The following is a 72089-nucleotide window of genomic DNA, read 5'->3' on the forward strand; positions in this document are numbered from 1 at the left end:
GCTATGCTGCAGATTTATCTGTGTAAATATTACTTCAGTCATGAGACTGAGTATATTTACGCTTTGTCCTCCACCTTATCCTGGACACGGAACTGGATCCGCCCCAGATGTAGGTGAGGACGGCACCCGTAGTTCGACTTAAGCACCTTGAGGGACCCAAGATCGATACCCAGTACCAGGTGGGAACCCGCCTCCGAAGTGGTAGCGGATTTCTGCCTGGTGCACGAGTATACTCTCCAGAGAGTCGTGTCAAGATCCTTATTCTGAACACGGATGCGTTTGAGGAGTTCTGCTGAATTACAGAAAGGACCCGGAATCCAGACACTCGCTCGTACCAGCCTTTCTTTGCTACTCTCAACAAGAATGGACTTGCTGTTTTCGCAGGCTGGAATCTTTGCTATCGCTTTTTCTAGCCATTCTCGGGAAAAAGCATTGGAACAGTACACCTTTACGATGCCGTCCACCACGCTTTTCCCCTCGAACGTCGGCGCGTCTTTCGACTCACCGATAGCTTTCCAAAGATAGCTGTCAAGATAGTCTTGTTGCCCTTTGGACAGTAGACCATCTTGTTTGTCGGTATGTATCTCCACCGTCATTGCCTTTGCTGCCATTCTCGCGAATGATTGGCCAGACGTTGACGGAAGAGTGTCATTCGACATTTGAGGTCCCTTAGCCTCTGCCTTGTCAGGCAAAGGTTTGTCTGCCTTGAATTGGGTCGAGGATGCAGGCATTTCCGAATTCCGTCTCTCGACTTTCCTCTTCTTTGCCTTTCTCCTCTTCCCGGTCGTTGGCACAGACCCCGTTTCGTTTCCGGAAGAGCGCAGCGCTACAGAGGAATCCTCTGTTCTGCCACGCTTTCCCGTTTCCGTTACAGGTGTCGAAGTTGACGGAGCTTGAGTCCTTGCCTTAGCTAGTGCTTCGGCTGGCCTCGCCTTCTGTCTTCTTCGTTTGATCTGCCTTGCGGTTAGACCAACACCTGCGTTTGACTCTCCAATAACTTCGGTCTTTTTACCGGTACCTACCTGATTCACACCAGGTTTAACCGTTGTCAAAGACTTACTCGGTACCAGAGATCCGTCTGAGTCTACTGAGAGATTGTCCGTCATCTCCACATCCTCCACAACTTGTTCAGTTGCTTCAGATCGTTTCGACGGCGGTATATCGCTCACACTCACTCGGCTCTCCATTGGCATAGCCAATGTGCCATGTTTCACCACTAGTAGTGCGCTTCCTCCGGGACCCTAGGCGTCAGTGCCGGTCATAGGGGAGTGTGGGGTTATTGCCTTCACATCCGATGCCCGAGCCGTCGATTGCTCGACGGGAGGACTTCCCGAAAGTGGGTTACCTCGTGCAGAGAGATCCATGGTTAACCTCCACTTCGTAGAAAAATGCATTTTATACCTCCTGCCAAGTTGTCGGTACGGTACTCTCCACATAGTACTTGGGTGGCCACTAATTCCCCCGTTCCGTGGATATGTGGATACCCAATTCCTATATGGAGCTGGCCTCTTAGTTCGTGGTAAGTTAATCTCCATAACATGGGGTTAAATCACCACTTCTGCTTGATCCCCGCGGCAAGGAGACCGACATGACTATTCGCCTGTGTGCATACACAGATCTTAACTGACGAGGGAGACAGTGTTTTTGACTATACAAAACAGCAGAGATACCCTCTATGTCTACAATACCATACTTACCCGACCATTGTTTAGAGATTCTCTCCTTTACATGTATACGAAAACTTATTTACATGAATTTTTTATGTGTTTCAGACAGCACCAGTACAACATTTTTGGCTAAAGACAAAACGGTTTGGAATAAAACTCCGCAACCAAATCGTCAAACTCCTGCGAGATATATCGTCAGACAAAGCCACATGGGAGTACTGAAATGTTAGCAATTGCCAGTACATTTAAAAAAATTATTATTATTTATAAAAAGCAGAAGCTATGTATGAAGATTATAATTACTAAAATCCTCAAAAGGAGCCGAACTCGAACACAGACCACGTAGATGAAATGTGGAAGAAAAGCTCATTCTCTTTATACCGTGCTTCGATGGAACGAAGAAGATCTCAATCACTTTTACGGTTTATACGTTTTGATGATGTATACACGCCGTATACGAGCAGCCACAGACAAATCTGGACTAATCACTGATGTATGGAACACGCTGAATGCAAACCTAGCAACAATGTATAGACTAACGGAATACTTGACTATTGATAAACAGCTTTTTCCTTATCGAGGAAGAGCGAAGTTTACCCAATACATGCCATCAAAGCCTGCCAAGTACGGTCTCAAAGTATTTTGAGTGTGCGATGCAAGTAATGCTTATCCGCTGAAATGGATTCTCTATACAGGCAAGCAAGGTAATACTCAAGAGGTGAATCAAGGAGAGTGGGTTTGTGAAAGAACTTGTAATCGGTTACAAAGGTACTTTGAACAAAAAAAAACAAAAAAAAAAAAACGTACATTCCTCCAGAAATGAAACCGTCGAAATCTAGAGAACTTTTGTACCACACGTACCAAAGAAAAACAAAGCCGTGATTCTTCTTAGTACGATGCATTACCATGCTATGATCCCTGATTTAGCACATCAAAAACCAGAAATGATTTTGTTTTACAACAAAACCAAAGCCGGCGTTGATACAATGGATCCAATGTGCATGAGGTACTCTACGCTACGGCGAACTTGCAGATGACCGCTAGCTTTCTTCTACAATATATTGAATATTGCTTGTGTTGCTGCTTACGTCATTTATTATGAAAATAATAATATGCCTTCTGTTATCATCAGAATGCGACGCAATGGGCGGTTTAGAAATGTGGGGCCTCCACGGTCGCTCCGATGATATATTTTAGGAAAATAAAAAAAGCCCAAAGGCGTGTCAATGTATAGTTATAATTATTTATTTGCAGTATATACATATAGCTTTAAAAGCGTTACACATTGTACATATATATGTATATAGAAATATATATGTAATAGAAATTAATGATTAATAATTAAATTACCTCTGAGTCGGCTGACACGTCCTGATGCTAGGAATTAGAAAATCGCAGTGAAAGTTAGAATTAAAATTGAGGTGAAAGTAATCTCGCCGAACAACGTTTAACACGGTAAACGTTTTAACAGTTCGGCGGGGAAATGCCAGGGTTAACGGCCTTCACGTTGCAGCGACTGGAAACGGTGGTTAGCAACAGTCGGAATGGTAGGCGCAGTTACCATTAGGGTGGCTAAAAATTTATATTAAATATTAGGGTGTGGCCTAAACATGCCGGCCCCCTTGCGATAAGCAATCATTGTGTCAGGACGGAGGTGTCAGCGGATTCAAAAAATCTGGCATCCGCCAGTCGCATGTGAACGTAGGGCGCCGCTATAGCCGGGTCGACGCTTCGGAAGGGGGTGACGCGCTGGAATCCCGGTACCACCGCAGCATGTGTGGCAACGCGCTTATTATTGCCGTCCCGTTCACGAATAGTGATGACGCATCCACTTTGGCCTCCTACCTGGGTACTTAATAATCCCAGTTCCCTTGCGAGGCCGCTTGAAATGATTGTAACTGGTAGGCACGCGTCGATGAGACCGCGCACCAGATGAAGGCGTCCCCCAGCCTCGATTTTAATGACGGCGGTCGGCATGATCGTTGCCACTGGACGTAGCGCCTGTCCCGGAATTAGACCGCCTGCGCGGAATGCGGGTAGTAATGCTAGCTGGTGAGGGCTAGTCGCCAGCCTCGCATTGCGTCTTGGATGTTGGCGCACCAACGTCGTTCGCGTGCGTGGTCGAAAAGGCCTAGTTTCCGCTCCACGCTCGCGCCCACGTTCGTGTTGTAGCTGGGGTCGAAGAGGCCTGGTCTCCAATCCCCTGTCTACCCTGGTACGGAAAGGCCTAGTTTCCGCTGCGGCCATAACTGGGCAGAAAGGCCCAGTTTCCGCTCCAGCCGTGGTTTGATCGGGAGTCGGTGTCTCCGATAAATCGTCCGACGCATTTACCGACACCGCGTCGCTGTCTTCCTCAGCGACTTGCTGGCTCCACGAGCGTCGTTCCTCGGGAATGTGCAGCATTGTGTGATGGGTGTCGCCGCATCGTCTGCACCTTCCCTCGCTTGTACAATTGCGCGACTTGTGGGCCATGGATAGGCAGTTGGCGCAGTAGTGACCCAGAAGCGCTTCCCGAAGCCGCTCAATTGGGCTTTTTCCACGGAAGACGGGGCAGAGGCGTATTGGGTGCCTTGCGTCACACAAACGGCACGCTGTCGGGTATCGATGGGGGTGGCGACTAGCCTTTTTCTTCAGTACACTGTAGCGAGTCATTTTTTTAATCTGTAAAGGTATTATTATCATAATCGGAGGGTGGCGAAATATTTTTAATTAGCTGTTTTCCTTGTTAAAAAAAAAAAAAACAAGGAAAACCGGAAATGTGTTTTATAGTTGTGGTGCATTGGCTGGTCTGTGCTGATCACAGCGAAGGAAAAGAAAAAAATTAAATAATATATATATACCTATATTTTTTGTTAATTAAATATGCACTAGGCATTTTAGTTTTTGTTTTGTTTTTTTTTTTTTTATTTGGCTATGAGTAACTTTCATACCCTGCCACCCAAAACAATAAATGTACCTAATTTGGTACAATCACAAATTAAAGTGATTTTAATATGTTCACCGCGAGAGTGGGTACATACTAATGGTTATTGCAATATTCGTCGCAGAGGAGGATCGTGTCTTGGCTATGTGTGGATCGTAACCAAGTACAAGGTGTCCTGCCGTGGTGTACGTGATATATTTTTGTTCTTATTATATTTTGGCTATAATAAGAACAAGATGATAACCAAAAAAAATTATATGTATTTAGATATAAATATAACTTTGTGTAGCATTTGCAACCATAAGTGCATGATGTTGGAAAAAACTAATAGTTTGCGCCACTTTACGCAAACTATCCCTGGAATGTGGAAACCATTGATATCATTCCTGTAGGGTATTTTTGTTTTTGCTTCTTACTCTAATTTCCTTAATGGCTGACTTCGACCCATTTCTCTTTGACACGTGTAGACGGCGGGTCGGGTCCCGGTTTTTTTTTTGTGTGTTCGACAAAACGTGTGTGAAAATAGTGAATTCGTAAAAAAAAAAATAATAAGTGACAAATAGTGTGAGTGAAAAAAAAACTTCGTAGTTTTCGGACTTGACGTTCCTCTGCCCAAGGAAAAAACCGCCGCGCTAAGAAAAATCTATGAAAGATTTCAGATCGAGCGTTATATTCATTCCAAAAGTGTTATAATAATTTTTTTTGGCATTTCGGTTTTGTGTGTGAATTAAAGCTTAATGAAAAGTGTGTGAAAAAAATCTGTTAAAGGATTAAGCCCGTAAGAAATTGTATACGTATATGTATGTAGGTATTTGTATGATCGTAAATCGATGCTAATTTCTAAGTGATTTTTGTGAACATAATTTAGCAAAAATGATCAATGGTGCAATTTCCACACCAACAATAAAAAATATTTGGCAAATTAACGAGCGCCGCCCTCAAGTAGTGATCATAGTGTGAGCGAAGCATTATGATCTGAATATTCGGAAGTATGCAACTCTGTTTTTCGAACATCCCCAGCAACATTTTCTTTCTGTCAAACGTAACTAGCCTTGTTTGCTGCATCTTTTCTCGTGAAAACTTTCGACTCGAGTTTTGTTGGAAAAAACGCGCGAAATAATTGTATTGCAGAGTTCCTAAAGAGATAGAAGAAACAGAAGACATGCAGCACAAATGGACTACCTAAACTCAATAATTGCCGCTATGCAGAAGAAAAATGACGTTGAAGGCCAAAATCGAGGCGCTCGAGACTATACCCATGGATTACACTAGCCTAAAAACGTTTGACTGATCGCACAACAGAAGCCAGCCTTACGCGTTTTTTAGTGATATCTACGATGGCTTCGACAAACACGAAACTGAAGATTGTCCACTTCAAGCATCCGCCGTCCGCGACTACTCACATCCACCGTTCAATGACCCAGCGAGGAAAGCGGACCACAGATAGCCAGAGCCACGAAAGTACTGTGAAACATGTGAAGGTTTCGGGCACGAAGCGGGCGAGTGCAAAGCTGATGAGTGGTAAGTAAACTCGATCTATAAAATCCACGCCGAGAATACGCTTTCAATCTCATGATATTGAACTTTTTCAGATATTTTTAAATAAATAATTTAACTACAACACATTCTGAGTTTGTCAGATCAATCTAATCAACGAAAAGATGCGAAATTTGAACATTCAGTTACTACAACACTATTGAAGAAATGACATGAATTTCGACTGAAGAGATTTGCAAAGATCAAAAAACAGATAATCGTAGGGGATTAATATTTAAAGAGCGAAAAGCGAAACACATGAAGAAATATTATAGAAATTAATCCAGGTTGGTTCTTGCTTACTTTGTAATATGTAATGCACACGATTCCTGCATTCTTCGTACAATTATTATTAGAATAAAATTAGGGAAAATACCCATGTGTTCTCCCGACTTTTTTAAAAAAAGGGGTATAAGGGGGGGTAGAGGGGGTATTCTACTATCCAAAAGTGAAAACTTCACTTGCCGGAGCCTTATAGTTTTTAAGTTATTTGAGTTTAAAAATTGTAAAATTGACCAAGAATCCTCCTATTTTGGTTACTACAACCAGCCGAAGTGCTGCCAGACATCGTATAAATAAACAATTTTAGAAGATAATAAATGACTAGAAATACAAAATTTTACAAATTATTTCTATATTATATACGTCTATTCATATATATATATATAGGTATATTTATGGATATATGTATATATTTATATACATATATATATTAATGCTTGATTTTCAGTAAAGTATGTTTGATTGTATGCATTTTGAATATATGATATATATATTTTTAATTCCAAATTTTCACTATATTATGAATATATGATATATGTATATATATACATATATATATTTAAAAAAAAAGAAAAAAAAAGCGCCGCAGGCGAAAATTTGGAATAAAAAATCGCGCGATTTTTAATTCCAAATTTTCACTATATTATACATATATATATTTAAAAAAAAGAAAAAAAAGCGCTCCAAATTTTCACTATATTATACATATATATATTTAAAAAAAAAGAAAAAAAAGCGCCGATATATATATATACATATATATATTTAAAAAAAAAAGAAAAAAAAGCGCCGCAGGCGAAAATTTGGAATAAAAAATCGCGCGATTTTTAATTCCAAATTTTCCTTATATTATGAATATATGATATATATATATATACATATATATATTTAAAAAAAAAAGAAAAAAAAGCGCCGCAGGCGAAAATTTGGAATAAAAAATCGCGCGATTTTTAATTCCAAATTTTCCCTATATTATGAATATATGATATATATATATATATGTACATATATATATTTAAAAAAAAAAGGAAAAAAAAGCGCCGCAGGCGAAAATTTGGAATAAAAAATCGCGCGATTTTTAATTCCAAATTTTCACTATATTATACATATATATATTTAAAAAAAAAGAAAAAAAAGCGCCGTAGGCGAAAATTTGGAATAAAAAATCGCGCGATTTTTAATTCCAAATTTTCCCTATATTATGAATATATGATATATATATATACATATATATATTTAAAAAAAAGAAAAAAAAGCGCCGCAGGCGAAAATTTGGAATAAAAAATCGCGCGATTTATTATTCCAAATTTTCACCATATTATGAATATATTATATATATTCTTTTTTATATATTAAATATCTATATATAAAAAAGAATAGTTAAAAAATTTTAAAAAGAATATATACACTTTAGAGGTTGTAAACCCCCATTCCCTCATATTCTAACAGAAAAGAGTGTGTGGAAATTATGTTCCTATGTTGCTTCGTTTTCAATCGCATTCTATTATTTTTTTTTTATTTTTTGCTTCTGGCAGCACTCCATTCAGCCATGCTTTTCAGTTATTGTAAATTTAGCTGGCATATTTGGAGTTAGCAACTTAAAAATGCAATATAAATGGTTAATTTGTGGTATAAATAAATAAAAAGAGTTAAAAACGTGTGTGTATGTTAATATAGTTTCAATATTTATTAAAATAAATGTGATAAATGCACCTATTCTATCAAAATTTGGTGAAGGTAAAAGACAAACTTTATCAACAAATAACTTAAAAACTATTATTAACAGAATAGTGTTAGTGCTAGTTTTAGCAAAATAAGCAGGAAATGAACACCTCCTGTGAATTTCATTGAAAAATTCGTAATATTTCTCTCAAAACAAGTGAGGGGAGAACACATGGAGTCGGAGCCTAAAATTACTTTAAACGAATTTGTATTGTACGAAGTAATTAGAGCTAACTTACTATTCCATGTTGGGATTTTTGCTTACAAAGTAAGCAAGGGGAAGAAAGTTCTGTATACATAAGATGAAATTGCTTTGTGTTTTTTTTTTGTTCCACAAATCTGCAACACTTATGTTGAAGGTTTGTTGTAGATTTTGCAGTAATTGTGACATAAAGATGCTACGCATTGTACCTCTAAAGCTCCTAAAGTGCAACACAGTGTTGTTGGGTGTCAGTGGTGGAACCTCAAACATTGGTGAAGTGAAGAGTGTGAGTATTTGTGTACAAAGTTGCAAAGTAATAAAAATTAGATTCCTTGATGAATTTATGGGTGTTAGTGGCTATTATTAACACATTGCGGATCATGTGCGTTATTGAAGATGAAAAGGTATATATTTATTTAAAAATAAATCAATCCACTAAAGAATCAAATACCAAAACAGATTATCATCGTTGACATCTTTAAACATTGGCCCACAAAAATTGTTTCTAATTTATTATATTTGACTAAAAGGCTATTTGAAAAACGTAGTCATGCTAATCTTACTAATTCAATTGAAAATAAAACATCTTTATAAGTGAACTAAAATACTATCACTACTCGAATGAGCAAATTTTGTATTGATAGGTTTATTTTGGACTCAGTAAGTAAAGAAGAAAAACTTTGACATTGTTCAAATAGTTGACGAGTTTTGAAGTAGTTTAAAATTTATCGCCCGAAAAATATTTAAAAAATATTTTGCTTTTACCTGCATTTTTAAAATGTAATAAATTATATTTTCTACAGTAAATCTTAATTCTCTTTGCTTCGTTACTTGGTACCTATTTTTATGTGATTAATGTTGGATAGTATAGATACATATATGTATATATATAGATACATATATGTATATATTGTATATATATATCATATATGTATATATATATATGTATGCATGTAAGTACATTTCATGCAAAGTACACATAAGTATGCATATGTATAAATTATGCAAGTCACCTCAGGTGTACACCTGCCCTTTATAGGTACAATTTATGGAACTTACTTGCATCGTTCGTAGGTTGTAGGGGTTGTTGTAGCTTCTTAGGTTTGCTAGGGTATAATAGTGTGGTGATGTCAATCACCTTCTAATAAAGGGTGGATCGCGAGGTGAGATTTGTTTCTACTAGAGAGGTATTGGATTAATTAAGATATTACGTTGAGGTTGTAGGTGTGGATTTTTCCGTTTCTTCTGAGTAAGGTGGAAGTAGGATGTTGTTGTTGTTGTTGTTAACAGCATAGGTAACCCTGTCAGTGTAGTCATATCATCGTTCGTCGTCGTCTGGCTCATCTAGGGGTAGGCCCAGGAAACATGCTGTTTCGACAGGTTGGGTCCAAAGGGAGAGGGGGGTTAGATGAGTCGGTTTGAGGGGGCATGTGAAGAGGTGGTTAGTGTCGTGTGGGGTACCTTCGCATGCCGGACATGTGTTTGGTATGTCGGGGTCGATTCTGGATAAGTAGGAGTTTAACCTGCTACAGTATCCAGAACGTAGTTGTGCCAATGTTACACGGGTCTCACGGGGAAGCTGGAGCTCTTCATCTGCGATGGGTGGTGGTTGGACTCCAATTACGGCATTCACAAGACGGGAGTTTAAGAAGGTGGTAACGGTCTCCCGGTGAATGTCGTTTATAGACTGTCGAAATACTGTCCGGTCCAGTAGGTTACGGTCGGTCTTGTCCTGGATATCGCCAGCGTAGTCAAAGAGGTGTCTCCTGACGTGCCTGGGAGGCGGCTCGGGCTCGAGCAGGTGTCTGCAGGGATGAGACCTGCGGTAACATCCGAGCAGGAACTGCTTGCTGAGCAATTTATTGTGCTCCGCAACTGGGAGCATTTGTGCCTCGTTGTGAAGATGTTGTATAGGTGACATCAGGAGGCACCCGGTCGCTGTCCGAATGGCGGTATTTTGACAGGTCTGTAGCTTAGTCCACTGCGAATCACTAGTTCCAGGCGACCAGACAGGCGCAGCATAGTTGAGAACCGGCCGGCCAATTGCCTTAAATGTCGAAAGCAACAGTTCTTTGTCTTTGCCCCAAGTGCTGCCGGCCAGCGATTTGAGGACCTTGTTGCGATTTTGGACTTTAGTGGCAATTGCGGTTGTATGCGCAGAGAAGGAGAGCAAGCTGTCAAAGGTTACACCCAAGATTTTGGGGTTATTCACAGTCGGAATTGGTGTGTCGTCGACTTTTACCTTAAGGGGCAGCTTGACCTCCTTTGTCCAGGTGGTGAAAAGGGTCGCCGTGGACTTGGTGGGGGAAAGTTGTAGATTCCTCGCAGTGAAAAAGCGAGAAAGGTCGGTGAGGTAGACGTTCACTTTGGAACACAGGCCATCGATGTCATTGCCCGACGCCATTATCGAGCAATCGTCAGCGTATGAGATCAGGGAAGCTCCCGCTGGTGGTTGGGGGAGCTTCGAGATGTAGAAGTTAAAAAGCAAGGGTGAAAGGACACCACCCTGCGGTACGCCTTGCTTAATCTTCCTCTGCTTTGACATTTGATCTCGAAAAATCACTGACGAGTGCCGACCGCTCAGGTAGTTCGCGGACCACCTCTTCAGCCCTGGCGGGAGTGTCGACTGATAAATGTCATCTAGTAGCGTGGAGTGGCTGACTGTGTCGAAAGCCTTTTTCAAGTCCAACGCTACTAGGACAGTCCTCTCGCAGGGGCGGTTTTGGTTAAGCCCGCGATTTATCTGGGCGTTTATGGCGGTGAGTGCAGTGGTGGTGCTGTGCACTCGTCGGAAACCGTGCTGATGTGGGGCTGGGGCCAGGTGTTTCGTAAAGAGTGGGAGTAGGAGGGCTTCAAGTGTCTTCACTACTGGGGAAAGGAGAGTTATCGGCCGATAAGACTCCCCTTGTTTGGCGGGTTTCCCAGGTTTCAGTAGTGGGACCACTCTCCCTGCTTTCCACTTTTCAGGGATGATGAGAGTGGCCATGGACAGATTGAAAACCCTTGTGAGAAATCCTACTCCCAGGGGTCCCAGATGCTTCAGCATCAGCGCGTTTAAGCCGTCAGGGCCAATGGCTTTCGATGATTTCGAACTCTTGATGGCCCCCTGAACCTCATCACTGGAGAACGTAAGTGGCGCACTGTTGTTCTTCAGTTTGTGCAGCCTTCTGGTAGCACGACGCTTGGTTCTGTCGCCCGGAGGATGCAATATAAAAAGCCGGCTAAAGTAGCTCGCGCATCGCTTCGGGTCCGACGAAGTGCAACCGTTGAAGGTGATAGCCACCTTGTCGTTGTGCTTCGTCGGGTTTGACAGAGACCTAACGGTGGACCAGAGCTTACTCACCCCAGAGGTGAGGTTGCAGGTCTTCAAGTGCTCAACCCATTTAGTCCGCTTATGCTGGTTTACCAGTTGCCGGATCTCCAAATTGAGATCCCTTATGCGGGGATCCCCGGGATCGGCCTGGCGTAGGTGATCACGCTCGTTCGCTAAACTGGCTGCTTCGGCTGGGAAATGAGGACGAATGTCCTTATAACTTCCAGCAGGGATGAAGCGAGCCGCAGCAGCTGTGAGCACCTTGCGGAATGCGCGTTCGCCTACGCGCACATCAGTGGGGATGGGAAGAGCGGCGAAGGTGTCCTCAGTAAATTCCGTGAAGCCGGCCCAATTAGCTTTTTTAAAGTTAAAATAGGACCGGTGATTCGCGGAAACGAAATCGGCGGGTCTCTCGATCGAGACGATAATGGGCAAGTGGTCTGATGCAAGCGATAGCATAGGTCGCCATAGGACTATAAACGCTAGGCCACCACCATTGTCTCGCTCGCGATCACGTCTGTGCACGTTATAGCCATCCCTGGTGATCAGAGATGACCTAGCGTGCAACTTTGTTTCTTGGACCGCAGCTATCTTGATACTGTGCCGGTTCATAAAGTCGACTATCTCGTCGACCTTGCTCATAAGTCCGTTGCAGTTTAGTTGGAGAAGCTTGAAGCTTCTCGGCGAGGTCAGTGTAATCCGGGGGGTGAGGGACGCGTGGTGTTGTCTGCGTTGGGCCTGCTGCGCAATCCACTGTGGCTGTTGCGGCCTGATGGTGATGGGCGGCCGCGCCTCCGGGGGCGGTTGTGGGTGCAGAGCTCTGCAGCAGGGGGCAACGTAGGCAGTTGTCCACTCACGGGTGGTGCGCAGGCCGGAACATCTCCGAAAATGGCACCAGCCATTGCAGGAATTGCACTGGACTGTTACCAGATTCCGAGGTATTACGGCCTGACACACGGAACAGACTGTGCGGGGGACCAGGAGCTGCTGGTTTGTCCCCGCACTGGGGTTGAAGCTGGAAGGAAGGGGAGGGGTTGAGGGGGAGTTGTGTTGCTCCGATAGGCTCCTCACCGTGGAGGTGTTTGTGGTGGTGGCGGTTGGTGGTGCCGGCCTATCAGGGGGTGTGTTAGCCGTGGAGGCATTAGACGCCTGCTGGCGGGAGCAACACTTGGCCACATACCGTGTGGTCCACTCCCTATGTGACTTAAGACCCGAGCAGGTCTTAAGGTGGCTCCACCCGTTGCACTTGTTGCACCTAACCGAGGTTGAGTTCGGGTGAAGCCGTTTGTGGCAGACGCAGCAGTAGAATACTTCTGGCCCAGGGTTGGATTCGATTCCAGCTCTGAGGAGAAGTATTTGGAGCAGGATTGCTGCGGGAGTTTGCTCCTGTGACGTAAGGCGGGGGATGATATGAGTTACACTAGACAGGGCTAGTATACTGGGGCGGCAGCCCTTGGTCGGGAAAAACCCGAGTCATTCCGGTACGTAGAACCGGCTGCCATGGGAATGAAAGTAGGATCAGTTTGACTAGTGGTCTAGTCACCTGTCCCCTTTGTGTCGTGATGTCCACTACGCGTACTTGATTGTCGGGTCCAGGATGTAGTTTTACTACTCGACCCATTCTCCATTCGTTTGGTGGTAGGTTGTCCTCTTTAATGACGACAAGGTCCCCTACCTTGATGTTAGGTTTTTGATGTTTCCACTTCGTGCGTTTTTGCAATTCGATGAGGAATTCCCTTTTCCATCGTTTGCAAAAGGTTTGATGGAGGGCCTTCAATTTCTGCCACCGATTAACAATTGAGGCAGGATTCTAGCTGGTTTCTATTTCTGGCGGAGCTAAGAGATGTCCGCCAACCAGAAAGTGACCAGGTGTGAGAGGCTCTAGATCAGATGGCTCATTGGAGGAGGGACTCAAGGGTCGCGAATTGAGACATGACTCAATTCGGCATAAGAGGGTATTAAACTCCTCAAAAGTATATTTCAGACCAGAGGCTTTTTGAAGTGGGCTTTGAAGCTTTTCACACCTGCTTCCCACAGTCCGCCCATATGAGGGGCTGTTGCAGATATGAAGTGCCATGTTAATGCCTGGTGGGCATATTTTGAAAGCGTGTTATTGCGTGCATCCGCAATAAACGCTTTAAATTCTGATCGTAAAGATCGTGAAGCTCCTACAAAGTTGGTATCATTGTCGTCTAGCAACGAATCTCGAGAAGGCTGCTAGAAAGGATGGGGTACTTAGGTCATTGGTGGCCTCTAAATGGATGGCTTTGGTGGCAAAACAAACAAATAGACAGACGTAGCCTTTGGAAATGCGACATCCTCTGCCGCGGAAGCTTTTGATGTCAAATGGACCTGCGAAATCTATACCTGTATTAGTGAAAGCACGCGAAAAGGTGGTGCGTACCTGAGGAATGATTCCCATGAGTTGGGTTTGTGATGGTTTTTTATAGATCGTGCAGATCTTGCAATTATGGATGATGGATCGGATCATATTTTTAACTCGCGGAATCTAGTACTGCGTTCGAATTAAACGCAACGTCAGCTGATTTTCGCCATGCAGTGATATTTCGTGAATGAATTTGGTTATAAGGCGAGATAACCTGCTATTGTATGGAAGGATAATAGGATGACGTTCGTTATATGATAAGTTGAGGGATGCGCCCAGACGACCGCCTGCCCTCATGATGTCATCTTTGTCGAGGAATGGATTGAGGCGTAATATCTCACTTTTTGTGTCAACTGTTTTCTTTTGTTTCAATTTCGCGTATTCTCCAGCGTAATATTGCTTTTGACTGTTTATGATTAAGCGTTGTGTCGTTGCTTTAATTTCATCAGGTGAAATTAAGCAAGACTTTGCTTGAAATGAAATCTTCGTATTAGGGTGGGTTGTTTGAGAGAATCTCATAATATATGATAAAACTCTCAAAGCCCTTGCTAAATTGAAAAAACGGTTGTTGTTGTTGTTGTTTTAACAGCATAGTTAGCCCTGTCAATGTAAGTATATCATCGGTCGTCTTCGTCTAGCTCATCTAAGGGTAGGCCCAGGAAACATGCTGTTTCGACAGGTTGGGTCCAGAGGGAGAGGGGGGTTAGATGAGTCGGTTTGAGGGGGCATGTGAAGAGGTGGTTAGTGTCGTGCGGGGTATCTTCACATGCCGGACATGTGTTTGGTATGTCGGGGTCAATTCTGGATAAGTAGGAGTTTAACCTGCTACAATATCCAGAACGTAATTGTGCCAATGTTACACGAGTCTCATCTGCAATAGGTGGTGGTTGGAATCCGATTACGGCATTCACAGGACGGGATTTCATGAAGGTGGTGACGGTCCCCCGGTGAATGTCGTTTATTGACTGTCTAAATACTGTCCAGTCCAGTAGGGTTCGGTCAGTTTTGTCCTGGAGTTCGTCAGCGTAGTCTAGGAGGTGTCTCCTGACGTGCCTGGGAGGCGGCTCAGGCTCAAGCAGGTGTCTGCAGGGGTGAAACCTGCGGTAACACCCCAGCAGGAACTGCTTGCTGAGCAATTTGTTGTGCTCCGCAACTGGGAGCATTTGTGCCTCGTTGTGTAGATGTTGTATGGGTGACATCAGGAGGCACCCGGTCGCTGTCCAAATGGCGGTATTTTGACATGTCTGAAGCTTTGTCCACTGCGAATCACTAGTGCCACGCGACCAGACAGGCGTAGCATAGTTAAGAACCGGCCGGCCAATTGCCTTAAATGTCGAAAGCAACAGCTCTTTGTCTTTGCCCCAAGTGCTGCCGGCCAGCGATTTGAGGACCTTGTTGCGATTTTGGACTTTAGTGGCAATTACGGTTGTATGCGCAGAGAAGGAGAGCAGGCTGTCAAAGGTTACACCCAAGATTTTGGGGTTATTCACAGTCGGAATTGGTGTGTCGTCGACTTTTACCTTAAGGGACAGCTTGACCTCTTTTGTCCAGGTGGTGAAAAGGGTCGCCGTGGACTTGGTGGGGGAAAGTTGTAGATTCCTCGCAGTGAAAAAGCGAGAAAGGTCGGTGAGGTAGTTGTTCACTTTGGAACACAGGCCATCGATGTCATTGCCCGACGCCATTATCGTGCAATCGTCAGCGTATGAGATCAGGGAAACTCCCGCTGGTGGTTGGGGGAGCTTCGAGATGTAGAAGTTAAAAAGCAAGGGTGAAAGGACACCACCCTGCGGTACGCCTTGCTTAATCTTCCTCTGCTTTGACATTTGATCTCGAAAAATCACTGACGAGTGCCGACCGCTCAGGTAGTTCGCGGACCACCTCTTCAGCCCTGGCGGGAGTGTCGACTGATAAATATCATCTAGTAGCGTGGAATGGCTGACTGTATCGAAAGCCTTCTTTAGGTCCAACGCTACTAGGACAGTCCTCTCGCAGGGGCGTTTTTGGTTAAGCCCGCGATTTATCTGGGCGTTTATGGCGGTGAGTGCAGTGGTGGTGCTGTGCACTCGTCGGAATCCGTGCTGATGGGGGTGGGGCCAGGTGTGTCGTGTAGAGTGGGAGTAGGAGGGCTTCAAGTGTCTTCACTACTGGGGAAAGGAGAGTTATCGGCCGATAAAACTCCCCTTGGTTGGCGGGTTTCCCAGGTTTCAATAGTGGGACCACTCTCCCTGCTTTCCACTTGTCAGGGATGATGAGAGTGGCCAGAGACAAATTGAAGACCCTTGTGAGGTATCCTACTCCCAGGGGTCCCAGATGCTTCAGCATCAGCGCGTTTAAGCCGTCAGGGCCAATGGCTTTCGATGATTTCGAATTTTTGATGGCCCCCTGAACCTCATCACCGGAGAAAGTAAGTGGCGCACTGTTGATCGTCAGTTTGTGCAGCCTTCTGGTAGCACGACGCTTGGTTCTGTCGCCCGGAGGATGCAATATAAAAAGCCGGCTAAAATAGCTCGCGCATCTCTTCGGGTCCGACGAAGTGCAACCGTTGAAGGTGATAGCCACCTTGTCGTTGTGCTTCGTCGGGTTTGACAGAGACCTAACGGTGGACCAGAGCTTACTCACCCCAGAGGTGAGGTTGCAGGTCTTCAGGTGCTCAACCCATTTAGTCCGCTTATGCTGGTTTACCAGTTGCCGGATCTCCAAATTGAGATCTCTTATGCGGGGATCCCCGGGATCGGCCTGGCGTAGGTGGTCACGCTCGTTTGCTAAACTGGCTGCTTGGGCTGGGAAATGAGGACGAATGTTCTTATAACTTCCAGCTGGAATGAAGCGAGCCGCAGCAGCTGTGAGCACCTTGCGGAATGCGCGTTCGCCTACGCGCACATCAGTGGGGATGGGAAGAGCGGCGAAGGTGTCCTCAGTGAATTCCGTGAAGCCGGCCCAATTAGCTTTTTTAAAGTTAAAATAGGACCGGTGATTCGCGGAAACGAAGTCGGCAGGTCTCTCGATCGAGACGATAATGGGCAAGTGGTCTGATGCAAGCGATAGCATAGGTCGCCACGTTATGCTATTTATCAGACCGGCGCTAGCGGCGAGCTGCTGCAATTGCCCACTACCCTGGTGGGGGCGTCGTCGTTCACTGTGCTGAATGTCGAGTCGCCTATCTGCTCTGCCAGTTGCTGTCCCCTACGATCATTTGGCAGGCTTGAATGCCAAAGATCGTGATGCGCATTAAAGTCACCTACAACCAATCGGTTTTCACCTCTGATGAGCGCACCTATATCAGGGTGATATCCTGCCGGGCAGCAGGTGACAGGGGGTATATAAACGCTAAATATTTTGAAAAAAACGGTCAAGAATATCGCTGAAATTGATTGTTGTTGTTGAATATACCTTTATCTTTTTCTCTTCCATCGTTGTTTCATAGTCACATTCTGATGTCGGCCATCGTGATTTGTCTTCTTGTAGGTAAGAAGGACCCTGCAACCACAAAGAATTGTGAACCAGTTCCTTGGCCAGAAGTCCTCTGCTTGTCCAGTCCACATGACGCCAGTTATTGTTTCCGACCTTTTCCACTATTTTGGTTACTCGATGTGCCACAAAGGTTGACCACGAGCAGGGCGGTTTGCGAATCCATGCGAGGACGGTTGTCGAATCTGTCCACAGATGAACATCCAAATGTGGTAGGCTGAGATTTTCCGTGACAGTTTCTATAATATCCGCTAATAGGACGGCACCACATAGTTCCAAACGGGGAAGGGATATCGTCTTAACAGGTGCCGCTCTGGTTTTCGCGAGGAGTAGGTTGAGGTATACTTGATCCTGTTTCTTCATACGCAAGTAGACAGCAGCCGCGTATGCCTCTTCCGAAGCGTCGCAGAACCCATGGATTTCGGCATTGTCTGCTGGTGAATAGTGCAACCAACGAGGTATGCGGATATTATCAATTTCCCCATAATTCTGCATAAATATCTGCCAGCGGTCTAATGTGTCCGCAGATACGGTGTCGTCCCAATCAGTGCCTTCTAACCAAATGTTTTGCATAATAATCTTGGCGGTAATTATTATTGGGGCGAGCCACCCTAGTGGTTTGGCGATTGCCGAGAGGATTTCTCTTTTCGTAAGAACATCGTGGTGTTTTATTGGCTTTGTCATAAAATAAAAATGGTCGCAATGAGCATTTCATCTTATGCCAAGTGCCTTTACCGAACTAGTATCTTCTAAATCTAAAAAGTCTTCATTGAGCAAATGGGCTTTTGGGATGCCCTTTAGAATTTTGTTGCAGTTGGAAGTCCATTTTCGCAATGGAAATCCAGCGGACTGCAAAACTTGCATAATTTCATCTCTGGCTGTTATTGCAGAGTCGATGCTATGACCCCCGGCAAGAACGTCGTCAACATACATGCATTTTCGAAGTATGTTTGATGCTGTTGGAAAGGAGCTTTCAACATCATCAGCTAATTGAAGTAATATCCTTATTGCAAGATAAGGAGCACAATTTAGGCCGAAAGTACCAGTCTTTAATTCGTATAGACTAATTGGGTCTTTCGGGCAAGCGAGAAAAACTATTCGCTGATATTTAGTATGTGTATTGCCTACCATTATCTGACGGTACATATTCTCGATATCGCTATTCAAGACATACTTATATACTCGCCAGTCTAGGATCAGGACAGTCATATATGCTTGCAATAAGGATGTCATTTAGGCTCATTCCATTGGCAGTCGGGCATGAGGCGTTAAATACCACGCGCACTTTGGTGGAGGTGCTCTCTTCCTTCATGACGGCATGATGAGGTAAAATATAATAGTCAGTTGCATCTGCAGATATGTTGGTTGTAATTTTGTCCACATGACCTAGCGTTTCATATTCTGCCACCACACTAGTAAAGGGTGGTTAAGTTTCAAGGGCCAGTGTTGATTTTGAATAATGCACTGGTGTTTTCACATCTCCTACAGAGTCGGTTTGCTCAAACTTTTGCACAATTTTTCCGATGTACGCACATTTGGACGATTAAATTAATCACGAAGTGCGCGATTTTGATTTGAACGCCCGTTTTCATAATAAGCCTGAATAACTTTAGCGCGTTGCTCGATTGTGTATCTTTCCATGGTTCAAATTGAATTAGTCTGAAATTGAAATATGTCAAATGAAATGCCCTTGAAACTTAACCACCCTCTATATTCCTTTTGCAGGACGGATTTTTCTCGAGACGCGTCTCATTCCGGAAGAATTGAGAGCAGGCGTTCTTGAGTGACGGTCCCAACTTGATGCTTGATGGAAAATCCTGTTTGAAGGGTAAGGTAACGACATACTTTCCATCTTGGTTGCGCTTCGTAGTGGTCCGATATAACTCCTCACAATACACGTCATCTTCAGTCTGCCTTTCTTTTCTTGGGATGTCTTCCAATTCCCAAAAGGCAGCTAGTTGTTTGTCCAGTGTGATTTCGCTGAAAAAAGAAGCTATCCTGTTTGGTGGACTAACTGTTTCGGCTCGACCAGTTAGTATCCACCCGAATACAGTCTCCTGGGCAAGAAGTGTACTTAGTACATTTTTCTTCAAGCCGCTTAAAATAATTTGGGGATAAATGTCTCCGCCAAGGACAAGGTCCACTGGTTCATTGACGAAGAACCTCTTATCCGCCAAAGTGAGATCTGGAAATGCTTGCCTTGTCATTGCGCTTACTAGGCAAGTTGGCAGATTTCCAGTTAATTGCGGCAAAACTAGCGCAATTGTGTTTATTTTTACAAAAGGGTCGATAGGCGACCGCAGTTGTATTGAGCACGCTTGTCTTACCTGCGCAAATATTGAATTGTTGATGCCCGAGACTTGGGCATGCAAGCGTTTAGATGGCAGGTTGATTCTACGTTTGAGGCGTTCAGTGATGAACGAACACTCAGAACCAGAATCGATCAGAGCTCGAGCTGCAAAATTTTCATTGTTGTGGAATACATTTACCATGGCTGTTCCTAGTAAAACCCCTTTGTCCGTATTGGAATAGCACGATTTAAAATTATGGATTCTGCTATCCCTTGGCCTATTGGAATCGAGTCGTTTTAGGGCCTCCTTGGATGTTGAGGGCAGTTCACCAGCGGGATCTCTGCTGTCCTTAAGAGCTGCTGCTTTTGGTTGAACTGCTGGAATGTGCAAGAGCGTGTTGTGTCTTGAGTTACATGTGCTGCAGTTATACGAGCTCGTACATCTTGACACCGTATGTCCTGACGACAGGCAGTTCAAGCAACAGTGGTTGCTCTTGACGCACGCGATTCTATCGGTGACCTTCAACTTGCGGAACTTTGGGCAACTTTGCAATTTGTGGTCATCATTGACACATAATTTGCACATATGTTTGGCGACACTTACTTGAAAGTTACCCATCCTTTTTGGTGTAGTTTCCGTGAACTGTTGTAAGCTTTGCGCCTTGGGCGCTTTGTAGGCTTTAATTCCTTTTAAGCCTGACACTGTTTCAAGTGTCTGAAACCTGTTGGAAAGGAATTTGTCCATGTCTGTCCACTTTGAAATTTCAGATTTATTCTCTATCGTTTGTTCCCAAAGCGATAGAGTACTTTCTGGCAATTTCGTGGAGCATAAATATGTGATAATTGCATCCCAGTTTGAAATGTCAATTTGGTGATTCCGTAAGGAGGAAATGCAATTACAGTAGAGCGCCGATTATTCGAAACAATTGGTGCAGAGGGTGTTCGGATAATCGATTTTTCGGATAAACGAACATTTGCGAAATTTCAGTTCTTTGTTGAGGGTAGGGTAATAAAACATGTCATTGGATTAGGAATACATATTATGTATGTAATGCTTTTTAATGATACACTAGAGTACAGTACATATTATGAATAGTCACATTTAAGTAGGGATTATACACACGGTACATAAATACATATATCTAAACATTTTTTAATAGTACAAAACTAATCTAAAAAAAAAAGTCGAACATATGTATATGTTTGCTTAAGTTTTGAGACTTGTTTTTTTGCCGGCAAATCCCTTAGCCGTTTTAAAGACTGCACAGAATCGCATTCGCCTCGGTGTCCCAACCATTTAATAGCAGTCTCAAATCATTTAAAGGCTTCTTCATTGGACGGACATTTTTCAGCTGAGACGATGTCATCACTAATTTCGTCTTCATCGTCGTCATCTTCAGGAACTTGAACCTGTGCTATTATATCGTCGTCTGTCAACAATTCGTAGCCACGATCATTCTCGTCAAATTCTAGCCATTCATGCACGTTTTCTTGGTCACATTCTTCAAATCATGAAACCTCTTTCATCAACTCAACCATTTCTGAAACCAAGTTTTCATTTGTTGGTTCTTCAGATGTAAAGCTAGCTTCGGATTCAACTGCTGGACACAGCTTATTCCAGGATTTCTTTAGAGTAGTCGCTTTGACATAAGCCCACGCTTCTGCTGCCATGTAAACAGCATCCTTCAAGTTAATATCCTTGTAGATTTCAAGAATTGTTTTATCTTCCTCTTGGCCGATTAGTACACTACGAAGCAACGCTTTTCTGTTGTAACGTTGAAAGGCTTCGATCACCCCCTGGTCCATAGGTTGAACGACTGAGGTAACATTGGGTGGCAAAAAAATCACCTTAAATTTTCCATCTTCTCTCTCAAGTGAAAGGTTTGAGGGATGACTTGGAGAATTATCAATCACTAATAAAACATTTCCAGTGTCTCCAGTTTCTCTCTGATGTTTTTTAACCTCTGGAATGAATACAGCGTCATACCACTCGATAAATACTTGAGTGTCCGTCCTGAAATTAATGAGAGATTGCCTAAACAAAACTGTCGGCATCGGATGCGCGTTCGATGCGCGTTCGTTTCGCGCACGATAACACCACCGACGCTGTTTTATTTTTTTTATTTAGGAACTGCGATACTAACTTAAATTCATAAAGCGCGTGACAGAAAGCAAGCATATGTACAACGCTGTTAATACCTATGAATCATGTTCTAAATATAACATGCTATCTATGAAGACACGGAAAATGCCAAAATCATGACGTTTCCTTGCGTCGCTCTCTGAGTCATTTCTATTAAACGTTTCTTTTTCATTTGTACATACTTTTTTTATTCTTTATATCCGAAAAAGGCGTCATGTTTCCTTCCGGTTAACCGATGTTTCGGATGACCGGCTTTCGGATAATCGACGCTTTACTGTATTAATATCTCTTTGGAGTTTTTTTTATCGAACTGCCACATTCAGTTTCGATTGACTGTAGGTTAAACAGGATCTTCAGCTGCGTATTCACCAGAATCCGTTTATTTTCGTATCTTTCGCAAAGATTTTTCCACGCCGTAGAAAACCCGTCATTAGTGAGCGGGCACTTCCTCACGATGTCTCTGGCTTCACCCTGCGTTTTCTGGTTGAGGTGGAACAGCTTTTCGACCGGGGTAAGGCGCTTATTGAATATGTAAATGGCCGTGAATATATCGCGGAATGTTGGCCAAGATACGTAGTCGCCTTTGAATACCTCCGTATCGCACGGAGGAAGGTGAATATTATGTTCTCGCACTGCTAGTTCTTCGCCTTCCCGGTCTGCCTTTTCCAGCCTCGCAGAGAGGTCAGCCATCGTCGACATGCCGCGCAAATATGTGTGGTAACATATTTTGTTCCTTTTCTTTATCGCGGCAAGATCCTTAGGAGAAGGAGTTTCTGTTGAAAGCAAGTGCTCGTACGCTGCATTGGCCTTTTCTCACATTGCTTTCAACTCCTCCTGTTGGATCCGTAGTGAAAATTTCGAATGTTCACTTGCCGGAGTGCCATTAAAGTCGGCTTCGAACTCCGTCACGGCGTCGACTAAACGAATATAAGTATCCATATTGTAAGTATGGGATACAAAACTTACGCGGTATTAAAAAAATGCTCCTTCGCGAAATGGAGACGAATTTACAGCGAGACCCAAGCCCAAAATGCACTACCGAGATTAAAATGACAATATATATGTATGTATCTATATATATATTTATTAACAAAAAGGATAATATATTTATATTTATATATGTGAATTTCGCCACCCACACAATAATCAGTGGTATGTATATACCGTAGCAAAAAGTGCGCTGGGATCGATTTTAATTTACTGCGGCGTTGTTTGTGTAGTTGTGTACTCATATAGAAATATATATGTAATAGAAATTAATGATTAATAATTAAATTACCTCTGAGTCGGCTGACACGTCCTGATGCTAGGAATTAGAAAATCGCAGTGAAAGTTAGAATTAAAATTGAGGTGAAAGTAACCTCGCCGAACAACGTTTAACACGGTAAACGTTTTAACTGTTCGGCGGGGAAATGCCAGGGTTAACGGCCTTCACGTTGCAGCGACTGGAAACGGTGGTTAGCAACAGTCGGAACGGTAGGCGCAGTTACCATTAGGGTGGCTAAAAATTTATATTAAATATTAGGGTGTGGCCTAAACACCTTCCAACAAAAGCAGTCGACGCAGAATCTTGGTGATTCAAGAGCGAGGTTCCAACCAGCAGGTTATGCGAAACCACCTCGAGACGTTACTGGCAGAAAAGTTGTAGTTGGGTTATGCTACATTTGCAACGAGCAGCCTATTCGTAAGCGAAGAAAGTCGAGGAAGTGTTGTGCCGAGATCGAGAAGCCCGTTTGTGATGAGCACTCAGTAAAGATCAATAAATGTTTACATTGCAATCAGTAATTTTGAATTACGCTAAAAATTAATCATGAAGATTTATTTATTTATATGTATTTCTCTATTTATTACTTTTATTCTTTACTTTTATTATTTTTTCACATATTACTGACTGTGCAAATAGTGCAATGTCGATGTTTTTTTTTTATAACAATCACACTGCAAAATGTAATAATTATTATTTGAATTTGAATTTATTTATTATTACTAGTGTTGAGCTTCCAATATTTTTTGGTAGCTATATGTTGCGAAATAAAAACTAGGTTTTTTAATACGTTATAATTTTAATTTAATTGCGTGGCCGTGTTTACAAAAAGTTCAACTGCTTATGATAATTTGCGAATATTTGCACGTATATATATATGTGCATATGTAACTGTTTTAGGCAAGCGAAAGGATAAGTAATGTTATGTATACATATCTTATGCTAAGTAAATGCCTGCGTATACTTTGTATTTTTGTATGTTGTGCATATGTACATAACTGCATTAGACAAGCGAAAGGAGAAGTAATGTTATGTATACATATCTTATGCTAAGTAAATGCCTGCGTATACCTTGTATTTTTGTATGTTGTGCATATGTACATAACTGCATTAGACAAGCGAAAGGAGAAGTAATGTTATGTATACATATCTTATGCTAAGTAAATGCCTGCGTATACCTTGTATTTTTGTATGCCGTTAAGCGAAAAGGAATATTGTAAGGAATGTATAAAAACTGAAAAATAATATAACATGACATTTTAAGGTGACCAGCTAACATAACATTTTAAGGTGACCAGCTTATATAAATTATAAATATTGGCTATAGTTAAGAAGTTAGTTTGTAGGTTGTGTAGCGGGATTAGCTGCTGCTCCGAACATCCTCCCCCCCGTTGAAAGGTCAGGGCTTTCAACAGAAGCATTTACAGGAAGGACGCACAGCTTATTGATAGCTCTACGTGTAATGCCAGTAGGTGTACGCAAGACGGCTACTCGTGCAACATCGTCAGTTCCAGTGATGAGTTCGACTACCCGTGCCAAAGGCCATTTTAGTGGAGCCGTGTTTTCCTCTTTGATGCACACAATGTCGTTGACCTGGATGCTAGGCTGAGGCGTCCGCCATTTAACTCGCTGCTGTAGAATAGTTAGATATTCTTGACTCCAACGCTTCCAGAAAATTTGTTGAATGTAGGATACGCGTTGCCATTGATTGAGCCGGTTATAATTCAGCGACGTAAGATTGGGTTCAGGAAAAGCGGTTGGTGGGCCACCAATCAAAAAGTGACCTGGCGTAAGCACATCAAGATCTTCTGGATTCTCTGAAAGTGGAACAAGAGGACGCGAATTTATTATAGCTGTTATTTGACATACCAAAGTACGCAATTCGTCAAATCCAAGAATTGAGGACCCAACTGAACGATATAGATGCTGCTTGGCTGTTTTAACCGCTTCCTCCCATAGGCCCCCAAAATGCGGCGAACGAGGCGGTATGAAGCGCCAATCAAATCCATTGCTAATGCAGTAGTTATTAACTGCGCTACGATGATTTTCATTGAGGACTAAATTTCGTAAGTCGTTTAACTCGTTTCTAGCGCCCACAAAGTTTGTGGCGTTGTCTGACCAGATGCAGCTAGGTATGCCGCGCGTAGCGACGAAGCGTTTGAGAGCGCCTAAAAAGGCGTCAGTAGAAAGATCTTTTACTAGTTCTATCCAAATTGCCTTTGTTGAAAAGCAGATGAAGACACTCAGGTAACATTTTTGTGGAGATTTGTTGCGAATTTCAGACTTATAATAAAATGGGCCACAATAATCTACCCCAGTTATCATAAAAGCGCGTGTAGTCTGAATGCGCTCTTTAGGTAAGTCAGCCATGATATGCTCGAGAAGACGCGGTTTTGATCTACAACATATGATACTCCTTCGTATGGCTCGCGCAGTAGTTTTCCTTCCTCCTATGGGCCAAAACTGCATGCGAAGAGAAGCAAGCAAAGACTGCGGACCTGCATGGTGGTACTTACGGTGATAATGTGTTATTATGGCGAATGTCAGTGGGTGATCCCTTGGAAGGATGCATGGATGACGTGCTTCAAAGCTGAGCGTTGAATGTCTTAGTCTGCCACCTACACGAATAAGGCCAAAATCATCTAAAAATGGTGACAGCGAAGCGATGGGGCTTGAGGCGTGAACACACTTATTGTTTTTCAAAGCCACATACTCGGACCACAACTGCGCCCTTTGAACGATGCGAATCAACAATTGAGTACCGCGATGAATATCCTCAAACGTGAGTTGCGAAGTTCTTGGTGAGATTCTGCTTGTTATAAACTTGTTTACATATCCAAAAATACGTTGCATCTTGCCAAACGAATTTATGTACTTAAAGGATAGTGTTAAGTCGGTTCGATCATTTGACAAGAGCAACACCTTTTGTCGAAGTTCTATAATTTTAGTTTTAGGTGCGCAAAATTGGGGCCAATTGTTGTCAACTTCTCGCAAGAACGAAGGCCCGTGCATCCAAAGTGGAGATTGTGAAAGTGTCGTTGGTGAGGCTCCCTTCGACAAAATGTCAGCAGGGTTTAATTCTGTAGGAATGTAATGCCATTGCATACCCTCTGTAAGTTGCTGTATCGCGCTTACCCGGTTAGCAACAAACACATTAAATTTAGATGGCTCTTCACGCAGCCATGAAAGCACAATCGATGAATCCGACCAACAGTGAAAGCGGCCGGCGAAAAGTTTCATTTTGAATATCCCATTTACTAATTCCGCAAGCAAGGCAGCAGCGCAGAGTTCCAGTTTGGGTATCGTAAGTATCTTCAATGGAGCGACGCGAGCCTTGGAACACAGTAGATGCACTTGCGCGCGGTCATCCATTATCGAACGAATGTAGATACAGGCACCATACGCTTCGATACTTGCATCACAAAATGCATGAATTTCGACGGTGGCTCCAGGCTGCAGTACGTACCGAGGGAATGATAAATGCTGCACTTCGACGAACTCGTTACGAAATGTAGACCAAGCAGTGTTCAGTGAGTGCGGTAAGCTTTCATCCCACTCCAGCTTATCCCTCCACATGCGCTGTAAAAGAATTTTTCCTCTGGTCAAAGTGGGGCCAATGAGTCCAAGCGGATCATAACAACGAGCTAACGTAGATAACGCCGATCGCTTGGAATTCTTGCAAGATTCAGGTTGCGACTTAAACGAAAATAGCAGATTGTCATCAAACGGCTTCCAGATCAAGCCCAATGCCTTGGTGATGTCGCTGCCGTCATTAAACTTAAGCAAGTCTTGTTTATCAGTATCAGGAATATTACGAAGAACATCTGGACTATTGGAACACCATTTTCTTAGCTGGAAGTTACCTCGAGCGAGAATATTCGTTGTTTGTCGTTTGATTCCTTCTACTTCTTCCAAAGTATCGCCACCACTTATCAAGTCATCCACGTAAAAATCTCGAATGATGGTTTGCGAACCAAGTGGATAAACTGAGGATTCATCCGACGCAAGTTGGTGCATTGAACGAATCGCTAGGAATGCTGCAGATTTAGTTCCATATGTTACAGTGTCTAATTTATATATATTTAAGTCATCTTCAGGAGAATCACGCCACAATATACACTGGAGCATGCTATCCGGTGGGTAGATCCGGACACATCTATACATTTTGCAGATGTCTCCAGTGAGTGCAATCGGAAACGTACGAAAACGAATCAAAATATTGAAAAGTTTGGGCTGAATTGTTGGACCAGTCATGAGTAAATCATTAAGTGATAAACCCGAGGTTGTAGCTGCAGAACCGTCAAAAACAACTCTTAATTTTGTTGTAGTACTTTCGTCTTTAATGACGCAATGATGCGGCAGAAAATATTTGCACTCATGGATAGCAGAGTTTGGAACTAACGACATGTGATTGAGGTCACGATACTCTTTCATGAATGCACAATATTTTGCCTTGAGCTCAGGATTACGTACGAGTTTTCTTTCTAGGTTTTGAAATCGGCGTCGAGCTTGTGAGTACGACTCACCTAACGAATCTAAATTTAGCTTTGTTGGCAGGCGAACCGAATATGCGCCTGAGGCTAAACGAATGAAATTTTGCTTGAAATGCAACTCACAGTCAAGCTCCTCTTTAGAATTTTTGGAAATCGGTTCAACGACATGATCGATCTCCCAAAACTGCCGGACTAAATCATCCAGCCGATCATCAATATTGATATCTGTAGTTGAGCTGTGACTTGCTACGAATGTTGAAAGTTTGGGGGCCTGTTGCTTACCGCCAGACAGAACCCAACCAAGGCGAGTTTTTTGAAGTAATGGTATTTCAGGTGCTAATTGAATCTGTCCTACGCAAAGTAGCTCATAGAAAAGTCCTGCTCCGATGAGCAGATCAATACGCTGGGGCACGTTAAAACCAGGATCAGCTAGTTGAATGTTTGAGGGTATGTTCCAATTAGCGATGTTTATTGAAGCGACTGGTTGACTATCGGTAATTGTTTTCACCACAACAGCAGTCATATTTGTACAAAAATCTGAAGTCCGCGACTTCAGAACTATATCAACGGAGCACCCATCAGTCGAAAAGCTTGCATCTCCAATGCCGGAGACTGCGACCAATGATTTCGTCCTAGTAAGTTGTAGCTGGTTAGCGAAACGAGTTGTAACGAAGTGAAGCTGCGAACCCGAATCTAGGAGGGCGCGGCAAGGTACGAAGGTTCCAGCACGATTTTTAATTAGAACAATTGCAGTGGCGAGGAGCACAACATCAGGAGAAGGAGTATGAGCATGGGACGTGACAGATAATGATGCAGTCCTAGCATTCGATTCAGAAGTAGTGCAAGGTGCTTGGCACTGAGCAGTTGGTGAAATGGATAACCGATCAAAATGTAACAGTGTATGATGCTTCGCTTGACAGCTGCGACATGGTCCCGATTTGCAGTCCCGAATCTGATGACCTTTCTTCAAACAATTAAGACATAGGTTGAGCCTTTTAGCTTCTTTCTGGCGTAGATTTGGCGACAAATTGACGTAGCGTTGACAACGGTAAATTACATGTTCGGGGGATTCGCAAAATACGCAACTACCTACTGAGCTATTCAAAGCAACAAAAGATTTTCTTGGATTTGTACTCACGCTTTTGAGGACTTTTACCGGAATGCTAGCTTGTGTCTGCAATGCATATTCGACGTTTTCGAGTGTACGACAGCGTTTTTCTAAGAATCCAGCTAGTTGGTTCCAAGAGGGTAGGTCGTTGCTTGTCGAATTCTCCTCCCATTTAGCTTGAGTCACCTTGTCTAACCTTTGCACTATCAACTGAATGAGGATGCTATCGGATATTTGTTCTTTTGAGCCGATAGATTGTAGAGCGCGCATATGCGCGATTGCCTTGTCTGTCAATGCCCGCAACGTGTGTACGGACGAATCCACCTTGTCCAACTCAAATATTCCCCTGATGTGTGCCTGAAAGATAAGACGTTTATTATCAAATCGTTTTTGTAAAAGTTCTAATGCAATTTTGTAGTTAATGTCGTTTATCTCGAGTGATCCCACGGTGTCCAGGGCAGCACCACTAAGGCAAGACCGCAAATGTTGAAGCTTGTCCACTTGTGTCAGTTCACTGTCTTTGTCGATTACAGATGTGAACATTGCGTAAAAATTTGTCCACTCAGTGTAAGCCCCACTAAATTTGGGCAACGTTAGCAGTGGCACACGCGAACGATTTGCGTTTACAATTATAGACTGTGTGTCCGCGGTGTTCATCCGAAAAGTTGAGCAATGTTGTGAAGTACTGCGCTTCCCGATCTCCCGTTGCAGAGTGGCTCTGAGATTGACTAGCGTGGTATCGAATTTGGCAGGTAGGTCACTGGTAATCGACTCGAAGTCCAGTTCCTCCAAACTTGTGTGGGTGACCGAAAAACTGGATTTCAGCTCCACCAATAATTCCAGTATTGCGTTGAGAGCATATTCATCCTTACTGTGCAGATTATCAGGATCCAAGTCGGTGGCTATACTTTCAAGGCGATTAAGTATAGCTTTCGATTTCATCTTCAGAAATGTCACTCGGCCCATAGGCGGACCCATAGTCGGCCCATTGGTTGGACCAACATCATACGTATCGTCTCTTGCTGGTGTACCAGTAGCCGGGCTGAATGGCATGGCGAACAAATAGGTTAACTATAACGCTGCGCGACACGTATAAAAAAAAAATAGGTGCGTTATACTCGACGACAATGTATACGGTAAAAATAAATGCACCGTATCTAACTGGCCGGAACAACTGTTTTAATAAATTTCGCCACCGGCAACGGGAAAATATGCAGCTTTAAATTATTTAATTTAAATTATTAAATTAACGCGAAAAAACACGGCGATCACGTCGGGGTCACCAAATGTTGAGCTTCCAATATTTTTTGGTAGCTATATGTTGCGAAATAAAAACTAGGTTTTTTAATACGTTATAATTTTAATTTAATTGCGTGGCCGTGTTTACAAAAAGTTCAACTGCTTATGATAATTTGCGAATATTTGCACGTATATATATATGTGCATATGTAACTGTATTAGGCAAGCGAAAGGATAAGTAATGTTATGTATACATATCTTATGCTAAGTAAATGCCTGCGTATACTTTGTATTTTTGTATGTTGTGCATATGTACATAACTGCATTAGACAAGCGAAAGGAGAAGTAATGTTATGTATACATATCTTATGCTAAGTAAATGCCTGCGTATACCTTGTATTTTTGTATGTTGTGCATATGTACATAACTGCATTAGACAAGCGAAAGGAGAAGTAATGTTATGTATACATATCTTATGCTAAGTAAATGCCTGCGTATACCTTGTATTTTTGTATGCCGTTAAGCGAAAAGGAATATTGTAAGGAATGTATAAAAACTGAAAAATAATATAACATGACATTTTAAGGTGACCAGCTAACATAACATTTTAAGGTGACCAGCTTATATAAATTATAAATATTGGCTATAGTTAAGAAGTTAGTTTGTAGGTTGTGTAGCGGAATTAGCTGCTGCTCCGAACAACTAGTATAATAATACATTATAATTTACAATAAACTGTAAGTCCTACAGAGACTTTTAAAAGTCTGTTCGTAGGCTAGTAGCATTTATAATGACAATTAAACTAAATACAAACAATACAAACTAAATATGACATTTAACAAAATAAGTTTTGTATGTAACATACGTAACATACATTCAACTTACTAACTAACTAACAACAAACTTACTTATATCTAGCGGTTCTATGAAGAACATGAAATAATTTTTATTTATTTTTTATTTTACAATGAAATAGCGTGATATTAACAAATATCATAGGTTTAAATTAGTTTTTGTTGACCAGATTTTTATATCTTTTTTATTTTTGTCGTTAATTACATCATAGGCTTTTAACCTCTTTGGAAGCTGATTAAATATTTTAATGCTATGTATTACTATATTTTAATTTTATGTTCAGTATATTTATTCAATAAACAATTTAAAAAGAATATAATTTATAATTAATTACTAATAATACTTATTTACCTTTTATTTGTATAAATGAAGATATTTTCATGACATAATACACGAATCTCGTGTGATCTGTATAGGGGTACCCGATACAAAATAAGTCAAATCAATCCACGAAGAGGTTGGTCTATATCTCATAGGAAAAAATTTATTCAACAAAATGTACGCCGATGGGCACCCATGTACCCTAGGTACAAGGGTTAATTATTGACTTAATAGTCTTCTCGTTAAATGATGCTATAGCTGTCTCAATTTCATCACTTGTTTTCAATGATACTTTTGTGTATACGTACGATTCGATAAACTCCTGAAACGCAATCCAGTCTGTACGATGATTGTAAAGTGGTCGATTTAGCATTTGTTGTGATGGATATTTGGGTTCTTAGTATAATTGGCGAGTGATCAGAAGAAAGCTCAAGACCAGATTTAATTGTCAGCATATTTGGATTAATGATAAAAAAGTCAAGCAAGTCAGGTACTTTCTTAATGTCAGAAGACAGTAACTGGGTTCTCCTGTACTTAAACATTTACAATTTTGTGCTCTGATGGCCTCAAGTAGTACTTTTCCTTTGCGTTTGTTAGTCTTGAACCCCACATCATATTTTTTACATTATAATCTCCTCCGGCAGTAAATCTACTTCCAAGTGTTTCAAGGTAGTTAGCGTATTGTGTTGTTTTATTGTTGTATTTCGGAGGGCAGTAAGCAACTGATATGGTAAGCTGGCCTAGAGTGTCACTTATTTGTATCGTCGTTGCTTGCAGATGGTCCATTTGATATTCTTCCATTTTGTTAAACATAATATTTTGTCTCAGTATAATAGCTGTTCCGCCGTGTGCTCTGTTGTCAGGGTGATTGGTGCATATTATTTTGTAGCCGGGAATACTAACGTAGCTTTTGTCATTAAAATGAGTTTCTGACACCAATAGTATGTCAATGTTGTATTGGTCAATAAAAGTTGAAGTTTCAAGAATATGTTGATTTAGTCCGTTCACATTCCATATGGATATTGTCATTTTTTTTTGCTCGACCATCAATTTTAGTAGGTAGCATTGTGATGATATTCATCATGTTAGTCATTTGAGTGATAAGCTGACTCATCATTTTATTAAGTTCTTGCTTTTCTCCACAGAGGGCGCACTGTGGAAGGGACCTTGTTAAACGTTGGGCTCGAATTTTGCCTTATAATGAAGTAGATTTGTTAAATTGTGTATTTCTTTATTCTTGGTATTTATTGTTATTTCAAACGAGAATAAAGGTAAGGGTTGCTTTTTGTCCCTTTTAATGATGTTAAAGATATTAATTATCTCATGGCCGTATTCAGCGATTTCAGATTTAATATCATTTAGGTCCGTAGAATATTGAGAACAATTACTTTAAACCCAAGGTGAATTGAATATCTATGGTGCCACCATTAAGAAAACAGTTACTTTATTTTTCGCGATTTTGACAAGTCTGACGTCAGCTCAATTCGCAATACAAAACAAACAAAAGTAGGAAAAATTACATGTTTGTGAAAATTCAGTGATTGACATGGTAATACTGCGATTTGTGAGATTTAAACTAATGAAGACGAAGTGCCGTGCATTAAATTGTGAAAGCACAGCTTAATATAAAGGCTCCAAATGCAGTTTTCTTGCGTTTTTATGTGGAAGACGCCGTGGTTAGAAAGTATGTGTGTATGCGTATAATATCCTGTGTATGGTTGCTTCCATTGCTTTCGCCTACTCTTCGTCTTCACAAACAAGTAATTCCCCTTTGTTTTGCTTGTTTATTCATCCGCGCTACGGCATGACGAAATTCGAAATTTTTGAAGGGCGAAATCTGTTCCTCTATCATTCTTGCTTTAAACCTTCTCTTCCTTTGGTCTGAATGTGTAATATTGAGTATTTCGTAATTTAAGTAGTTTTATTGTTGCTGTACCTATAGTGCGTAGATTCCTTCGTTTGTATTTTTATTTTATTGTTCTTACGTTCTTTTATTCGTAGTTATTTTTTATATATTCATTAAGAGCTTGGATAAGAGTGCTTATTTTTTAGGACTTTTTTTTAAGAAAATAAAATGTAATTATTATTGACATCAAATTGTATACAAAAATTATTATGTTTTTTGACATATTTTTTTGTAGTAGGGTGGCACCAAAGGAAGCGTCTTAAAAAAAAGATAGGTGGCTTGTCAACAGGATTTTGACTCTTCAGGGCATCTGAAACGAAGTAGTTACACTGATTATTATTCTGTAGGCTTGTCATTCTGGCAGGTGTGACAATGGGAAATTTTTTTTTGAAAAATTACAAAATGGCGGACTTTTGACATATACCCTTTTTTCAAAAGTCTACCATTTTGTTATTCCCAAATATATCTATAAAAATGAGTATTTGACCAGTCTACTACCTTAAAACTTGTACTTTTTGTATATAGATAGGTGGTGGCTTTGGTACGTATTTGGGCTTTGCCGGTTTTGAATTCAGTGTTTACGTCTCTTAATTTTCAGTCTCTTGTAATTCGTTCTCTTCGTTCAGTATTTCAAATATGTTCTCTGAAGGCGGTTTACCCCGCCAATATGTGAGCTGCTGTTGTTTTGAGGATAATTTTTTTGTTTTCCTGTTTACAATGATTTCTCAACATAAAATACAAAGAAGTGTCCACTCATTTCTTTGTAAAGCAAAAACGGGGGCACAAGTCTTACCTAAATCCGTTTGGAGCGCTTGTTGTTGGATTTGTCTTCACATGGCGCAGTAACCACTGACACCCTCTCTCTGTGAAAGTTTTATTGGAGCCATGCGTCCATTATTTACCACACGGTTTTAATGCATAAGGTGTTCAATAATATGCTGAACTGTTGACGAACTTACAATAAAAGAACAATTTCTGGTATTTTACGATAGACGATATTCCTTTTTTCAAATGTTCTAAAACTAACTCACGCTTTTCTATCGCAGTACGCGGTCTCCTGGTTAAAAACAAGTATACGTAAAATTTAATTTTGCTTTATGTCGGACTCACTCTACAAACACTCGCATACTAGATATACAATTTCGTAGTAGAAACTTGCACCTTTTAACTGTATCACTTAAGCTGCGGCGTGAATTCTCTGTTTTTGTTTTTTTTTTGCATTACAATGAAATGAATGGACACTTTTTGTATTTTATGTTGAGAAATGAAATAAAACAAATTTAAAAAAATATCTGCATACATTTTCGCAAAATATTATGAAATATAGAACACTTTACAAAAAAATCGTATTAAATAAACTGTGTGTGAGTGTATGTCATTCCAATAATTCGTTTTGCAACGAATCGAGTACAACGATACTTGTGCCAACAATAATACATACATATGTCTGTAGAAATAAGCAATAAGAAATATGTATTTCTATGAGCAATCAATAAAAGGTAATAAATATAAGCCAAATTAAGTTGTATTATGTAAAATTTGCTTTTTGAATCGGCTATAAAAAAAAACTAATCAATATTTTTTCAAACTTTTTTTTTTTATTTTGAAGATTGAACATTGTCCTTTATGAATGAAAAATAATATCGTTTAAATGACTGCCACGACAGGCTTTACAGTAGGCCATTCAATCAACCCAATTTTTAAGCACATTTTCGATTGTTTGGGCTCCAATTTCATGAATGGCAACTTCAATTTCGTGTTTTAAAGCATCAATCCTCTCTGGATCGAGGCGGCCAATTGATATCGGAATTTCTGCTGATTATTCGATTTTCAAAAACGGTAGCCACACTCTGGCAGTGTGACAAGTTGCACCGTCCTGTTGAAACCAAATGTCGTCCATGTCATTGTCTTCAATTTTTGGAAACAACTTGTTGAGCATGTCACGGTAACGCTCGCCATTTACTGTAACCGTGGCTCCTCGCTAATTTTCAAAAAAAAAAAAATGGTCCTATGATGCCGTCAGACCAAAAACCGCACCAAACTGTGACTCGCTGTGGATGCATTTGCTTCTCTACAGTAACGTGTGGATTTTCTGAGCCCCAAATCCGACAATTTTGCTTATTGACGTAGCCACCGATGTGAAAATCAGAAAAGAAGAAGAAGACTCACCACTTTGGAAATAGGTTTCCAATATTTTCCAATTTTGTTCAAGCGTATAGCGTCCCATTTCGTAAATGTCAAACCTTAAAGTAAATTATGAACACATTTGACATGTCATTTGTGTTGCCATTTTCAAAAAATAGGTGGTTAAAAAAGCAAACGCTATATAAGCCAATTGTCAAGCAGAGCTCTATTACTAAGTTTGTCGATCCCATAATACAAATGAACTTATTTCAACATATTATATATTATATATAAATAAGGTTATATTTCATTGCTTGTTGGAGAACGTTCTGTGGAGAAATCGAAGGAACCACAGAGGCTTCTAGACTGCGTAAAATCCTTTCAAAAAAACACTATTCCTCCGGATACCTTCAAAACCCGGATAAGAGTTGAACTATTTTGAGTGACGAAACTCTGAAGTTGCTAGTGGACACACACTTTCCCAGCAACGAATCATCTAACGTATTAATCCACAATAGCTCAGAAAGTCCTAACTCTGACATTGAAGAAATAATCACTGAATCCAGGATAACCTGGGCAGTGAATACGTTTAAATCACCGGGTCCAGATGTATTATGCCCGGCCCAAATACAACATTCACTCAATTACATTATGGAGTGGTTAACGGCTATATTCAAGGCCGCTCTGAAACTTAAAAGTGTCCCATCAGTATGGAAAGAGGTAAAAGTTGTCTTTATTCCTAAAGCGGGAAAAACTTCACACACAACACCTAAGGATTTCAGGCCAATCAGCCTATCCTCCTTTCTGCTAAAAACATTAGAAAGAATAATAGAAGAGCATATTAAGGCTAACATCAGCCCTAATAAGCTTAGTATCTCAAAACATGCGTACTGTAAAGGGAAATCTGCTGAAAGAGCACTTAACTCACTTGTTACAGAAATCGAGAAGTCAATTTATAATAAAAAATTCCCACTGGTAGCCTTTCTTGATATCGAGGGTGCGTTCAACAACATCCTACCGGATACCATAATAAAGGCACGGACTGATTTCGGGATGGCGCTCTGGTTGAGTTCATCAAAAACATGCTCTTGAGCAGATTTGTGATCGCAACCCTAGGGGCCTCAGAGATCAAGAAAAAAGTTAGCAGAGGAACACCGCAAGGCGGTGTGCTGTCCCCTCTCCTATGGGTGCTGGCATTAAACTCCTTGTTAAAGAGGCTAGAGGAGAGAGGACAACACGTCGTAGCACATGCGGACGATGTTGCAATGGTAGTAAGAGGGAAATTTCCCAATACATTTAGAGAAGTCATGCAAGATTTACTTAACATGGTTGAAAACTGGTCAAAAGCAAATGGGCTAAGCGTCAACCCCAATAAAACTGAACTCATCCTATTTACCAGAAAACACAAAATTCCAAATATAGCTCCCCCGACTCTAGGTGGAACGGCACTGTCATTTAGTGATGAGGCCCTACTTTGGTCTAATTCTAGACCGAAAACTAACTTGGAAGGCAAATGTCGAAGATAGAGTAAAAAAGGCGACAATAGCACTATATTCTTGTAAACAGCTGATAATACTAAGTTGGGGTCTCTCCCCATCTATCGTATATTGACTTTACACAGCAATTGTCAGACCAATCCTAATAACGGCATATTAGTATGGTGGACGGCTTCAGATAAATTATACATTAAAAGAACCATGGTACATGTACAAAGAATGACCAGTCTTTGCATCTGCGGGGCCCTTAGGACCACACCCACAGATGCACTAAATATTATGCTTAATATTTTACCAATAGAGCAATTCGGTAAGCAAACAGCTGCCAAAGCAACTCTCAGACTAAGAGAAATCGGCCTACTCAGAACGAACCAAAGAGGACACTCTTCAATTTTAGAACAATTCCCCTGCATTCCTGGCACAACGGATCTCTCTAAGACCAAGGACATCAACTTAAATAAATCCTTTGTCACAGTATTTCCTTCCAACGAAGAATGGGATAACGGGCTTATTGTTAAGAAAAATGATTTAAACATCTACACAGATGGCTCAAAACTGGACAACAAAGAAGGTAGATGGGTCTACTCCGATAAACTCGGAGTATGCCAATCATTTCGCCTACCCGACCATTGCAGTGTATTTCAGGAGGAAGTCACTGCCATAAAAGAGGGACTTGCAGAAATAAAAACGAGAGTATTATCCACAAATGAAATCTTCATTTACTCGGACAGTCAAGCGGCAATAAAAGCGCTTGAATCAAAAACGCACTCGTCGAAAACAGTTCTAGAATATTTTAAATTACTAAATGACGTGCCAGGCCACAGGAATATTGCAGGAAACTGCAAGGCGGATGAACTTGCTCGAACTGGTACATCGCTCGATCTCGAACCGAATAAGGCACTGATGCCCATACCCATAGCCACTTGTAAATTACTTATAGACAGGGAAGCCATCAAAACGGTAAATACAAGCTGGCAAAACCTCACAACATGCGAACTAAGCAGACAGACATGGCCGAACTGTAACAGCGGTAGATCGAAGATCTTGCTAAGATTTAACAGAGAAGCTATACGAAAAATGATAGGTGTATTAACTGTCATTGTTTAATTGGCAGCCACGCTAGAAGGTTAGGACTCCCGTACTCAGATTTCTGTAGAAGCTGTCTTAATACAGAAGAAGAGGAAACAGTCAGACACCTTTTATGTGAGTGTGAAAGCCTAGCTATAAGAAGGCTGCGCACTCTTGATACAGCATTTCTAACCGATGTAGCGGATATAGCCCATCTAAAACTAACGAAGCTCTGCTCGTTTATTAAAGCTACCGGATGGTTTGAAAAGGAACACGTAGTGTAAGGATAAGCTCCAGTGGTATCACAATGGACCTGCGAAAGGTCTAAGTGTGTCTTTATATTTCATTGTCAGCATGGATTTATCCCCGGCTGGTCGACCTACTCTTATCTCATTTTATCTACAAATCAAATAGTAAGTGCGTTTAAAAACTGTTCCAAATCAGAGGCAATTTATAAAGGCTTTTGTAAAGCCTTTGACAAGGTGAACCACTCAATGCTTTTGCATAAGTTGGAACACCTTGGTATTAGAGAAAATATCTTGAAGTTCTTCGCCAGTTTCTTAAGAGGTAGGAAACTGCTCGTGAAAATTGAACCGATTGCGTCTAAAATCGTAGTGGATGCATGGTCTGGTAGAACGTAAGGAACTCATTGCGGGCCATTTACAATCTTTACTATATAAACGACGAACTGTTTTAAGTTTGCAAACTGTTTAATGAGCTGATCCTCTTTACCAAAATCAAATACTATGCGGCGCCTCTTCTATGCACCATCATATCTCTCATTAGGCCTCTTATTTTTGCCAAGACTTAGCAAGTGGCGAATAGATGAAGCAACTGATACAAATGGACATATATCGGCAACGCGGGAAGAAAACTGTTTTAAATTACATGTGTTGCTAACTTGTTAACGATAGCTTTGTTATTGTTTTCGCGTGCAAATTTTTCATCATCATAATAAATCGAGCATAGAGATAACGAGCGGGAAAATGGCGAATAGAAGAGGCCTATGAATTGCAAACTGCATTATCGATGTCAATTGGAATAGAGCTGCCATTAGGATACAATTGAATTTACAAGGAACCTCTCCACCGGGTGGTGAAAATATAGTGCCGCTCAACTGAATAGGTTTGACTTCTTTTTTAGACTTAGAACATAATATCTTTATAACGAGCACTCGGATTTAAACCAAATAAATTTTGTTAAGTAAAACGAACAATTATTTATAAAATACCAAAGTTTTGTTTTTTTTTTGGTTAGGTTTTTTATATTTTTTATATTATATTTCCAAAAACATAGCTGAAAATCTACATTATTTTTGGCTCAAGTGAATAGGTTTGACCAACAAAACTATAAAACAATTATTCACAGCAGTATTTCATGGCACTTGGTAACTTAAATAATAAAATACACTATTTCCGCATTATTTAATATTTGGTATGACCACCTTTATTCTTAATTATTTCAAACATTCGAGTTGATAAGGAATCGTAATATTTTTCAATTTATCTCAGTGAAATAGTTGACCAGGCTTTTTTAATCGCTTCAACCAGGGTCACCGAGTCTTAACATTGTCTTCCCCCTTCATACTCTCTCCTGGATAAAAGTCCCCAAATGTTCTCGATAATATTTATGTCTGGGGAGTATGGCGGCCACTCGAGCAAGTTGACATTCTGGTCCTTAATCCACTGTTTTGTAGCCCGGGCTGTATGGATGGGGGCGTTGTCTTGTTGGTACATCCATTGAATAGGTCCAAAAATTTCGGAAAACTGCTCGCAAGTTTCATAAACGATATGGCTCCTCAAACCATTACGCCTCCTGTGCAGGAGTGATGAGGACTCAAAAGGCATTCCTCTTTTCGCATATCGTGAAAACAGTATTTGTAGCCAGCCGGTCCGTCGAGACTGAACTTTTTTCGTCGGAGAAGACCACGGCCTTCAAATCCTTGTTCCATGTCATGTGATCCCGCGCAAATCGAAGTCGCGCCTCCTTCCGTGCATCATTGAGAGGAGTTTTTTTATTTATTTTTAACTCTTAAAGTGTTTAGCACTCCGAATAACTCGCTTTACCTTTGCCAAACTAGCATTTACACCGCATTCATCCCTGATTTTACTGGCGGGTATTCGAAGCAGTTCGAAGGATTAGTCGCCTCTTTGATGCCGTTGTAGCATATTTTTTTCCTCCTTTCATTTTTTCCTCGTAATCGGCTTCATTACGAAGAAAATTGCTTACCACGTTTTGGCTTCGACCAATCTTCTTTGCTATTTAATTATGTTTTAGGCCAGATTCAATATAGCCTTTACTTTGACCTTTTTCAAAATCGGTTAAAGATTTTCCCCGACCCATATTAAAAAAAATGGTAGCAATTACTTTAAATTTAAGTAGACCAAAGAAATTATATGTTTTCAACCACGCAGTCAATCAAAAAGTGAAGTCAAGGTTGTCAAACCTAATCAGATGAGCCAAAAATATACCACACATTTAGCGAATTCCACGATGAAAGCAAAATTCTGATTTACCGTTGCATAGAACCCGTTACATTTTTTTGTCATATTATGAGTAAGCAAATGAATGTTCAAAACAAAAAAGAAAGAATGAAAAAATGCCATAGGAACCAAGAGAGAAGAAAAAATAGAAGAAATTGTCGAAACAACTAGAAAATATGGAGCAAATTTGCGCTGAATGAAATAAATACAACACCTGAAAACAGAAAATTCTAAACTAAAGCAAAAACTGTATTCACTGGTAAAGCCAACAGCGTGCATCCAAATATCACTTCACCTCAATATGAAACTGATGGAATATGCGTGAAATATGCGCAGATGCACAAAACAATCCACTGCACAAAACCAAAGGAGCAACTGCCAGAATGCTGTAACTGTGGGGAAGCACACCCTGCCAGTTATAGATGTTGCATAGTAGCAAAATAGTAACAAAAAATAATTCGCGATAAGAATATCGGACAGCGAAAAAATAATATGTCCTGCCAATGAATTGCCAATAAAATTGTCCACTATCATGATAACCTGTTCGAGCGCTATTTTCGCGTTAGATACGAAGATGAGTTCTCTGAACTGAAAAATATAAAAGCAGTCGCAAGGAAGTGTGCTTGGCCCTCTGCTTTATCTACTTTTTGCTTACGTCCTGTTGAACACCAAAAATTGCTTCACAGCGACATTTTCTGATGACACAGCAATACTAACTATCGGAAAGACAGAAATAGAGTCTACTACACAATTACAGCTTGCTATTAATGAAATATACAATAAACATCCACTTTACAACCAAAAAGATCAACTATCTACCAATATACCCTACGATAAAAAAGTACCGGGAAGGTGATATTGACTGTTTTCTTCGATTTCCAAGGCGTAGTGCACCATGAGTACCTTCCATCGGGCCAGACAGTCAATAAAGAATATTATTTATCCATTCTGAAGCCTTTGAGAGATGTTGTACGTCGCAAATGGCCGGAAATGTGGGCAAACAATTCTTGGATTTTGCATGACGATAACGCGCTATCGCACAGAGCCCAAATTGTGCTGTGACTAAACACCAAAAAAATACCATCGTCCAAGCACCGTTTCACTTGATATGGCCCCGTGCAAATTCTTTTTGTTTCCCACGTTGAAGTTACCACTTCGTGGAAGGGGACTTCAGTCGATAGAGGAGATCAAAGAGAATGCGACGAAGGAGCTTGGCACATGTGTGATGGTTCAGACGGGTCATATTTTGAAGGAGATAAAATAAATTTACCTGAAATTTAACTCTGTTTTGTTATATTTAAACATTCCCGTTACTTTCTGATCATAGGATACTTAAACAGCATTAAAGTACCATACTCTAATACAACAAACTATCTAGGTATACGCTCGACACGAAACTTAGGTGGACTGCGCACGTGAAAAAGGAAAGAAGAACTGGATCTAAAATTCCAAAATATGCTTTGGCTATTGGGTAAGCAAGCGCCGTAGCCGAATGGATTGGTGCGTGACTACCATTCGGAATTCGGAGAACGTAGGTTCGAATCGACGTGAAACACCAATGGAAATAGCAAATCTCCGAGTGCATTTTTGCCATGAAAAAGCTCCTTATAAGAAATAAACAAACATCAGTTAACAATATGAACCGTTTTTGTTGAGGATTAACATAAATTTATATTTAGCTATGTACCACCATGTATTTATATGTATCTAATGTTATATTAGTTGCAATAAAAAAACTAATAAAAAACAAAAATCTCGATGCCTTTCAAAAATGGTGCTCATCAAACCATTTTTTTCTGAATGTCAATAAATGTTTTATTTTAACATTTACCAGGAAGCCAAATTTCTTTTCTGTTAACTAAAGGGTTTTCTAATAACAGGTGTTGTCTATCGCTATCGAGATATGATTAACGATTTTTTATGGCCGGAATTAAAAAGTATTGATCTGAATAACATTTATTTTCAACAAGACGGCGCTACGTGCCACACAAGCAACGAAACCATTGATCTTTTACGGAAAAAGTTTCCGGACCGTGTTATCTCTCGAAGAGGTGACCACAATTGGCCACCGAGATCTTGGGACTTAACACCTTGTGACTTTTTTCTTTGGGGCCACGAGAAAGAGAAGGTATCCATCAACAGCCCAGGGTCGATTCAAGACCTCAAAAATGGAATTCGTGAGGCTATCGACGAAATAGGGCAGCCACTTTGCAATTCGGTTATGGGAAATTTCATGAAAAGGATATTTTCCTGTAAGTGTGGTCGTGGTAGCCATTTGCCTGATGTTATTTTCCACTATTAATGGCATACCTTCCTCTTTAGAATGAAGTAAACCTCCGACCATTTGTATTAGAAAGTAGCATTTTTCTTTGAATATCAAAATAACATCTCTTATTGGAGAACTCTTTCAAATTAAACAATTGCATCCTAATTAGGCCGCCATAGCCGAATGGGTTTGTGCGTGATTACCATTCGGAATTCACAGAGAGAACGTTGGTTCGAATCTCGGTGAAACATCAAATTAAGAAAAACATTTTCCTAATAGCGGTCGCCCCTCGGCAGGCAATGGCAAACCTCCGAGTATATTTCTGCCATGAAAAAGCTCCTCATAAAAATATCTGCCGTTCGGAGTCGGCTTGAAACTGCAGGTCGCTCCATTAGTGGAGGGGAGGCACATCACAAATAGAAGGAGGAGCTCGGCCAAACACCCAAAAAGGGTGTACGCGCCAATTAGATATATATATATCCTAATTAGGAAGTGGGAAATGAAAGATCTTGGTGTTATTTTTAATACTTTCATTTTCCAAACATATTGATTATGTGATATGCAAAGCATTTGCAATAGTGGGTTCTATCACAAGAAATTCTACTTTCACAGTGAGAACATTAATATCAGTACTAGGAGGTTTCTTTCGAGGAATAGGCTCTATCAAGTGGTCTAGGCTTTCTACTATCTAAGTACGCACGCGCAGCATTGCTAGAAAGGAAACCACACTCGGACCGCATCATAATCGCCCACTTTCGATCGCGTGTCAGAAACATCACTTGTGTTCAATGCTATGTACCAACAGAAGAAGTTCCGTCCCCAAAAGGAGGCATTTTACAGTCTCCTGTCAAGAGTAACATCAACCATCAATGACGGTGGCATGACGCTACTGTTAGGAAACTTCAATGTCCAAGGCAAAATGACCGAAAATGAAGTTGCTTGTTGAGTTTTGCGCTAGCAGCAGTTGCGTCATCGGAGGCACACTTTTCCCACACAAGCCTTGCCCAAAGGTAAGAAGGATATCTATCACCCGACCACGTTATCGAAAACCAGATTGATCCCATCGCGATCAGCCATACCTGGAGGGGTTCGGTTTTGGACGTCAGAAATAAGCGACGCGCCGATTGTTCCAATGATCATCACCTTCTGATAGGCTAGCTAACCGATGAACTGGCTTCTGAAGCACAGTCGGCTGTGGGAACCAACCTCTTGTGGGATCTGCACGATTGTGGAACAATTATTGTAACGTAATTAACTTCAATGAAAATATTGTAAAATTTAAGCTTGATCTGTTTACCATATTTAATTAACTGAATTAGTCAGTAAGACCATTTAATGAATATTAAAAGAACCAATATGTCTAGTGCTGATATTCCTATTTATAGAGAGAAGAATAGTTAAATGTTACAAAACTAACCAGTTTCCGCCCTGATACTCTTATCTAAAGATAGAATAATAATTAAATGTTACAAAGTAAAGCAGTTTCCGCCAAATCATGCAAAGATATCACATATCTGTCGCTATATTTCAAATTTGCAAGTGAAACAAAATTTGTGATTGTGCATAAAGAAAGAAGTTCAAGTTACGCGGACCAAGTGCAAGAAAACAAAATAATATAGGCCCCTATTATGAGTTACATTCGATCTTCGATATTCGCTGGTTGTCGAAGATCGAAAATCGAATGTCAATTTGGTATTATGAGCGGTGCAACCCTATCAAAATTTTCGTTGTTTACCGAATTTAGAGTCGAATGCAATTTTGCTTTCGATTGTGCAGCGTATTGTGGGAAAACTTGTTAAAATGTAAGTTGTTTGCGATTATTTATGGTTTTCTAGTAACCAAATAATAAATATATACTAATTTTGTTAATTTTATGCAGGTCGAAAGTCGTGAGTACCAAACAACAATTAGAAAGGCGAATCCACAATTCGCAAAAGGGATTTGCACCAAAGTTCTAGCAGCAAAAAAATGGGAGGAATTTACAACGGAGCTGAAATGCTTGGGACCACCAATGAGAAAGCAGCAAAATGGATTAATCTTAATAATGGTTTTTGAAGTGAAAACTTCTTTAGAATCGTTGGGAGTGATTTGAGAAAAAGTGAAACGAAAAACGCGACACTCTTGGCTACGAAGCGTTATATTATATGTTGATATAAACGTAGCGACGAACTAAATAACTTTTAGACCAGCGCCGACAGCATGGCGCGGTAGCCGAACGACTAGCAATGTGAGCTTCCGATCCAAAATCCTTGGTTCGAATCACAAGAAAAAAAATTTTTTTATACAGTTATTTTATTTTATTTTATGATATGTTTATGAGGAGCTTTTTTTCATGGCAGAAATACACTCGGTGTTTTGCCATTGCCTGCTGAGGGGTGAGCGCTATTAGAAAAATAGTTTTCCTTAATTTTGGTGTTTTCACCGAGATTCGAACTGACGTTCTCTCTGTGAATTCTGAATAGTAGTCACGCACCAACCCATTCGGCTACGGCGTTTGTTTAATTTTACTGATGCAAAAATGAGGGAAAATATTTGAATAAAGTTTGCTTACTGTTTACACATTTTCCAAAGGTGACGGAGAACCAAAAAAAAAAAGTCGATTTTCAAACAAATACGAGTGCATATGTGTAATTGTGTTAGAGTTTCGGTCACGCAGGTTTTGCTGGGGACGCTCATAATAGCAACCGCGTGTGTATTTTTATATTCGTAAATATTTTCATTTTTAAATATTTACCGCAATTATGCCGAAAAATAATGCAGAAAAGTGTCGTGAATATCGACAGAAAAAAAAAATCAATAAATAGCATCACGGAATTCATTCACGAAAATTTAATAAAGTATACACCGGAAGTATCGCGGATACTTAGAAAAGATTACGATAAAGTTCCAATGATTTTAAGTGGCGATTTTAACGTAAATTTTGCATTGGACACAGCGGTTCCTTCAATTGACTTTCTCAATACAACATTCAATTTAAAAATGTGTAACAATCGCACTGAATCGACAACACGATCAAAAACAACCATTGACGCGGTATTTCAAAGATATGTTGACAACATCGAAACCAAAGCATTTGTATCATATTTTAGCTATCATAAGCCACTCGTATCATTTGTTGAAATTGAAAACATTGAGGATGAATAATAATAAAATGAAGAAAATAAAATATGAACTTTATAGCAATATTATAATGAACCTATAATTATCCCGCCCCTAATGCTGCTTTCGTCTCATTCTCTTCTCAGTTTGTTTTACGGAAGGTTTCACTTCTATCGCGTCTAACCGTTAGACTGGTATTTTGTTTTTGTGATATTTATAGAAATACATTTTTGTTTTCCCTTGGCAGGTATGGGCTGAAATACGTAGAGGAACTGAAATACATATTTTTTTGACGAATAATTGAATAAAGAAAATTTATAACAAAAATAAAACAGAAACTGTGGCGTAAAGGTTTCTATTAAATACTTTTTAGATTTTTCTATAATATTATCAAAATTTCATTTCTTATGTTTTGTGCTTCTACGTTATTTGACTCCACTTCAATATCTTCAGCATCTCGTACACAGTGGGTTGAGCAAGTCCTAGCATACCTTCATTACCAATACTCAATTGGTACGATCCCTGAGCACAAAATCGCAGAACTGTGGCAAGCTTTAACATATTTGGAATGGATTTGTATCGGGTGCACTGCTGCAACTGGTTTTCTTTACTGGACAGTAGGTTCATAAACGCCTCTTTAGATAATCTAAAGTTCTATAAAAATCTGTAAGGAAATTTCTGTAATATTAAGTACGTCAACACATTTTGAAAATACTAAACTTACTCAGTGGAAGCCATTTCAAGGGGGTTGGATGCGCCTCTCAGCTGTTTTCTACATCTAGCTAGTTCCACTAATCTTTCATCGAGCGATGAATCGTCGAACCACAACTCCGTTGTACTCATTTTCACAAAAAATACTTTTTTTAACTTTTAAAAATGTTGTTAGCAAAGAATTTCAACACAATCGGTTGTTCTTTTATTTTAATTTTCTGTATCAGCTGAGAAAAAATGATCTATTGTAAATGCGTCGAGCGATCGAAATTCACAATAGTCCTATTCTTCAACGAATGAGCACCATAATACCAAATGAAAATTCGTTCGATCAGCACTTTCGACTACAGTCGAAGATCGAATGTTGCTCATAATAAGGGCCATAAAGTGAAAGGGAACCACTAAACTTATGAAGGGAAATAGTTGTTACCTGATCATTTTGAAAAGGAAACACAATAACTACCAAAAATTGTGGAAAGCAACGGAGCTTGTCAACAGGCACCACTACCAATCGCAGTGACGGGGTTAATAAAGGAATAATCAAGGATAAAGGAGTTCAGCAGCGATAAATCAAATGATTTATCCTCATTCAGTAGAGAGGTGGAAATTATCCTTCCTCTCTTCAACGATAATACGCCGTTTCACGAACTCGTTTTCAACGATATATCAGTTTTCAAAGATACAAGGACCAGCCCTCAACGCAATAAGGACCTTGTACCATCACCGACGTGGGAAATAATAAAGGAAGATGAAAAACCTACCACAAACCTAAGGAAACCTGCGTAAGTTGTGATACCAATAATTTTTGACTTTTATTTAGCCAATCAGTGATCGAACTCAGAGGGTGTCTCAGATGTCAGCCTAGCTAGGTAGATACCCTCCAGTTTCAGCCATATATATCCGCTACCTGTAGTGAACATCTTGAATTGGTGAAGTTTATCACTCATCACTATCCAGTTATCGGGGTCAATATTTTTTAAGGTATAAAGGCCACATCTATATTGCTTTCTTCAGCGTTTTGGCAAAGTATGTATGTCTTGAGCTTCTCGGCAGTGTACAGTTGAAGTACATTCATGTTCTTATAAGCGCGAGGAGCTCTCCAGCTGTGCTGGTTCAAAAGAAAGATGGAAGTACCCGATTTTGTGTCGACTATAGAAACCTGAACGAAGTCACGAAAAAGGACAGCTACCCATTATAACGAATAGATGACACTCTCGACACTTCATCCAGTGCGCAATGGGTTTTCACACTTGATTTAAAAAGTGGGTACTGGCACGTGGAAATTGTGGACTGGGATCGCGAAAAGACAGCCTTCAGCATAGGAGATGGGTTGTGGCAGTTTTCGGTGATGCCTTTGAGCGCCTGATGTGCAGAGAGGACTAGATTAGAAAATTGTTTGGTTTGTTTGGATGACATCATCATTATGGTAGAAATTTCAGCGACCATCTGAATAGTATGGAAGAAGTCCTTCAACGCATTGCATAGCGGGATTTCGATTGAATCCGAAGAAGTGCGACTTGTTTGGAAAAGAAGTCACGTATATTGGGCAAAAGGTGACAACTGAAGGCATCAAAACGGTCGAGGAGAAAATAAAAGCAGTAAAGGAGTGACCACAATATGGTTTCTCATTTGGAAAAGCCCACTAAATATTTCAAATGCAATGGTTTTACATAAGCATATTCTCTAAAATATTTATTTATTTATTTTAATTTTTTTATAAAAGTTTAAATAACAATTTAATTATTATATAAACTGATAATATAATGCGGTGCTAGCATAGGAAGCTTTCGGGTGGAATGTATATCAGATTATCTATCTATACCAATTTTATGCCAATTTTGAAAATTGCCGTGTCATATATTGGTTGATTGTTTAAGCTTAAAATGCTAATACAAAACAAATTTTTTTTATTATAACCTGGTAGATAATTTTGTGGCATTTATTTTTTATATAATAGGTCTATGGATAAGTTCGTGTGGTTTTACAACAGATGGCCTAACTTGATTATTATTCCATCGATCCACATTTCCAAACATTCATTGGAGAGCTACTGTAGCGTAAACAACAATATTTTTACCACACTTGAAAATGTCGAATTTCGTGCCAAATAATGTGTTTTTGCGGGGAATTCTTTAATATGAAGAAAAAAGCAGCCGAAAGTCATCGTATCTTGGTGGAAGTTTATGGTGAGCATGCTCTAGCTGAGCGAACGTGCCAGAAGTGGTTTGCACGCTTTAAAAGTGGTGATTTTGGCCGCGCCGCCAAAGTTCATGGATACCGAATTGGAGGAATTGCTCGATCAAGATCCGGCTCAAACGCAAGAAGAGGTTGCAAAAACTTTGGGAGTTGATCAATCAACCATTTCCAAACGTTTAAAAGCCATGGGAATGATCCGAAATTCAAATTTCGAAAAAAAACCGCACGAACTTATTCATAGACCATTATATATCCGGCATACATTACTTATTACACATACTATATTTTTCGTTAAATATTAGGAAAGACTTCATGTTGAATCACCATTGAAGATGAAATATATACTAAGGAAATGCAATGTGCAATATTTCGTTGCACATTATTTTTTATTATTTTATTTTGATTGGATAGAATAAAAATTATTATAATATTATATTATTAGGTTATTATTTTCGTTTGTGTTTGTTTTTGCAGATTTCCCTGGCATGTGCTTTGCTTCAACACGTTGCGCTACGGTCGAACCAGGCAAGACATGGGAGTTGACACCATTTTGCGGACGTTCAACTTGTGTTCAAAACGATGAAAACCCTTCCAAGTACTTATGTGCTTTAAATTGATAAATGTTAGACCAGATGCGATAAAAAAGTTTTTCTTGCTTTACTATTTATTTAGATTGCTGGAATTAGTAGAAGACTGTGGTCCACTGCCTTTGGCTAATGAGAAATGCAAATTGGATACTGAAAAAACGAACAAGACGGCGCTTTTCCCTTACTGCTGCCCCATTTTCACCTGTGAGTCCGGCGTTAAGCTTGAATACCCCGAAATCACGAAGGAAGAACCGAAAAAAGAATAATTTAAAAGTAAATAATAGCAGACTTTGTTGCAATTTGTTAACGATCAGCAAGAAGTACAGTTTAGATCCAAAACCATTTTACATAGATTATCAACTACAGCCATCGTTCTGTTTCGATTAACATATACATATATATAACGCGAAGTTGCGTTATCTTATATGTACATTCTATTGAATAGCGCCCGTCTTTGCTCAAATATGGATGGATATATATGCCTGAAATGAAATCAATTGTATTATAATTTTCACTGTTTACGTTTAAAACTTATAATGTTAATACATGCAGAAAAGTAGTGAACTCTTTTATAACCATATTAATTCAAGAACATAAATGCAGACATTTCGCACATCATTCGGGATTGTACTTAAAATAAAATATGTAGAATGTGCGTATCGGAAGTTAATATGGTGAATTAAACATTACTATTAGGAGTAAAAAATCTGTATTTGCAATAGAAAAGGTAAATGCTTGTCAAAACTGTGAAATTGATTATAATAAGCTGAGACATCTACAATATTTTGGTCGACAATCACAAAAAGGCAGAAATGGTTTCATAACATTTTTTATTGGCGATGAAAACTAGGCTCATCGAAATTTGAAGACCATGTAGCAGCAGTATACCCAGAAGTGTATCCCAGATACTGCTCATTCCGACTTCTATCTTATTTGAACAATAACGCATAGCCTGATTAAGTATGTCTCCAACAACATGTAGTTTTTGTTTTTTGGCTTGGAACATCTATATTTTCTTCTAGGCGAATCCTTTTGGGAACTAACTTATCTTCAAGCTAGCTTATTCTCCCGAAGAGGATTCACTTGAACATAAATATAAGGTGCGTAAAGCCAGTTAACAGAGCATTCTTGCGTTAATATAAAAAAAAACAGGCTGTGCTGCTTTTTTAAACATGTAAGTACATTATGGAAAGCCAAGAACTGTAGAATGAATTAACGATATTGAACATTTTCTAAAAGAGGGTAAACTTAATTTAATATTTAATATTGTTTCAATATTTAACATGAAATCAAATATAATATAATAAAAATAGGTTTTTATAGCTTTTGATATTCACCTGGGATAAAAAAAAACTAAAAAAAGAGGTTGTCTGTAAAGTCGGTTTACTGACGATAGTTTAACGTCATAAGAAAATACTGATGGAATGGTTGCATTTTTCAAAAGAAAATTTTAATTTTATTTGTTTGATAGATATTTTGTATGGATATAGAGAAGGAGGTCAATGGAATCGCAATGGAATTGATCAAATTACTTTTACACGAACGCGAAACATTTATCAAATTCATGAAAGATATGTTCAATTTCGATTGTGCATCAGACGTTAATCAGTCAACAACACTAAGAGGCAACATCATCGGTTTGACTTTTTCAAAACCCATTACACTCGAAACACTCCCTTTCATTTCCTACTTTTCCTATCATCGTCATATACTACATATGCGCATATACACACATATATTTGCTCACTCAAGTAGGAGAGAGCCAGATGTCGAACGTTGCCGAACGCGGGGACTGATTGTGCCTCTTTGTCGTTCGTTCCGCGCTCTCGCTGCAGTTCAAGCAAGATTTTCGCTGGCTAAATCGAATTATAAGACGTTAAAAACATATATTTCTTGAAAGTTTTAGTAATTTTTAATTAAGTTTAGCCATTTTCGAAAAATATCATAATTTTTGTCAATACAAATTTTTCTAGGATTTCTTTTCCCTTCACCTGCTTCTCTGACTCCAAAGTTTTTCTAGGATTTCTTTTCTTTTCCCTTCATCTTCTTCTCTGACTCCAAAGTTTGAAACGCAATAACTTGCATACAAATTTAAAATTTGCTGAACCCTTTGGCATATTTCAAATACACCCCAAAAACAACAAAATTACTAAGTAGCAAAAAAAGCTTAAATTTAAAAGTTCACGGACATATGGAACACCCCTAGAGTTACACGATGCATTCGGAAATTCTAAACCTAACTTCTTAAGGAAATACTAAAGCTGACTGCTGAAAGATTGAAATTAACTTATAGAAAGGGTATAAACAAGATTGAAGGAATGAAGTTTTTGAAATTGTCATAAGTGCATTTAAGAGCTGTACTTTTTGTAACAAAATAACAATAAATCAAAACAAAGTAGTTTTTGAAAAATTATAATCCTCATTTGAAAATTATTTTTACTTTTGATATAACAGTAAACATATATACATATATGTACATATATAGGTATATATGTAATTGGCGCGTACACCCTTTTTGGGTGTTTGGCCGAGCTCCTCCTCCTATTTGTAGTGTGCGTTTTGATGTTGTTCCACAAATGGAGGGACCTACAGCTTCATATTTTTATGAGGAGCTTTTTCATGGCAGAAATACACTCGGAGGTTTGCCATTCCCTGCCGAGGGGCGACCGCTATTAGAAAAATGTTTTTCTTAATTTTGGTGTTTCATCGAGGTTCGAACCGACGTTCTCTCTGTGAATTCCGAATGGTAGTCACGCACCAACTCATTCGGCTACGGCTACTGTAAACATAACAAAACACAAATATTACTTGCCGTTCATGTGTTATATTTTCAGTTATGAGCTTAAAATTGAAATAATAAAAAAAAAACCAAATAAATATTACCTTTCTGAAGATAATAGTAAAGCAAGAGTATAAACTTTTCGGAAACATGTAAGAATCTATAGTTTGTAGTTCTGCCAATGTAGTTTTTCTTTTTAAATGAAGTAATCTTCAAATCCTTGTCGTATGGACTGACCAGAACCTTTATATTTTAGTTTTTGCTTGCCAAATGTTACAGCGGAAGCGGCCGATGCGATTGAGTATGGAAAATCTAAATATTCATTCCTGTAGGTCAGCATATTGTGACACCACGTTTTCGTTACGAGCTCTACATTTTCTACGGACATGTTCATTTTATGCTGTAGAATTTTGAATCTGTTGGCCAGAATTCCGAAGGAATGTCGAGCGCGCGAAATTCGAATAATAAATATTAATGTTTTTTTCTTTTATATTATTATTGTTTGAGTACCGCTTCATACTATATTTTTGAAGCGAGAATGCATGATCGCCGACTATTGCATAACGAAGTTTTCGCCCGTTCCAATTATTTCGCCCGGCGGAAAGTATTTATCTGCATCTTTGATAACTTTTTTTCAAATTTCTCTGTAACAAACCGTCTGCATCATGGGTGCGTCCATTGCAACCCACATCTACTTATATATAAATAAAGCGGCAATTAGAATCTACTAAAGCCAAAAATAAATATATGAAACAGCTTTCCGTAAAGACTGAAATACAATATAATATACAACAGCAGGGAAATTGCTCTTTCATAACAAGGTTTTTTGCAATAACTTTTCATTCCGTAATTGTTGCCGGAAACTGTAAGAATAATAAAACAATAAAGATAATAATTTTTGCTTATTATTTCAAAAAACAAATACGAATTTTATAAACAAATAAACGGCGTCAAGAGTTTGATTGAGAAGCGAATAGATGATAGAAGTGATTATTATTGGCTCGGACAACAAACTATTTTTGAACTTAACGGTTATTAACAATTTTTTATGGCCGGAATTGGATGGTATTGATCTGGACAACGTTTATTTTCTACAAGATGGCGCTACGTGCCACACAAGCAACGAGACCATTGATCTTTTAGGGAAAAAGTTTTCGGACCATGCTATCTCTCGAAGAGCTGATTACAATTGGTCACCGAGATCTTGTGATTTAACACCTTGTGACTTTTTTCTTTGGGGCCACGTGAAAGAGGAGGTATCCATCAACAGCCCAGGGTCGATTCAAGACCTCAAAGATGGAATTCGTGAGGCTATCGAGGACATAGGGCAGCCACTTTGCAATTCGGTTATGCAAAAGTTCATGAAGGGATATTGTCCTGCAAAAGTTCATGAAGGGATAAGTCATGTGTAGAGCTAACGGCAAAAAACGCGCTCGAAATGCTTGGGATCCCCACAGTTTAAGGGTCTGGAAGACATCTCAAAACTAGCGCCTTCTACGCTTCTTAGGTTTGCTAAAAGCGTTGAGATCCTAGGTGGTGTCTACTTTAAATCTTAATAAAGGCCAGTCTACATCTGGTATCGTTAGGGACCAAAGGGTCTATGTGTGGCTTAAATACAGCCGGGTTCACGTAACCTAACCCATTACGGTATTTAAAAAGCAACGATTTCAGTATAACAACAACAACGAAACTAGATTTTTGTATGCAATCTAAATTTCCGTTAGGTTGACAAACAATATATGTTAGAAGTTGTGAGCATTGCGATGAGAAAGGAAAGAGATGGTATTCTTCTTCTTGATTGGTGTGGTAACCGCTTATGTGATTTTGGCCGAGTCTAACAAAGCGCGACAGTCGTTTCGTTCTTCTCCACCTGATCTTTTCAACACCGAGGAGGCGTTCCTCTTCCTCTGCTACATAGACCTCTACGTCGCAAGGTCCAATGCGCTCCTTGCCTTGCCCTGTCCATCGCATCTCTTGAATGGCAGTGATGTCAGCCTTTTATATTACGAATGTTTAGGCGAATGTTTGGCTTTTTCTACACTCTACAAACATATACAATAAGATAAGCGTTGTTTGACTGATTTTTGCTTATACATACATATATGTTTGGTTATGAAGTTCGTGAAAATAATTGTACGAAATCTTTACTCATATGAAAATTTCAAAGAGCTCTGTGCTTTGTTACCAACAAGAAATACTTTAAGGTTAATTTCATGACAAAGAAGACTTAAAAGTTGGGGTCTAACTCTAGGGTTTTATTATTTACTTGAAGGCTGGCTATGAAGGTTTGCCTAAAAAATACTATCAGCCTCATTCTCTATTGCGAACGAAAGCTTAGGTGAACGAATCGTCTGCAGACGATTTCGACTACGATTGGCATTCCCTATGTTGTTCGTAAACGCATGCATTGCTGCCGTTGTAGCAAAATGTGAGACGAGAGCATATGTTATATGCGTATAATAAGAAGTTCATTTAATTATTAATGAAAACAATACTTTTTTCGAAGATTTTTGCCCTTTTAAGCTAGCTTTTGAATATCTGGCAACGCTCGCCTACATTGGTATAGGTAATGTTTTGTTTACATTTCGCATTTTCTTGTTTTTTAACGAAATATTATTGAAAGAGAAATCGAAATTTGTAAATTTAGGATGTATACAGTGATTGCTTACTTGTTTGATGAACATTCCGACGATGTTACCTCTCATGTCCGACCGACTGTCGCAGTCCCTCCTGTCACTTAGCAAAGCACATGGAAAAGGTAGGTATCTCAGACAGTGCACTCTGCCCAGCAGGTGGAGAGGAGGATCCGACGGCGGACCAAGGCCCCGCCTTCGCTCGAGTCAGGATTGAGGTCTTTGGCACTGAAATGTTAAGAAGCGACCACCTTGGCTCCTTAGCACCACAAGATCTACTCAGATTTCTTCGGAGGTCGAGTAGATTTAAAGAAAATTAAAAAGGGAATCCGAGTGCAGTACAATGGACTTAATTGTGTCTGAGTGCTGTACTTGCTAGTCTGTCCCGACAAAAAAAAAATCCCGGAGGATGAGTAAGTACATTTTTGTATTTTTGTGGAAGCAAATTATTGAGTTTCACAAATACGTAGGAGGCAAGGAATTGTTTTCATGTTCCCAGCTTAACTGAAATTGGCAACTTTTCTTCGTTTTCTTTCCAAATTCATTCAATATCAGGAATGACTCAATCAACAGTTACAAAGGTCATCATGGAGTGCTTGTGTACTTTTGAGACAGAATTTCGCAACACAGATCACCGTGAAAGAGCAATTTTTTATTAACTTTGGCATACCGAGTGAGCGTTGCCCAGGAGTCAACAATGTCGAATCGTCGTTGCGCTCAGCATTTTGGCGTCAGTGAAACCACAATACGGCGCATTTTAAAGGATGATTTAAATTTTTTTCCGTATAAAGTGCAATTGACACAAATAATATTGCCGACAGACCATTCACGTCGCTTGGAATACGGCCAAACAGTCGCTCAAAACAGTAGTGTCAAAAAGAGGCGACACCGACTGCCCCCCGGATCACCTTACTTAAGCCCCTCGGACTTCGTTTTTTGGGGTTATCTGAAAGGTTAGGCGTTCGCCAACAAGCCGCAGACTATTGACCAGCTTAAGGCAAATATTTGTGCAGGAATCGACGCTATAAAACCCGAAATGCTTGACAAGGTTATGACAAATGCAGAACAAAGATCGCAGTTGGTGATTGCTAATAAAGGTGGCCACTTGATTGATATTGTATTCAAAAAATAGTTTTAATAAATTGTAAATAACCAAACCAAATAAAAATACCTGACTTATACAAATCAATTTTTTTTTCAAAGTTATTCAGTGTTTTCATACCTATATAAAAGATGGCGCACCCTGTATATGTATACATATCCTATTTGTGACCAGAGTCATCAAGCATAATCTTATTTGCACACACACATATAATAAGTAACACGCCAACACAATATAATAGTTGCCCATATACCTATGCATGTATGTAGACGCGAGAGATCGTGGGGCTAGCCTCGACGCTTTTATATGAAAGCACAGCGCAGCAGAACAGTTGCTTAAAACAGATTTTGATAATGGAAAAACTAATACGTCGCTAAAATAATACTTTTAGAATGTTTCTCCACAGGTGGCTATGTTTATCCCCTGCGACCAGATTTGAAGACACCACTGCGTATGCCCAGTGGTGCAGTCCAGAACCGAGTACCAAGCCAAGGACTGTCATTGAACGTTGTTTCGGCGTTTTAAAAAATTGCTTTCGGCGCATAATAAGTAGGGTCGGATTATTCTGTCAAAAAACCACGAGACTTATAAATGAATACGCAATATGCATTTTAATGATGTATTCCTTTTCACTCAGTTCTAGATATATGGTAATTAATGAAGATGGCTTGATAAAGCTGCGGGAATTTATCGCAAACTTTCCGCGATGGCTCTTGCTGTCTCATTCTGCATTATTGCAGCCTCAGCCAGTTCTTTCGAAGCCTCTGATTGAATTTTTGCTGCTTCGGCCTGCTATTTGTTTGGTTTGGCAAACGAATCTTTAAAACTGCGTCTTTTGCACTTTTGCGCTGTTGGCTTTGTTCTAGTGCTAATACTAACGGTGGTTATTTTTGTAGCAGCATACATTTGGTGTATATATACACATGTATGCTGCAGGCGGTGCTACGGTACCGGAATGATTCGGGTTTTTCCCGTCCAAAGGCTGCTGACCCAGTAAACTAACCCTGTCTAGTGCAGCGTATCTTACCCCTCATCTATCTGCACAAGAGCAATGCTACGCAGCAAGTCTGAAGCAAATTTTTTTTTTATGACTGGTATCGAACCCAAACCTGGACCAGAGGTATTTTACAGCTGTATCTGCCACAAACAACTCCAACTGCCGCCTCAAATCAAACGTTAACCTAACACAACTCTGACCAACAACCCTCTTGCTCCAACCCACGTGCGGGGACAAACCAGCAGCTCTTGGTCCCTCCACAATCTGCTCCCTGTGTCACACCAGGGTTCCTCGAAACCTGACATCGGTCAAGCCAATTCTTCCTGGTGCCTCTTTCGGAGGTGCTCTGGCCTGAACACCACCCGTTAGTGAACATTCGACTAAGTTGCCTCCTGCTGCAGAACCCTGCACTCACAACCGCCCCCTGTGGCGCGGCCATCCACCACCATCAGACCACAACAATAACAGAGGAGCGCACAGAAGGACCCACATAGGCAACTTCCCGCATCCCTCAGCCCCCGAATTACGTCAGTCCTTCCGAGGAGCTTCAAGCTTCTCCAGCTCCAACATGAGTCAGCCTGGAATCAAAATAGCAGCAGTCCAAAAGACAAAACTACACGCAAGCTCCTCCCTGATTCCCAGGGATGGCTTTAACATTCACGGAAAAGATCGCGAGCGAAACAGTGGTGGTGGCCTAGCGTTTATAGTCCACAACATACTGCAATATCGCCTTATCGATGAAGGCATCGATGCAGGGACATCACCTGTTAAGGTATACCTATCCGGTTAGGCGATGCCGGGCCCGAAATTTTTAATATATATATACGCACTGCCCTCTGCTGCCCGAGAGGATATCTCCCTGAAATTGGTGTGCTCATCAGAGGTGAAAACTGATTGGTACTAGGTGACTTTAATGCGCCTCACGATCTTTGGCATTGAAGCCTACCAAACGATCGTAAGGGACAGCATTTCGCAGAGCAGATAGATAACCCGATATTCAGCACTGTGAAGGACGACGCCCCCACCAGGGTAGTGGGCAATAGCAGCAGCTCGTCTGTCATAACAACTGCTAGTGCTGGTATGATAAATAACATAAGCTGGCGACCTATGCTATCGCTTCCATCAGACCACTTGTCCATTATCATCTTGATTTAGAGACCCGCCGACTTTGTTTCCGCGAATCACCGGTCATACATTAACTTCAACAAAGCCAATTCGGCTTTGGAATTTACAAACGACTCCTTCGCTGCTGTCCTCATCCCTTCCGAAGTGTGCGCAGGCGAAAGGATCTGGAACATATGACCCAATTTACCCGCTAAAGCAGCCGTTTTAGTAAACAAGAGTGACAACCTATGCCAGACCGATTCCAGGGATTCCCGCATAAAGGATCGGAATTTGGAGATTCGGCAACTGGTCATCCAACATAAGCGAACTAAATGGGAAGAGCACTTAAAGGCCTGCAACTTCACCACTGGAGCGAGTAGGCTCTGGTCCTACGCAAGGTTCCTCTCGAACCCGATGAAGCACACCGACAAGGTGGCTATCACCTATAACGGTTGCACGGGTTCGAAGAGATGCGCGAGCTACTTTAGCCGACTTTTCATATTGCATCCTCCTCCTGATAGATTCAAACGTCGTGCCACCAGACGGCTGCACAAGGTTCCGAACAACAGAAAGAAAATGAAAGCATCAAAAGCTGTTGGCCCTGGCGGACCTAACATGCTGATGCTGAAAAACCTCAGTCCTTTGGGATTAGAGTACTTCACCAGGGTTTTCAATATGTCCATGGTCACTTTCATAACTCTTGACAAGTGGAAATCAGGGAGAGCGGTCGCACTACTGAAATTTGGGAAACCCGGCAACCAAGGGATCTTTATTGGCCGATAACTCTCCTTTCCCCAGTAGTAAAGACTTTTGATGCCCTCCTACTCCCTCTCTAGGCAAAACATCTGACAACAGCCCAACATCAGCATGTCTTCCGAAGAGTGCATAGTACCACCACACCACTCACCGTTATAAACACCCAGATACGCCTCGGGCTTAACCAAAAGCTCTCGTGCGAGAGGACTGTCCTAGTAGCGCTGGACGGGAAGAAGGCTTCCGTCACAGTCAGCCACTCTACGCTACTAGATGACATTTTAGAGTCGACACTCCCGCCAAGCCTGAAGTGGTCGTCCGCGAACTATCGTTAGTAATCCTTCGAGACTAAATCTCTAAATAATGGAAAATAAAGCAAGGTGTTCCGAAGGGTGGTGTCCTTTCACCCTTGCTTTTCAACTTTCAACATATCGAAGCTCCCCCAGCCACCAGACGGAGTTATCCTGGTCTCCTACGCTGACGACTGTATGTTAATGCTGTCGGACAATGACATTGATGGCCTGTGCACTAAATTAAACGACTACCTCACCCGCCTTTCTTACTTTTTTGCTGCAAGGAATCTACGACTTTCCCCCCACTAAGTCCGAGGCGACCCTCCTTACCACTTGGATAAAGGAGGTCGAGCTGCAACTCAAGGACAAAGTTGACGACAAAATAATACCGACTGTTAGCAACCCCAAAATTTTGGGAGTTACCTTTCACAGTTTGCTCTCCTTGTTCTCCACACAACCGTAATTGCTACTAAAGTCCAAAACCGCAACAAAGTCCTCAAATCATTAGCCGGCAGTACTTGGAGCAAAGACAAAAAAATGTTGTTGGCGACAGAAAAGCCAAAACGCTCTTATTCGGGCAGCGACGGGATGCCTCCTGATGTCCTCACTACAACACCTACATAACGAGGCTCAGATGCTCCTTGTGAAGGAGCACAACAAACTGCTCAACAAACAGTTTCTGATAGGGTGCTGTCACAGGTTTCACCCTTGTAGACATCTTCTGGAACCAGAGCCGCCTCCCAGGCACGTCAGGAGATGCCTCTTCAGTTACGCCGGCCAGATCCAGGACAAAACAAATCGACAACTACTGGACCGGACAGTGCTTAGGCCATTCGCGACATTCATCGGGAGACACTTACGTCCTTCTTAAGTTCCCGACCCCCGAATGCTGTAATCGGAGTACAGCCATACCCATACCAGAGGAAGTGCTCCAGCTATCCCGAGACACCCGCGTAACCTTGGCACAATTATGTTCTGGATAATTTGTAAGTAAAGCTATTCCCAAGAACCTCTCCATTTGGGGCGCCTGCTGTGGGCATCAGTAGGATACAGTCCATGGACTTCTTTACTTCTCTCAATGTTGAATGGCGGAATAAGCCGACGCCGCTGGCTTTGACATTTTTTTGTTGCCAATAATCTTCCGTTTAGTCCAACTTTTATAGTCAGTCCAAATCTATGGATAAAATCGTACAAAGAATTTCACATTTGCATTTGTATATTAATAAATTACGAATTCGAACCGAAAATAACAGATATTACCGAGCTCAAACCGGGCTCATACTCACCTTTTTCCATTCGACCCCGCTTCTTGACGGAGGTCCAAACGCATTTAAGTTATTGCCCCCTCTGTCCCACTAGGCATCAAATGAGATATTTTCCACTCCGAATACTGGAGCGCCTCTTCCCAGGTTTGGCTAATCCTCCAATTCTCTAACCAGCATCTTAAACTGTGTGCTAGTAGTTTCTTAACACCGAACAGTTTATTACCTCAAAGCAAATTTTTATTGAAATTTTCGTTATATTATTTTATTTAAGTTATTGTCCCTTCTGTCCCACTGGATATCAAATGAGATATTTTCAACTCCGAATACTGGAGCGCCTCTTCCCAGGTTTGGCTTATCCTCCAATTCTCTAACCAGCATCTTAAACTGTGTGCTAGTAGTTTCTAAACACCGAACAGTTTATTACCTCAAAGCAAATATTTATTGAAATTTTCTTTACATTATTTTTTTTAAGAATCTTCTATTTCAGATTTAACACTATGATAGCAATATTGTTTTCGTTCCAATTTTACATTACTCTTCGTTGTTTTGCTTACTATTCGTAATAGGGAATAATATTTTATAACGTAAGAAATCACCTGTGTTTCCCTGTTTTTGTGTTCAAATTGCGGAACACAAACAAATGAACGAGACGACTCTGGCACAAAACAAACGTTCGCTCCGTAATAGAGAATGGTTTTTAATATAGAAGTCTTTCTCTGGCAAAAATAGGCTTATTTGAGAGCTAATAAAATTAACTCCAAAATATTGTTCAAAATTGTTTTTGTTTTTTCATCAGACCTTTGAATGGTTAAAAAAATTTAAAACAGTGCAACCGTTTATTGTATTAACCTGCTGCTATTTTGACATTTAACGACAGTCAGTTATCTAATCTTAGGAGCAGCACCAAATTTTAATCCTTATGTTTAATATTTTAGGAGATATAGAGATTTGTACTTGCTTTGCAAAGTTTCTAAAGGTTTGTAGTTTTTACTAGTGAAGGTAATTAAGTTAGCCTTGAAAATACGCTATTTATCATTTCAAGTTATTATTTTTATTATGCGGGGATTTGGCACTGAGACCTGAAAGATCTATTGTGCCTTGTTTATGGATTCAGAGTACTTCTCTGAGAACAGGTTGTAGTATTTGTCCTCTTGTAAAATATGTTTACCCGGCTGTTTGTCCCGCTTATGAATCAGTGGTGGGCACGATATCAGCACACGTTTGGCGGTTTAATCTTATTTCCTACAGAAGCTGCAAGTTCAACTGGAGTATATTCAAATGTTAGTACGATTAAAAGTCAATCTACAATGCCCTGTGATAATTCCTTGGACGATTCCAAAATTATTCTTATTTGATTCCACACAATCTTTTAATCGGCTTAGCTTGAAACAACCTTTATTTGTTATAAACCCAATTGATCGTGCCAGTATGACCTCCTTTGTCCTTCATCATTTCCTGAATAAAAGAGAAGAAGTTACCCTTTCCTAGGCCACAAAATGGCTCTGGACCTATAAATGGGAAAGCCACCGTCTTCCTGTCTAATTTATCCCAAGTTCAGTCGAGAAGATTTTGACGAAACTGAACATAGGTAGAACCATGTCCCATGGAATTGTGATCTAAGGGCTTAGTTCTGCAAGAATATATAACTATGCCAATTTGTAATTTTAGTTGTTCTTAAGATTTCTCTCCTTACTTGGGAATGGATATGAATGTGCAGAAGTGCAAGTTCTAAAGGAACCTCCATTGATGCCGTGGGACATGTACGCAGGGCTCCTGTTATGACTGTTTTGTCGTACAATTCTACCAGACTGCCTCGTGATAACTCTTACTATAGCCATGTAGCCAACTTAACCCTGTAAGTGATTTACATTTCATGAATACCCTAATGACCTTTCTCGCCATCTCTTCTATGTTATACCTATTCACTTTACTTCTCTTTATATTTTTATCTCAATAACATCTAAGGATATTGATTTAATGTGTTTGGATTTGTGTTTCCTTGTGAGTGTTACAATGGCCAATTTGACTGGATCTATGTTCAGTTAACCCTAAGCCACTACCTTTTAATTAATTTTCACCTTAATTTATAAAGAGTCTCTTCGAATTTTCCTCTACATATTATGACCGTCGCTGTCTAATTCTATCAAGGGTTCATATATTTACTACTAAGCTCTGCATCAGGGGTGATAGTACACCACCTTCCGGACACTCTCTAGATGTATTTGCCGTTATGCTACCTGAACTGGTTGGTACTGAACTTATTGCTCATCCATTGAGTGAAAGCTTAATTATGGCTGTATATTCTCTTTTATCGAAGGCATGTATTAAAATTTCCCTCTTTTCTATATTGTATCGGAGCACGTTGGTTACTTGAATGAAGTGGTGAATTTGCTATATCTTTGGTATCTACCCAAGTGCGATAATTGTTCTAGAAATTCCTGTAAGTTCTAGAAGCAGGTTTATGCATTTTTTGAGTAATGCCACGAAGATGTCATCAATACTTTTCATTTAATCCTGCTAACCCTTCCCAGGGTTTGAGTATGTTCTGTTCCTGTCTTTCCGTCGTAGAGTAGCTAAGTGAGTCTCAAGAAGTAGTCTAATCTCTCAGCTTCACTTTCTTTTAAGGTACCGTCTACTTTTTTGAGGTTGGTGGAGGATATACTACACACCTTAGATAGCACTTTTCGCAAAAACTATAGTTCTTAGTTTGTCCAGGTAGTTACTCCACCAAGGAGCGTTAGAGGAGATTGGACTCTGGAGGCAATCTCTCCAGAGACATGGTAGCATTTTTAGGCAGTCAACACCGTAATTTCTCTCAACTTTGCACAAATCCTTCTGCAAACTGGAGTTTGAGGGTTGTGCCATGGTAATCTTTCCTAGTAAGATTGAAACGAGTGGGAAATCTGTTCTGAGGCTTTTATCTCTATCTTCAATGACGAATCCAAGATAGAAGCAGGAGTCGGGTTCTCTCTAAAGCGGCGAATTTATCTATTTCCTTCCAACTGTCAAACTGCTTGAGTTTTTCAGGCAGAAGTCTTTGCGATCCTACTGGCATGTACCATACAATAGAATGCTTAAGGAACGCGGCGATGCTATGGTGCAGATCCAAACTAGTAAACTCCTGTAAGGAGGAGATCAAATTTCTTCGGTGTGCATATCATGGATATGGGTTCCAGGATATAGGAGCATGGAGGGAACGCCGAAAGTCCTATATAAAAGAGTAAAGAAAGGGAACTTCACGTCATTCGATATCTAAACTCGTAGGTGTTTTAATGGTCTAAGCAGCCATTGGACGATCGACGCACATGCAGTAAAGTTAGGTTCACCATTTAATCCCATTGTAAATGCTGTTGAGACCTTTCATAGAGGGAGGCTTTTGAGCACTTTATTTGTAAATATTCGGGTTTGGCAGCTTGTCAAATAAGGTCACTGGGTACTCCTTTCTTCGGCAGTTTTGGGCAGCGCTCCTAAATCCCATCAACCTTCTCCGTTATATTATATCAACAGCTCTAGTTGGCTTTAGATATCTGTCCTTTTGAGGTCTCTCAACGGTATCAAAACGGCGCTTTATTGCTATTTGGGGAGAGTCATATTGGTATTACAACGAATTTACCTATCTTCCTACCTACCTGGCGATTCTAGTGACGTAGCTTCACAAGATCGGACAGTTGAGATGCACACGCGTGTGTGAGGAAAGAAGGTGTTATTCTGGATTGGGGGCGAGATGTTTAGAGAGCATCCCACCCAGTCATATACCCATAGTACCCAACCGATGGTACAGCCCAGCCCTTAATAGATGTACGCAAGCCCAGCCACCAATCCCCAAGGTTTAGGTACCACGAAAGGAAATTTGCGAAAAAAATGAATCGCGTTATAATATTCATAAACGAGGGTAGGACTAAGTTTAAAGAAAGAAGGATTCAAGCGTTTCAGACTTCAAGTTCCACATTTCCCTCACACATTTAAAAAAAAAAGGTAATGTTGTCAGACGAAGCGCCATTTATAGGTAAATGCCACTTTTATCATACTTAGCTCGACAAAAAATTAAAACATAAAATTATTGATCTACTTTTTTTCTCCGAAAAATATGAAATAGTGCCAACCAAACGTGCCCTTCGTGTTTTTACAACAATTATAAAGACGCATAAGCACGATGTAGTGATTTTTTTTTCTAAGAAATAATGCCGAAGTTTAATTTAAAAAATTATTTAAGAAATAGTGCTGGGAAGCAAGCTGAAAGTAATGGCTCATTTCAAAAACACTAGCCTTACGATTTTTGACATTATTTCATTCACTCTACTGGTGGTCGATTATTCGCAACCTAGCACATAGATTTCTATGGCATAAAGAGTCTATGGCATAAAGACCATAAGAGTACGGCCGTTCTAACTTTTCTTAATGCCATCATAGGTATTACAGAAATGTTCGATTGTTAGGTTTAATCAGGGTCCGGCACTCGAAGTGTAACCAATTAAAAGGCCAAAAGGCCATTTGAAAATTGCTTTTATTTAATTTAATTATTTAAATATTAAAATATGTGTATAAATAATACAAAATTAAGAATCAATTTACTTTTGCTCGATGTGACCAACTTTTGCCTTGACTATGGCCTTGAGACGGTCCAGAAACGAATCGCAAGCTGCCCGAATGTGACTTGCAGGTATTTTGGCCCACTCGCGGACAATGACTTTTTTCAGCGCCTTGAGACTGGTGAATCTTTTAGTTCGGACCTTGCTCTCCAAAATGGCCCAAAGAGAAGAATCCATCGGATTCGCGTTTGGTGAATTGGAGAGCTATTGGTTCACTTGAGCTTTGTGAGACGGTGGCGAGTCCTGTTGAAACGTCCATAGTCTGCCACCAAAATGTTTGTCTGCCCACGATAATATTTCATATTTACCTTGACGTCAGGCTCAGGTTCGATGAAAAAGATTGGAGAGCGCCCATCTGTGGCTACAGCGGCCCAAACAATTACCTGTGGTGGGTGCTGCCTCCTGGTGGCCAACCGATGAATCAAATTCTCCTACGAACGGTCGGTAAAATAAGTCCTATCGCTGTGGGAGTTAACAAATTGCTCAATTTGAAAAATTTTCGGAACTCCTTCGCTCTCTCAAGTCTGACTTGTTGCTCCTTTGGTGTGAGATCATGATGACCACCTCCATGACGTTTCGCGATGCTTCCAGTATCGTTTAACGAGTAATGGTGCGATAAACAAAAACCTGATTTACTTTAAGTTGCTCGAGCTCACGAACAATCGCTAGTTGTGATTTTCCAACCAAATATAATGCAATCACACTGTTACGTTTGAATTCCATCACTGATTTTCTTTTTTCGCGTTTAATCTCGGTAAAATGCTTCCGCTCGTGCATCAGCTGCGCGAGCGGTCTGAAGTTTGTTACACTTCGAGCACCGGGCCCTGACAGAGGTCGCAAAGACAAATGTCGCCGTTTTATTGGGGCAAATCAACATATCTTCTGATATTAGCTCAGTGCAGAAGTGTTTCGACATCGATCAAATTATTGTTAATGCCGTTGTAGATAAATCGCAATAATTATTCATTTTAGTAAGTTATATTCTGCCCTTGAGTTCAGTTGAATTGTATAAAACACATGCAAAAACTGTTGCTTTCTATTAAAGAATCAAAATATTTATTATTGGTTGTCTTAAATTTGCCAAACGTTAAATGGTGTTTTAACGATGACGTTAAGCAATTTTTGCAAAATAAAGTAATAAGCGAGAGTGAATGTGAGGTTCTCAACACTTTTGTTGAGTTTAATCTACAATATGTCACATCAACAGAATTAATAATGACATCAATCGTATTCTCGATACAGTATTTATTAACATTGACATTAAATCTGACGTCGAATTCTCCTGTTTACCCAATCACGTGAAGCATTATGTGTACGCTTACTACAAAATATAATAGCAAAAACTTTAACATCACACGAGATATTACTAGGAGATTTAGGGATATATTAATCATTAATAAAAACATATTGACCTAAGTCGTTATGACGCCGCATTACATTTATAATAAGCGCCTAAATATTTTTATATACGAACATATTTCCATAAAATTTTAATCTATTTAAATAGCCTATAATGACTTAAACTGTTTTTGCATATTTTGCTTTAAAATGAATTGTCATAAAGTTAAGTGATTGTTGCAAATTGAGAATGTTAAAATACATGCTCTATCTCTACATAAAGTATTAATGCATTGTTTTTGGTATGATTTAAGGAAAGCTATATAAATATCAGAGGCAATTGAAAATGACATATTCTCTCAGATGTTGAACAGACTACAGTTAGGCTATTATAATTAAAGCATTCTTTGAAAATGATTTCATTTAAGATAATAAGAGTCCAGAAGGTAATACAAAATGCATTGCTTTACTAAATATAAATAAAAATATATATACTAATACGGACAAAATAGACAATAAAACAGGTAAGAGAATAGTGTACAAAACACAACGCGTTACGTAGTTAATTTAATTCCTTTGCATCGTCCATACTGTATCTTTTCACTGCAATATATACGGGTGTTACAATGGTGTCCTTAGGGCATAGGCATGATCTGCTCAATAAAATTACTTTAAATGCTCCCTCACGCATTTTCCGTTATAATGAAATGTTTTTTGTGGGTATTGCCAAAAGTCTGTATGGAAGGAATGCTCCTTTTAAAAGGTCGCTAGCTCAATTTAATACTTATTATTCTTCGTTAGTCTTTGATTTCTCTCACTCCAAGTTTACTGCTAACAAGTTGAAATTGAAATTTGAAATTTGAGTTGGTCGAGCCAAGGAACACCAACAGATTTGGTGGCTCCTAAAACACTCAGGCTAAGAAGCCCATTGTCTTTAGAGCTCTGGCGGCCGCCGTAGCCGAATGGGTTGGTGCGTGACTATGATTCGGAGTTCACAGGGAAAACGTAGGCTCGAATCTCGGTGAAAGACCGAAATCAAGAAACAGTTTTTTGTAATGGTAAACCTCCGAGTGTATTTCTGCCATGAAAAAGCTCCTCATAAAAAATATCTGCCGTTCGGCGTCTGTTTGAAACTGTAGGTCCTTCCATTTGTGGAACAATATCAAGACGCACACCACAAGTAGGCGGAGGAGCTGGGCCAAGCCCCCAAAAGGTGTGTTCGCGCCAATTATATATATATATTTAGAGCTCTGGAAAGAGGGTAGATAGTCAAGGGGAAAAGGAGAAAAGTATTAGGCACAGAGATAGGAAATAATAGAAACAGAGACAAGAGGTATTTAGTCCTGTGAGAATTTTCCAGATTCTTTGGCAAATCTTTAAATACCCTCCAGTTTCAGAGAACGAATATTGCTCATTCTCACGACATCGGAACGCAAAACTCGTAGTCTTGCTCTAGCAAAGGCAGGACACTTACAGAGAAAGTGTTCAGTGCTATCCACACTGACATCAAATTCCCTTTCAAATGAAACTATGGATATCAGGTCGTCTTTAAGTGCCAAAAACCGTGGATACTGCTCAGATATTTACTTAAAAATGTCCCTGTGTCCCGAAGTTCCGTCTTCGTGCCAAAGGAATGGAGTCTACACATTGCTTTTATTGCTTCCTGTTGTACCTTAAGACAAATGGGGAGCAAAACAAGCACAGCATTTAGAGCATCACCAGAGGTTGTACTCATGGCGCCCGTAATTCATAAACATACACTTCTTTGTAGCCTGTATAGTTCCTGGACTTAACAATGCTCAGTCGCCACCAGACGACAAAGGCGTAAGTGATGATTGGTCTGATAAGTGCTGTGAATATACATATAACCACAGCAGGTTTCAGACCCCAGGTTACCAAAGGCTCTACGGCGTTGCTGAAAAATCCTTAATGTGCGATTCACCTTCAGTGAAGCGTGTGTCTCCCAAGTAAGCTTCTTATCCAATATTACTACTAGATATTTAACTTCGTCGGAGAGACCAAGTGTCACACCTTTCAGTGTTGGAAGACTGAGTCCATCTAATTTTCGTTTTTTCGTAAGCAAAATTATGTTGGTTTTGTTCGATTTAACGGAAAGACCTTGTCTTATGCACCAGTCATCGATTTTGTCCAGAATCTTCTGCACTATCGTGCAAGGTCTCTTTAGGGATTTATCCGATGATAGCGCACAGACATTGTCCGCTTATGCTTGGACATGAAACCGAGTTCCTGCATCTCCACTAGTAGAGAGTCTACTACCAAGGACCACAGCAGCTGAAAAAGAACACCCCCTTGAGGACATCCTTGTTTGGTCCTGACGGTGATTAGTTCGTCACTGTTCTCACCAGCGGTTAACAGCCTCTCAGAGAGCATGGAATCTATCAACTTTACAATGGTTTCACTAACTCCATGTAGTTCGGCTGAGAAACATATTGGGCCAAATGCGACATTATCAAAATCCCCCTATATGTCCATGAAGACGCCCATTGTGTACTCGTCAGTTTCCGAACCAGTTATAATCTTGCTAAAAGATCGTATACGGGTGTTTCACATGATTTTCCACTCTGGTAAGCATGTTGATTTCTGCCAAGTGGACTTCTCCGCAATACCTCCTCTCGAATACGTTTCTCAAACACTTGTTCTAGACTTTTGAACAGGAATGATGTCAAACCGATTGGTCTAAAACCTTTTGCTAAGGAATAGTCCTTTTTTCCTGGTTTCGGGAGAAATACTACTCTTACGCGTCGCTTTTGAGATGGTATATAACCAAGTGCAGAACAGGCTGTGAAGATCCTTTTCAGGCCCTCAATCAGACTGTCTCCTCCTTTCTTAAGAATTGCTGGATTTATTCTATCAGACCCAGGGGCCAGTTTTCAAATGAAGATAAGGAACAGCTTATCGATTCTTTTGTCAATATATATACCAGCTGTACCTAGAGGTTCCACTGTCGCTACCGTTATTGTTCATGCCACTCTGTACTTCAGGGAGTGTTTTACTACCCGAAAAATGGGTTTCGAGTGGAGCATTAAACGTTTTCGATTTGGAAATGGTGTATGAACCATCAGGTTTTCGAATGGAATCCAGGCTTACTGAGCGGTCTAAATGAAGGACCTTACAAAGTCTCGCTGTTTCCCTCATTTCTTCGACGTTACTGCAAAAATTTCTATAGGATTCAAGTTTGGCTTGCCGTACTTTTTCTTATATTCTCTCTGTGTAAGTCGCTGATTGGCCCAGTCCTCTTCTGTTTTGGTCTTCAAGGCCTTATTTAGAAGTTTCCTGGACCGTACACGAAGCTTCGGCAGTTCAGGGTTCCACCAAGGAACCGCTTTCCCCTGTCTGCTTTGCCTGAGTGGACACAGTTCCTCAAAGCAATTGATTAAAGTACCTTCTAATTTCTTAGTAGCATCTTCAATCATTACTGCTGATTTGAGTTTTTTCAGGTTTGGTAATCGCTCTGTTACAAGCTCACCATACCTGTCCCAGTCCACATTTCGAGGATTCCTATCGGAAGGTATTGATATTGTGTCAATTCCCAGTCGGAATTCGATAAGACGATGATCAGAAAGAGAGTCCTCTTCCAAAACTCGCCATCGGTTGATTTGATTTCCAACTGACCTATTGGTAAGTGTTAAATCAATCACCTCTTGTCTCCTTCTGGTCACAAAAGTTGGTTTGTTACCAGTGGTTTGGATGACCAAATCGGATGACAGGATAAAATCCAGTAACTTGAGACCTCTGGGGTTACATTTGCTGCTTCCCCACACAATGTTCTGTGAATTTGCGTCACAGCCTACTATTAGCCCCAGATTATTGGACTCTGCGTACTTGACCACTTCTCTTAGCTCCCTCGAAGGAGGTGGCTGTAAAGAGTCGTAGGGTAGGTAGGCCGAAACTATGATAGCTTCGACACTGTTCCCACTTTTCAAGTACTTTATTTTTGCAGCAACGATATCTCCGGAGCATAGCTCTTTTAACATCGTGTGTTCGATCAATCTCGGCATGATAATACATGCTCGCGGTCTCACATTCCCTTCACAATGAAGTATTTGTCCCCACGACATAGCACTTAGACCACAGATACGCTTGTGACATACCCATGGTTCTTGTATAAGTATTATGTGTGGGTTTGTTTGCAGTTTTGCATGCCTACGGCACAAGAGAGCCGTAGACGCTTTGCTATGCTGCAGATTTATCTGTGTAAATATTACTTCAGTCATGAGACTGAGTATATTTACGCTTTGTCCTCCACCTTATCCTGGACACGGAAATGGATCCGCCCCAGATGTAGGTGAGGACGACACCAGTATTTCGACTTAAGCACCTTGAGGGACCCAGATCGATACCCAGTACCAGGTGGGAACCCGCCTCCGAAGTGGTAGCGGATTTCTACCTGGTGCACGAGTATACTCTCCAGAGAGTCGTGTCAAGATCCTTATTCTGAACACGGATGCGTTTGAGGAGTTCTGCTGAATTACAGAAAGGACCCGGAATCCAGACACTCGCTCGTACCAGCCTTTCTTTGCTACTCTCAACAAGAATGGACTTGCTGTTTTCGCAGGCTGGAATCTTTGCTATCGCTTTTTCTAGCCATTCTCGGGAAAAGGCATTGGAACAGTACACCTTTACGATGCCGTCCACCACGCTTTTCCCCTCGAACGTCGGCGCGTCTTTCGACTCACCGATAGCTTTCCAAAGATAGCTGTCAAGATAGTCTTCTTGCCCTTTGGACAGTAGACCATCTTGTTTGTCGGTATTATCTCCACCGTCATTGCCTTTGCTGCCATTCTCGCGAATGATTCGCCAGACGTTGACGGAAGAGTGTCATTCGACATTTGAGGTCCCTTAGCCTCTGCCTTGTCAGGCAGAGGTTTGTCTGCCTTGAATTGGGTCGAGGATGCAGGCATTTCCGAATTCCGTCTCTCGACTTTCCTCTTCTTTGCCTTTCTCCTCTTCCCGGTCGTTGGCACAGACCCCGTTTCGTTTCCGGAAGAGCGCAGCGCTACAGAGGAATCCTCTGTTCTGCCACGCTTTCCCGTTTCCGTTACAGGTGTCGAAGTTGACGGAGCTTGAGTCCTTGCCTTAGCCAGTGCTTCGGCTTGCCTCGCCTTCTGTCTTCTTCGTTTGATCTGCCTTGCGGTTAGACCAACACCTGCGCTCGAATCTCTAATAACTTCGGTCTTTTTACCGGTACTTACCTGATTCACACCAGGTTTAACCGTTGTCAAAGACTTACTCGGTACCAGAGATCCGTCTGAGACTACTGAGAGATTGTCCGCCATCTCCACATCCTCCACAACTTGTTCAGTTGCTTCAGATCGTTTCCACGGCGGTCTATCGCTCACAATCACTCGGCTCTCCATTGGCATAGCCAATGTGCCATGTTTCACCACTAGTAGTGCGCTTCCTCCGGAACCCTGGGTGTCAGTTCCGGTCATAGGGGAATGTGGGGTTCGGGCCTGCACATCCGATGCCCGAGCCGTCGATTGCTCGACGGGAGGATTTCCTAGAAGTGGGTTACCTCGTGCAGAGAGATCCTTGTTTAGCCTCCACATTGTAGGAAAATGCATTTTATACCTCCTGCCAGGTTGTCGGTACGGTACTCTCCACATAGTACTTGGGTGACCACCAATTCCGCCGTTCCGCGGTTGAGTGGATACCCAATTCCTATATGGAGCTGCCCTCTTAGTTCGTGGTAAGTTAATCTCCATAGAATGGGGTTAACTCGCCACTTAAGCCTCATCCCCGCGGCAAGGAGACCGACATGACAAGGTGTCAATGCTTAGTTGCAGCTAAGATAAAGTATCGAGGTAGAGACAATCGTTGTCTCGGCCTATTTTCTCTGGGACTCTATTCTCTCTTCCCCTACTAGAAAGGTTATGGAAGTCGTAAGATACGATAAATGTATGGGATTAAATCTTATTGTGGGATGTGATGCAAATTCACGGAACACACTCTGGCATAGCATGAGATGTAACTTCAGGGGCATAAACTCATCTCGCTTAGTTATACAGAACGGTGGCACCAATCCAACGTTCGTAACCTGCAGGAGACAGGAAGTGATTGATATGAC

The 72089-nt window shown here is 40.5% G+C and overlaps 1 protein-coding gene across 1 annotated transcript; it reads left to right on the forward strand.

The window, feature by feature from the left end:
- Positions 1-19256: 19256 nt before the first annotated feature.
- LOC129250869 (uncharacterized) lies at positions 19257-50460 on the forward strand. The gene is made up of 3 exons (XM_054890479.1): positions 19257-19327; positions 49036-49156; positions 49234-50460. The coding sequence occupies exons 1-3, from the start codon at positions 19300-19302 to the stop codon at positions 49412-49414; spliced, it is 330 nt and encodes a 109-aa protein (XP_054746454.1). The 5' UTR covers positions 19257-19299; the 3' UTR covers positions 49415-50460.
- Positions 50461-72089: the final 21629 nt, after the last annotated feature.

Source organism: Anastrepha obliqua, chromosome 6 (genome assembly GCF_027943255.1).
Source record: "Anastrepha obliqua isolate idAnaObli1 chromosome 6, idAnaObli1_1.0, whole genome shotgun sequence".
Lineage (NCBI taxonomy): Eukaryota > Metazoa > Arthropoda > Insecta > Diptera > Tephritidae > Anastrepha > Anastrepha obliqua.

Excerpts from the sequence above, each read along its gene's own strand:
- LOC129250869 (XM_054890479.1), top strand. The coding sequence starts at position 19,300 with ATGCTTGATGGAAAATCCTGTTTGAAGG. Across the intron at positions 19,328-49,035 it reads TGGAAAATCCTGTTTGAAGG|ATTTCCCTGGCATGTGCTTT; the intron begins GTAAGGTAACGA and ends TTGTTTTTGCAG. Across the intron at positions 49,157-49,233 it reads AACGATGAAAACCCTTCCAA|ATTGCTGGAATTAGTAGAAG; the intron begins GTACTTATGTGC and ends CTATTTATTTAG.